Genomic DNA, 70410 nt, shown 5'->3' with positions numbered 1-70410 from the left:
GTGTTAATGCCTTCGATCCTTACGCTTCTTCTCTTCATCTCATAATGTCGAAGGCATCTTATCTATCCTAGCAGGGCATCCTCTAGATCCATCTGCAAGAAGCGCTTGCATCTTAATTTGCCACAACGCAAATCGGTGTTGCGATCCAACAATGAATTTCATACTTCAAAGACGCCATTACCGTGATCGAGATGAATAACCCGGAAGCTCGATACCAATTTGTGAAAAAAATAGAATAAAATAAATAAAAATAAAGAACACATAAATTTTACGTGGAAACCCTTTCGGAAAAAAACCACGCAGGCGAGGAGAAGAAAATTCACTATGTCGAAAAATTTTTACTCTAATACAAGAGGAATAGACTATGTATATTTATAGGCTTGCAAAGCCATATTCTAGTAGGATTGAAACACCTTATCCTAATCAATATAAAATAGATGGAGTTTAATAAGGTTTAAAAACCTTATTCTAAAATAAAATAAAAGAAGTCTAGTTCTATATGGATTTTACTTTTATTTTATTTTCCATCGTATTTTATTTAAATAAGAATTTGGGTCACTTAATTCTGACATTTACGTTATCGCGTTGTAACATTTTAGTCATTGAACCGTTAATTGTCGTTAACGGTGTAACGGTAAGCTGACATGGCATGTTAAATCATCATTTCAAACAAAAATTTTAGGTTACTTTATACAATCGATCATTATATTTTTTCATTTCGAGTAATTTAATTTTTTTCTTTTATGTTATTTTAACTTTTTTTCTATTCTTTTCTACTTCTCCCTTTGTTTTCCTCCGTTCTTCGTTTTATTTAACATAATATTTCTATATTTTCTATTTATTAAAATTAATCTTTATATTTTTATTTTTTAAACAATTTAAATTTTTCGTATGAAGCAAACTTGTGGAGTAATTTTTATATAAAACAACTTTTGATTATTTAAAATAATAATAAATACGTTCCTAATTGCAGTACTGGTCCTCACTAGATCGAATGCACTGCACACTTACCCTGCATCATTAACATTATTAAATTAAACATCCGATTTTGGCCTAAAAAAACTTTAAACAAGAAGCATTGGATCCATCACAACAATTGGGTAATTAACATAATCCAAATATTTATGTATATTATAAATTTTCAGATCCATTAGATTCCAAGATAAAAATATTGTTAGTGATTAGGGAGGGAAAAAGAGTGGATTAGGTAAGATTAAAATGGTTTTTAAAATTATTTATTTAATTGCGAACGTGAAAATAAAATCAAATTCTTATGGTCTAATTACAAGGTTAAACTCTCTATTTTATGAAAATTAATAAATTAATTTGTTTCTTTGAATTTGTCAAATTTTGATTATCCTTTTCAAGAAAAATCAAGGTATTCTTCTATCCTTAAACAGAACATTAATTATCAGTGTCAATTTATATTTGATGGTACGGAAAAATAAAAATTCAACCATAGTATTTTGAACAGTTTTAGTTCACAAGTTAAAAAATTATGATTATCTAAGTCTATGAGTTTCCAAAATAATTCTAGAACTCGAGTCAAACCCATAAAAAACATCATATTATTTTAATTTTTAATAAACATATATTTTTATATTTTTACAATTAAATCTAATATAAATATTAAAAAAATCTAATTTAAAATTGAGTTAGATCAAAATCGGGTTGGATCGATCAATTCGAGCAAACCACCCAACTCATGGATAAAATTACCCAAACTAAAATAATATTTTTTAGTTTTATGGGTAAAAGTAACACAAAACTTCTTATATTATATCATTGATTGCATTTTAGTTATTTTATTAAAAAATAGGTGAATTAGCTCCTGTATGTTAGATGAGTGGGCAAAATACTCTTTCAATTAAATTGTGGTGTTTATATACAAGTTATAATAAAAATTTAGCACTTAATATTTACACATTTATTCAATTTGACCCTTACTCTTTTATTGGAAGTAAATTAGAAATGTTTAAAACTAATAAAAGTAATGGGTCAAAAGGACTTAACAAAAATTAAAAAAATTAATTAAGCCCTTTTGAAGTTTAAAATTATTTAAAAATTACAAAACTATAAACAAAAGTTATGAAAATTTTAAATTTATAAAATTTTTATTAAAAATAACAATCTTGATCCATTAAAATCCAATGATTATAATATTTTAAAAAATTGTTCCCTACTCTTTTATTGAGTTGGTATTACTATTTTAATAAAAATTATAATTATAATTTTTATTAATCATTTTTAGCTGTTTTAAATGTAACTATTATAAATTTGAACCTTAAAAGTACATTTTAATGCAAATCTTTTAGCTTTGTATCCCACCACCCAAATTTTTTAGTTTTGTCTTGGCCCTCCATCACATAATTCCTAGTTTTACCCCTACATGTGTATGTGTAACGGGTCACAATTCAAAGTTTATGACCAAGGCACAAAGAACATATCATGGGGTTTACATATTAAATAAGACTCATTTGATTCAATTGAATCGACTCGATTTGAATAACAAGTGATTTAAACTTATTTACTTGAAGCCTTAGTGGCTCGGCTCAATGAGGTAATATGAGAAATTAAAAATTAATTCATTTATTTGAATTTTTCAAATTTTAATTATCTTATTTCAAGAAAAAAATAAAGTATTCATCATGACTTAAAAAAGAACAATAATTATCTGTGTCAAATTATATTTAGTGGTATGAAAAACAAAAAATAATTTCAATCACAGTATTTTGAACGAATTTAGTTCGCAAGTTAAAAAATCATGATTATCTAAAAATGAAAGTCTCTACGAGATTCCAAAATAATTCTAGGCTTGAACTCGAGCCAAACCCATAAAAAACATCATATTATTTTAATTTTTTAACAAACATATATTTCTATATATTTATAATTAAAAAATAACAAAAAAATTCATAAAACTTTAAAAAGATTAACATGATGTAGGTTTTGCAGGTTGTTATGTTTAAAAATTTAATATTTTAGTTAATTTTTTGTTAAAAATAATAATTTATCTCTTTTAAAATATCGCTAGTCAAATTCGGTTATGTTTAAAATTTGAAGCGAAAATTTAACTTTTAAAGAAAGAATAAAAGTGAAATTTTAGAAAAAATATATTGAAAACTTTAAGTGATACATTCATCATTAGTTTAAATGTACTTAACATTTGGTATAAATTTATGAAGGAAAACAATAAAAAATTCATAAAAACCTATAAAATAAAAAGAACGTTAGGGATTTCCACTAAAAATAGCAGCGAGATTGAAAAATTAAATTCCCGCTGAGTTAGTAGCAGTGGAGGGAAAAAAGTACAGGAAAACAAACAGAAAGAGAAATGGGAAAGAAGAGAAATGCGAGCACAATGGACGACGTTGATCGATTGTTCGAATGTTTCAAGTGTGGCATCTCTCCTCCTCGTAAGTTCCTCTCCCTTTTTCCTTAATATTGTGTGTGTGTTTTCCCCCAATTTTTTGTATATTTGTTAAGTGAATTACACTGCAAAATTTGAAATCCGATAGTCGACGTTGATTTTCATGAAGCGTGATAGTTTATCAAATCGTTTATGAGAGATTCGTTGTATTTTCATTGAATTTCAAATTTTATTTGTAAAAAAGTTTCAAGTTAGGGCAATATATTGCAATCTTCATCGTCATTGGTTATCGAATTAGTGTATGAGTTGGTACCGATTTTAGTCCACTGCAAATTTACGTGATTTTAATGTGTTCGTACAAATTAAAGAAGAGGGAATAATAAAGTGTCTTGATTTATTTTTAACTAGAATCTGCTGTAAGGGAAAGGAAAGGGTGTAGAAGCAAGATGAATCAAGGAAATTCAACCAGAAAGGTCTCCGCGTCACCTTGTTCGCCTTCCCTATCTGAACAAAGAAAGGCAACTGCAACCAGTGCACAACTCTCTGTCGAGAAGGTATTCTAAGTTGAATTGGCTTTGTTTTGTTTAAACTTATAGTTTACTGGTTATGCAAGATTTGTGTATTTGGGACAAACAGAGTCCTGAAAGGTAGTCTCTTTAACTTAGACTTGTTTGTTGCCAAATCGGTTTTTCTTTGCTATATTAATGTAGAAATTGACTTAACTTCATGTTTCCTTTAGTGCGTTTCAACAGCAGTTCAGCCAGGAAGATTTAGCCGTGGGAAACAGTTCTCGCCAGTTATATTTTATGGGTCTCCACATGGCGTTCTTCCAAAAAAACCATTGAGTTTGCTGCGCTTGTTACGTGAAATTCACATTGATCTCAGTGAACAAGAAAAATCGAATTTAAGGTAGTTGTTTGACTCCATTTCAGCACTTCTAGGATTCATGTTACATCAACTATTTTGACTAGAAAGCATTCGTTGTCTCTTTTCTTATTATTCTTTATTTATTGACTTGGCTCTTGTTATTCATTCCTTAGAACACAAGTATGGGCTACATTTCCAAGACAGGATGAAGCAGTAAAGTTTGCTAAAGTACATGCAAATGCACATGTTTTTAGTTATCAAGATCACTATAGTGGACAAAGAAGATATCTTGCTTCTACATATGAGGAGTTCTGGAAGAGGTCTTTACTATTTTTTCTTGCCTGTTCAGATTTGATTACTTCATGAGAATTATCCTTTTAAACTCTTCGTTTGTTGCTTTGTTATCCTGTCATTTCAGGTACAAAATAATGGAATCAAAACTTCGCCATCACTATGAAGTGATTCAGGAGGTAGAAATCTCTACACGTCTGTCCGTAATTGAATGAACATGTGTAATATTATATGATTTCGGTTTTCCATTCTAGCAAATTTCCATTCATACAGTTTGTCTGTGCTTGAGTAGTAAAACCTGAAACTACCACGAGGAGATGTTTGACTCGTCTTTTTTTTCATTGACATTATTTTATTGATTGTGGCTGCATTGTTTCTAGGGTTTCCCGTGCCACTTGTACTTTGATTTGGAGTTCAATAAGAGAGACAATTTGGGAAGGGATGGAAATGAAATGGTTGATCTCTTGATTTCTGTCATTCTAGAGGCCTTACTTGAAAAATACTCTATCAATGGAAATCAGGATTGGGTGGTGGAGCTTGATTCCTCTACTGAAGGTACCGTTCTGGGGTGTCTATGATTTGTGCCCCTTAGAATTTGTGATATCTTTGTACTTCGGATAATAACAGCGAACATCATAGAAATGTGCATCAAATCATTTATTTTTCAAGACAAATGATTTGCTTTTATACCGGGGTTTGTTAAATACTCAAATGCAGAGAAGTTTTCTCGCCATTTGATCATGCGGATGCCAAAGACTGCTTTTAAGGACAACTCACATGTGGGTGCATTTGTTGCAGAGGTATGCCTTACTTAAAAATTAGCTGTGTTAATTAATGTTATATATAGCATTGTTTTGTTGCCACCATCAGGGGAAACCTGCTATAGTTAATTTTCTTTCCTTTTTACTCTTATGCATCAAAATGCTAACCATTATCACTAGTTGTTGACATTTTTCAGATATGCTCACGCATAGCAAGTGCAAAGGAAAGGGATGAAAGATTTGAAAAGTTATATGTAAAAAAAGATTCAACCTCTGATTCACCTGACCAACTTTTTGTGGACACTGCTGTCTATTCTAGAAATCGTTGCTTTCGCCTGGCTCTATCATCTAAGGCAGGAAAGAATTCCTTCCTCTTACCTACTGGGCGTTTCAAATGTAAGGACATGGTATGCTAATTTACTCGCTTGAATCTTAAAACTTATATTGCAGTGACTTTAATTCTTGACAAGGAATTCTGCTGCTTTTTGTGTGTGTATTCATGCATGTTGGAAAAGATGCTCCAGATACAGTACTTGCAAATTTATTAAAACTTTCTAAAAAATTTCTCTGTGACCATTTATATATGTCTGTAGTGCATGATTTATCCTTGCATGCCAGTAGAATGGGCATAAATCATAATTGTATGAAAGTTTTTAAAGTAAAAGTTACTATTAATATTTTGTTTTCTCAATATCTTAATCTGTATCTTATTTTCCTAATGATGGCATGTCCCATTGGCTTACCAGGGCTTGCTTTTGTTTACTAAGGTGATCTCATTCCCATTTTTCTCCTTGCTTATCCTTAAAGAACAACAAAAAAGAAACAACAACTAATGTTCGCTGCAAAAATATGCATTGTTCAGAATTTTACAGCCATGGAAATGTTGAATGAACACTGGTGCTGTAGGATGACACGCCATGAAGAATTGCAAACCCAAATATTCATTTCCTTATCAGAAGCTAACTGCTATAGTTTAAGAGATAGAGCTGCCTTCTAATATTAATTTTGAATAAACATATTTCGTTGAAAAACAGGGTGAGGAGGACATGTTCATGACATCCTTGATTTGCAAAATGGATGATGATTGTGAGAAGCTTTTGGTCTGCAAAATGGAACTAGATTGTGTGAAGACTCTGCAGTTTGAGACAGAGGTAATTTGACCTTTGCCTTGGGTTTCATCATTGTACTACATTGTCGTTTATTTTTCTGTCTTAGTATACGTTTTACATTAATTTACTTGCAACTTCCAATATTTTTGGTTTAAAAAGAAAAGCCAAACTTCAAAGCAATCAGCGTTTACCCTCACATCTTGACTATACAGAAGCTTTTATGTCCTCTTTCTTACTGAATAGAAGAGAATTTTACTATTGTATTGAGACATTTTCTGTTCACCATCCGAATTCTTCTGTTATGCAGGTAACTAGTAATTTTGGAAGATATTGCAGAGCTCCAGAAAACACTGGCATTAGTGATGTTTCTACAACATACCAAACGGGAAAGTCACCCTTCCCTTATTTGGATGAATTTATAGTATCGATTGCCTCCACCGGCAATGTACCAGGTTGTATTATGTACTTTTAACTTAAAGAGCAAATGAATCAAGCATGCTTCAGTAATCTGGGGGGATAATCTAATCCATGATTTCACAACGCTTAACAAAAAAAATTTGTTATCTTTTTTCCTTCACTAATCAAATACTGATTACCCCGGTTAAATTTGCTGTGATTATAGGGAAAATACGCTGCTGGTATTGGTTCTCTGAATACGGATTAGTCATCTACAGCATGTTGAGAAATCGATACTGTGAACGAATTGGTAGAGAGCATAAGAGCAATCATGGTATACTTCTTTTATTTTAATCTGCAAGATGAGAACCAAATTGTCAATATTAGTTATAATTATTAGGTTCATCAATGCCATACGTTATCATATTTATCTTTTATGTTCTCGGTACCGTCAAACCCGTAGAGTATTAAAAAGTTAAGTACCAAAGTATGCTGCAGTTGATATATTTGTGTATGTGACAAAGTTCATCTTTGTTGTATTGCTTCAGTTATGTATGTTGTTGATATGAGAAGGGCAGCTTATTACCAGAAGTGTTACGATCCCGATTGCAAAGGTGTGAGAAACTACTCGTTGTCATTAGTTTCCCCTCTATGCATGACTGCCAATTTGCAATGTTTCCGATGATCGCAGGTTACCGATCTCCCCTACGTCCAATCCCGACAGATTGCGTTCCTGATTCTTCATTTTTCTTTGATTCAAGTGACGACGGGTCGTTTACAAGTAACAATCTTGAATACCGATACGTCAACAACGACGAAGGTAGAGTTTTGCTTTACAGTAACGAAGGTGATTTAGACTACTGTACAAAAGATTCATGGTGGCTTGAAGCTATAAAAGTTGCAGACCATATCGAAAGTAAGCCGGAAAGATTAATGCTCGATGACACGGTTAGCTTACTTGATACAAACTAAACTTTCAACTCTTCTTTATGATGATTATGTTGCTGATCTTACCTTATTATAATGAAGCAATGTTATTTACTAATTTTTCCTAAAATCACTTTACCATCAGGAGAATATGAATGATGAAGATGATGAGTGGTGGATGGCAGCGGAAAGGACTGCAACACAGGTTGAACTTACGCACTCTGGTTAATTCAAGAATTAAAAATAAATAGTTGATAAAATATTCATGTCTATCACATCGAATACGAATAAATATAATATAAAATAGCTCGAATTTTACCAAATTGATTGTAAATTGTAGTTGTACATACATATTTAGATAGTTATAACACCATCCATAAGAGGTAGAGTCGTAAGACTAAGAAGAGTTTTCTTTTCCCTTTGACATTTGTAAAATTATGTTGGAAGTGAGATATTTATGAACTAGATAAGTTGATGCCCATTATTTAAGTGAAATTATTTATTTTGAAAGTAAAAAAATAATTGTAGGGTAGATTTTGTTTTTAAGGTAGTGTATATATATATATTTTTATAAAGATATATTAAGTAGATTAGTTAATCTTAATTTGAATATAATTTAATCAAACAGCCCAAAATCACCTAAAATGAAATAACTCGAGAAAAAGGCTAAAAAATATACTCAATTCGCACACTGACAATCTAAATTTGGTGAATTAGAACCAAACCGGCCAACCCGCGATTCTGAACCGAATTGAATTCTGGGTTCCACCAGCCTTATACACCTGACACGTCTCAACATCATTTTCCCTTTTAAATCGACAAGTCTTGGTCGTCTATTCTCAAGGTGGGATTTTCCCAAGTTTCAACCACTATCTGGTCTTCCTCTCTTCCCCCAATTTCCATCCTTCACCAAAGCTTTCACTAATGGCATCGAATCCTAACCCAATCTTTATTTCCTCCGATTCTCTTCACTCAATCCTTTCCCACAGCACCTTAATCCAACACTTCCATTCTTCTCTCCCCACCGTCTCCTCCGCCATCAACACCCCAATCCGCCAACACTACTCTCTTTCACCTTCCTCCTCTCTCCTCCTCATGCCTTCCTGGTCTTCAGCGCCATCTCTTCCTTATATAGGTGTTAAGCTTGTCACCCATTTCCCTCAAAACTCCACCATCAACTTACCCGGCATCCACGCTAATTACGTCCTCTTCTCCTCCACCACCGGCCAACCTCTAGCTTCAATGGACGGAACCCTTTTAACCCTTCACAGAACAGCTTCCGTTTCAGGCTTAGCTTCCAAAATATTAGCCAAAAAAAACAGCAAAATCCTCATCATGATCGGTGCAGGTGCTTTAGCACCTCATTTGATCAAAGCCCATTTATCATCAAACCCCAGTTTACAAAAAGTGATAATTTGGAACAGAACGATCAAAAAAGCCATCGATTTAGCCGGAACTCTACAAAAAAGCAACGAATTCAAAGGGGTTAGTTTCGAAACCAATGAATCGTTAGATGAAATCGTTCCATTAGGTGATATTATTAGTTGTGCTACGAATTCTGAAACGCCGCTTGTTAAAGGTGAGGGGTTGAAACATGGAGCTCATTTGGATTTAGTGGGCTCGTTTAGGGAAACCATGAAAGAATGTGATGATGAAGCGATTAAAAGAGGGAGAGTTTATGTTGATAATGAAGCGGCGCTTGTGGAAGCTGGGGAATTGGTAGGTGCTTTTGAAAGAGGAGTGATCGGGAAAGGAGATGTTGGGGGTAATTTAGTGGAGTTGATTGAAGGGAAGAAAGTTGGGAGGAAGGATTGTGACGAGATTACTGTGTTTAAATCTGTTGGTTCGGGTGTTGTGGATTTGTTGGCTGCTCAATTGGTGTATGAAACTTGTATGAAGAAGAATAAATGTTGAAGACATGGTTTTTCTTTTTTGGACTCTTGGTTTGATTTTTGTTGTTGTGTGTTATGATAGGTATGGAACCTGTTTTTGTTTTAAGATGGCTATGAATGAAAATAATTCAGCTTTTATGCTTTAGGGTTAATTCGTATCTGCCATTTGCATTTGTTGGATTGCCTCGAATCATTGTTATAAAGGTCGGTTGAACCGATGACATCCCTCATTTTCAGTTTAATTGATCAAATTTCGGTTTAATGAGTTTTAAGTTGAACCAATTTTATCGGTTTTTGATCCAACGGATGTAATCAACTAATTCAGTCTAATTCCAATAAATAATTTCAATTCCAAACCAAATTGACCTAAATCTAAACATTTCCAAATTCAAAATGATATGATAAGCAATCTGTATTATCTAAAGCTTGAAGCTATTGCAATCCCAAAAATGCTTGAAATCAATAATCACCTAATCTGAAAAACTTAAATTTTAAACTCAAAAATAACACAAATCCGATACATCCAACTAATTTTTTTAAAAAATAGTACACTAGTGTCTAATCCCTGTAGTATCATAGTTACTTTGAATCTCTGAAACTTATCCTCCTTAATTTAATCACTATTTAAAAAAAAAGTTAAAAAGATATTCTGAAAAAGAGAAAAAAAAGTAGGGTTTTATTCTTCTAAATGAAATTTGGAATTTATTTTTCATTCCTCATCTGAGCCTGAACCTTCAGAGCTTGAGCCTTTATTATGCACTGCACCATTAGCAGCAGGGCCCTTCTTTTTCGTATCCTTCTCCTCTTCCTCCTCTTCGCTGTATTCACTCTCATAATCGTCATAGTCCTCTTCGTTCTCCTCTTCTTCTTCGATTCCATCCTCCACAATAGGTCCTTCTTCCGATACGAGACCACCCCGCGTGCCGGCTCTTGTTCTTTTCAGGATTTTAACCTTCAAGTTTGTCTTTTTATCGCAACCTATCCAGGAGTCGCATAAGCAGTAAGAAGTCAAGTTGTAGTTTCCTTCAGTTGGGGCGGGGAATCTGCCCATCACCAATCTGGAACCACCTCGAACCTTCTCTATGGTTCTTTTGACAGCTTCGCTAGTCTCCTTGGCACTTGCTCCAGAAACCTCCATTGTCTCCTGAATTGTTTTGGAAGCGGCAGTTATTGCTGTAGCTTCGTCCATGAAGCTCACCTTTTGGGAAAACCATACATTGTTTGAGACAGAATCTGCAAGCAAGAACCAGAAATTTTCTTCCTTGTGGAATGGGAAATAGGGGGCATGGGGAAGAGCACCGATCAAGCCATTGCCACGCTCAAGGGTTATCCAAGCTTGAACTGTCACAACATCACCCTCTTGTATACCCTCTTCACCCTCGGTCTCACATGTGACTTCAACCGTTAAGGAAGGCATCATTTCCAATACCATCTCAACATCTTGTACTTCAGCGGGAGAAAATCCAGCTGCTTGAGTTAGAAGTTGAGCACGATCCTCCATAATCATGTCTCGAAGGTCTTGAAATGTTCTTACCTTCTGTAACAGAGAATAAATAACTCCTAATCATGAGATCAAAGGAAATAACAAAAAAGAAATATGCAAATAAATCGGGGAAGGGGCCTAAGAGAAAGAAAACCTTCAAGCAGTTCTCTCTATTTTGTTCGTACAGATACCCCATTTATGTCTAATTACGGAAAGATTCAGTCGAAGCTCCCAAAATGAGTAGTATCTTCGTATGTATTTATCATTTTGCAAGGGTTAAAACCTACTTTCTAAGAGCCACGAAGATCGGTTACTCTACTTAATCCAACTAATACAAAACAAGATCAAACCTCTCTCTAAGTAAATCCAACTTATGCAAAACTAGAAATATATGGCAAAGCTTAGCAAAAAAAAATGGCATATGGCAAACCTAGACTAGAGCACAACTGATATCAAAATTTTGGGTACATTGCCCAAGTCCAAGTCCAACATCTATTTACAATATCTCAACCATAGAGAAAAAGACTGCACGAAAGCTCGTTGAGATCTAGCTCCTTTGACAATTGACAGCTAGACCTAGAAGGTGAAATGTTAAGAGGTAGCATTCCTGCTAAAAGTTTCAGACTTACCTTGCGAGCTATCTTTTTTACAACAGCCTCACTAAAATGTGGCAGCTGCAAGAAAGATGCAATGCCTTCACTAGATCCTCCAGTTGCCTTTCTTGCACTGAGTGGAACAGCCTGTGTTGCATCAATCAACATAAATAACTCCAAGCATTAATATGGACTAAAATATAAGGCAATTGCAGCTTATCTCATAAATTAATTTTTCCGAGCTAGTACATTAAAAAATAAAAACCTTAGAAGGTACACTGCAATTGAGCTTACATTGAGAAAATTAAGAGATTTGAATATGACAATGGAAATGTTTGCTCAAAGCAAAAAGGGGAGGACATACTTAGACCAACTTTAATTATTTCAAAAATAGTTTAAGCTATAATATTGCGCTCAGAATTTTAATAGATGAAAATTAATAACAGGCTAATGCATGACCTAAAAATGATAAGCAGTAGCAAAATTTCCCAAGATAAGCACCTGAATGATACATTGAGAAAGCTCCACAACTCCTACAGCAGGTCTCAGCCATCCATGACCTTGGGCAGTACGAGGTATAAGTGCCATCTGCAATAGAGGATACATAATTACTGGCAGAGAAATCGCACATGAAAGATACATATATCTGAGACCAATCTGAACAAAGAAAAAGTCATAAGCATACAAAATACAAGCTAGAAGGCCAAAGCATGACAACATAGTACCATGAGTAAGAATGCCTATTTTTATCTTCCAGACGAACTCATACTCAAATTAGATTACTTGTAATACTAATTGTTTGCAGTGGTTTTTCATAGAGCTGCTTATACATTTGTCTATAATTTGATCCTTCGCGCCAGAATCGATCTGCCCATCTGACTCTCTATTTCAGTGAATTTTCTTAAGGTCATAAATATCCAAAATCCCTAGACAGTGCAAGTTTTGACCTTTCAAATAACACTGTCATCATGCACATAGCCACACATGACTTTATTCAATTTGATTAATTTCTTGTGTACTTGAAAATTACTTAACTAAACAGACAGTAGTTTCTATTAGCTAAATACAATCTTACACGTTCGTATTAAAGATTTTCACAGCATCCACCCATGGAGATGGTTGTGTCTACATAGTAACAAGAAGAAGCATAAACTGCTTCTTTTATCTTTTCATTTGAGAACTGGGTTTTGCAGAAAGTACATAGAGTATAGAAGGTCTAGAACATGTTCACAAGACATGATACTGTATAATAATCAGTCCTGGAAGTCTACTCAGACAGAAATGATAGGAAGGCTTAGATCTGACCTTCTGTAATTCTTCCAGGAGTCGAGGTGCAAGTTCTAGCATGCGCTTGAAATCACCAAGTAGAGCTGGAGATAAGGCAGCTGATTCACGGGTTAATTGTGCCTGAATCAACAGCTCAGTCTAGATAGAAAATGGCACAAAAGAAACCATAGGTAGCTTAGTCAGGAATCAGAATAATTACATTTGATTTTCTCAATACCGATATTCAGCAGATAATTACCTTCACTATAGCAGGATGCTGTTTCCAAAATTTAGCTTGCTCTTGCTTAATGTTCTTAAGGTCCAGATTCAACTCACTCCTAACTGACATAAACAGTTTCTGGAGAGGTTCATCATCAGTCCTACGAACTGGTATTTCCATATATTCAGCAGCCTTAATGAAGACTTCCATGACTTTGCTGTAAACCAGGTACCATAATTTATCAAATCATTTTGTAAAGAATTACACAAACAACTCCACAAATCCATACAGTGAGTGGATTAAAAATGGAATTCAACTAGACATCAGAAAAGGTTAAAAACTATAGGTATCAGACTTCAAATTAACATTAAATCAAGGAGGAATTCAGCAGCCTCAGTAATGGTGTCAGATACATATTTTTTAAGATCCCTGAATATACCAATAACTTCATAAACAAAAGGTTCAAGATGAATATAATGAAAGCTTCAATGAAGTGCTTATGTAACTAAAAAAATTAAGAAACAGGAAGGGATATCACTATTTCCTAACTATAGCCCCCCACTCTTCAAAAAAAATCTTGCTGACATGGTTAACACTAACTGCATTTTTTTGGTAACCACCCCATCTGTACTAATTGATTCACTAGAGTTTGCAATTAGTGATCATAAATATTTTTAATTGCGACAAAGTACCTTGGGGCCAAAGAAGGTTTCATGAAATAATAGTAAGTTGATAGAGTTTGATGCATGACATAGTTTCCGGTATACTTTGATGACCTAGAGAGATATATGACAGCAATCACCAACGGCAAGAGAATACAAACACCAACAATCCACAGTAAGAGAATGCCCCCAGATGCTCCATCAATGTCCAGCAAGAACTGGGGAAGAGCAATGCCCATTTGAAAACCCTGCACCAAAAAGATATGGCATTGTCTTAACTCTTAAAGAGGATTAGTTATCTTAATAATTAGAATTAAAATACATAGCTGCTTATTCTAAAAGATAAATTACTTGTCTTCCATCTGGATGTCCATATTTCTCAAAATTTTCACGGGATATAGGATCTGTGAGAGCCTGATAAGCCTTGGCTATGTACTCCACGAAATACTTGTGAGCCTCTGAAAATTTGATATGATTAAATTATTAATGAATAAATGTTATCATTCAAATGCCTTGTCTTCTGGCTAGTCTATTGCAATTCATATAACTACACAACTAAAACACCTTCAACCTGGATCTGGATTTTTATCTGGATGGTATTGAACAGAAAGTCTCCTATATGCTTTCTTTATTTCAGAATCTGTAGCTCCAGGCTGCAACCCAAGTATACTGAAAGGCTCGAAAACTTGAATCTGAATAAAGAAAACAGTGTAGTTCAGTAAGTGCGCTCATAACAGAGATTTAAACTCAATGATTACAGAAGCATAAGACAACCAAAGGAACTTTAACAACAAGATAAGAGCCAAAGAATCTTACATATGACGCATAATGTACTAATTGCATTTACCTCTTGGCTAATGCTCTTGATGTAATAAACCAAGAATATCATGATGACCCAGAGTAGCACCAGAGTCAAGTTACTACAAGTTGAGAAGTTCGAGATCTGCTAGAACAAGACCAATTAATTCCAAATATGAGGATGTACCATAATGCCAACAAAAAGTTGAAACTCCCCATAAGTTACATTTTGAATAATGAATTGAAGTGGCAACAGAAGAGCTTACCCGCTTAAATATGGATTTGCGGTACTTCCCCGAGCGAGAGCATTCTGCACACTGGCAATGAATTACCTTTGTTTTCTTGGATGCTGCTCGGCACAACTTCAGTATTGTATACGGCACCAAAGGCAGTGCCATTATTGTTAAAATGAAAATCGGAAACAATGCACTATTCTCTTCTGAAGCAGCCATGGCGATCTTCTACCTTAAACAAATTCTAATCAGTTACTGGTAAAGTCAGCAACTCTGGCATAATCTACACTTCCTTCTACGACAATTAATTTTAAATGAAATTATCAAAAGAGCAAAAACCAATTACACAAAAAATTTCGAAAATGTCTCGTTTTAAATTTAATAAAATAGATTCAGCTCGCCAATTATTGGAGAAAAAAACTAAAAAACCCTAATTACTAACTGATAAATCTGGTAGCTAAAAAGAAATCAAGCCAATGGGGTAGAGCTGCTAGCACCGCCAAAGTCGACCAGCAGCTAATTAACTCAAACCAATAAGGATAAAAAAATTAACAAAAAAATAAAAGGAAACACTAAAAGAACCCTAAAATCTGAAATTGGCACAGCATTTTGAGGAAATTAGCTACAATTCGAATAAAATTTCTAGCTGCAATATATCATTCATGGTTATTGCAAATTTAAAAAAAAAACCGTAAAATCTCAACATATTTACATAAAATTAAAAGAACAATGAAAGGGATAAAAGAAATTATTTAACCTTCGAAAATTAAATTTCAGATCGCGATCTGCTTCAGAGCCGACTTTGTGTAGGATGGCGTGAGAAAAAAATATAAAAACGTGTGCGAGAGAGTAATGTTCTTGGGCTTTTGTATTGGGCAGGGTTTGTTGTAGTTTTCCCAATTTAGCCTTCGAGAAAAATCATTAACTAAGGTTATTAATTGTCATATTAAAATTAAAAAAAAAAAAACATGGTGACTTAGTGGTAAGAGTAATATTATTTTTGGTAAGAGTACTATGGTAACTCGTGTATTATAATAAGGATTCAGATTGAATCTTATTCTCTTTATTAAAATAAATAAATTAATTATTATGCATTAAATTAAACAACAACTAGTCTTTTTAGTTAAAATTTCATTCATAACCAACTAGTTACACATGACGTGCACATAAGACATGTTTTCATAATAAAAATAGATAAAAATTTTAATAGAACGACTAGTTTACTTTTGATCTAATATACATGTACTAATTTACTCAATTTTAAATAAAAAATAAAATGTAATTCAATTCTTAATATAAAGTCATCCGTAATACTTTTACCTTCATATTGTATAATATAATAATTTAAGGTGATTTCAAGGGATACAAATAAGATAGACAACGTAGTTGTGACTATAATATATAAACGATAAGGGCCAATACTATCGAAGCTTTGTTGGGAAAGGCTAAGACTTATGTATTTAACTATACATTCAAGTCTTACCATACGTAAATCTCATGTGTAAATTTTCAATCTTACCATGTATAGTATAGTTACTGTAGGTGGATTTTGTTCAATTCTTTATTTGTTTGCAATTTGTTTTGATTTGATTTTGACTTATAATTACTCAACCACGTATTAATAATTACATTGTATGCTTTTGTACTCTTAAACTCTCAACATATATATTTAAGTGATACTAACTTCGAAAAAAATCTATTTTGATCATCGTCTAAAAATTAAAAAGTGAACCAACCGTAACATATATAAGAGTCAATTAAACCAAACATCTCAAACCCATGGCCTTTATTTTAAATTGGTTTTCAAATTTTAAAACATTCTAATTACATTTTTAATCTATCGATGTTATATCAATAAAATATAACTAAAATTATTAATTTAATCATTAAATGATATGCCAAATATTATGTGACATAATTAAAAATAAAAATTCTAAAGAAAATGAATATTATAAAAATAGATGTTATAAAAATTTTAATTTTGAGATTTTGAAACTTTTACAAAAAATTATTGTTAATTTTTTTAACTTTTAATTTTAAAAATTATATTACAACATTTTACCTAAAAAGAAACCATTTTAAATTACATTACATAATATTTTAGGATGATATCAAATTCGCCCAACTGCTCTGCTACAAATTGGATCCCTTTATTCAAAAATTTAGGATCGATTTTAAAATATAATTAAAATTATTTTAAATTAATATTTTTATTTAAAAATAAAACGCATTGCAACTCCTTGAGATGAAAACAAATGAAAAAAAACATGACCACAAATATAAAAATATGTTAACATATTATTTCCATGAAGAAAATAAATTATATTAGGATGATCCTAAAAATTAAAATATTTAAAATAATATTATATCATTAAGTTTTAAAGATGACAGAGTATTAATAATTTTATGTAATTTTTCATGTCATTCATACATGATTTTGATAATTATTTTATTTAAAATCTCAAACATTAAGTTCGAACCCCAAACATTAAACTTTAAAACCCAAGTTCAAGATTTAAGGTTTAAAGTTTGAGTTTAATGGTTTGGGGTTTCATGTTTTGGGTTTAGGGTTCGGGTTCTAAATTTAGGGTTTAAAATATAAAAAAATTAAAATTATGTGTCAATAATATGAAAAATTTTGTTGAAATGTAATTAAAGATTTGAAAAGTGACCATGAATAATGCTGTGAAAAATATCTATAAAATAATTTCTCTATAAATGAGTGTATAATAATAATAATAATAATTTTATATCTTTAAAATTTAATGATGTGGCAAAATTTTATTGATAGTAAGGTAACTTATTCCTCAATATGAAAATTTATTTATTCTTTTTGCTTATTACTTCACTTTTTGACCTTAAATATAATTCATATATTAATATTATATATATTGGTCTTTTTCGTTTTTAGCAAATTGATCATTACTCGATTGGCTTTCACATAGACTTCAACTAGGTCTGGTACAGTAAAAAGTTTTGGGTATATGATGAAATCCATAAAGTTGGGTAATTTATTTCCATTTTTGGTTCATACAAAAAATAGAAAATCTCCATTTCCTGATGGACAAAGCACAAACAAAGGCCAAGAATGTTTCGATGTGATTTACTTTTCGTGTATATCTTTTCAAATATTCGGATTTTTTTAGCTGATAAAAGTAATATAAAGGTTATTGTATTAAAAAACGATAAATTAATTATTATATATTAGATTAAAAATTAAATTAGTTATTTAAAAAAAAATTATTCACTTATATTATTAAAAATTAACACGACTGACAGAATAATCAGATAGTAACTTGTGACGTGCCACGTGTATTTTATGTTAATATACAATGACTAATTTTTAAGCATTAGATATGTGTGTTGGCAATTCAAATTAGCAATATAGCTTTATGAATTTTGTACGTGTAAAAGATTAATTAAGTTTTTTTTGTTATTTTTATTTTAAAATTGTTATATAACATTATGATGTTAAAAGAAGTCTCTCCTTCATACAATTTTTTCTCGTCATAATTTTTTTATGTAATATATGTTTTAGTGAATTATTATATTTTGTTTTTCATGTTTTAGGTATAATTTTTTTATTTTTAGATATTTGGTATGTTTATTTCGATCTTTTGACAAATTCATTTCTATTATTTGGATTTATTAAAAAAAAAATCGTTTTCATAAAATCTAGACAGATTGATATTTTTTTTGGCACAAGTAAATGCTACATTCATGTTATCATATATTTTGCTTCCATTTCTTTCTAGTGACACTTTTAAAGGTCATCCTGCCAAACCCACAAAACTTAAAAGATATACATACACTACCCTTCTTTCCTTTTTCTAGTCTTTTCTTTCACTATCTTCTTTGTTAAATCAATTGCCAAACCCACACAACTTTCTGTGGTTGCATGATCCATGCTAATTTAATACACATTAGTCATATCATTCATCTTATCCTACTTCCACAAAAAAAGGGCATATGATAGCTATGTTTTCATAGAGTTTTTTTTTTTTTTTTTAAATTAATCTAAACCCAATTGAAAGTAACTCAAGAAAAATTAGTCAAATAGTGTAGTCTTTGTACATACAATAACATTTTAGTCCAACCCAAATTCTCTCAACTTCTACCACACTAACCCCAAACGAATCAAGGTAAACTATGAATTTAAATGTACGAAAAAATTAATTTCTGTGATATTAGAAATAGCAGTCACAGTGAGTTTGGCTATTCTTATTACGAGACTAAAATCAATTCTGGGATATGTACTTAAATTCAAACGTAATTGTAACGGTGATGTAAAAATAAAGGATAATTGTTAAAGACATCAGTTTAAAAATTATACATAGTGGAAGTTTTAAATTATTTTATTTTAATGGAACTATTAAAATATATCAAATCATAATTTTTCAATAAAATAATATTATCATGATATTTTAAATTTTTATTATTTATTTAAATAATTATTTACATTAATTAGATTGTATCGATCATTATTTACATTATTATTGTTTTTTTATGCATCATGATTTTTTGGCCTCCAAATTTGCAAAAATTATTTTAGCCCTCTATTTAATTTTTATCTCTTTCAGTCTTAAAACTTATTTTGCTTGTCAAATCATCAAAAATGTATGAAAAATTAACATTTATTAATATATGAATGGTATTTTTCTTATTTATTTGGATTTGTTAAATAACCAATTGTATATCTAAAGTTTAATATTAATAAGCATTTGATATTTAATATTTATTTAATCTCAAAATTTTAATATTTGTAAATATTTTTCATATATTTATATTAAATATATATTTATTAAAATATCTATAAATTTGAAGTAGTATGGTTGAACATATAAATACTGGTACTTACTAGTACTAATAGAAAAATGATATGTTGACCTGTAATATGTTGTATATCATTGACAGTAAGATGCTATTTATCATTTACACCATCCCAATCATGAATTTTTTTAATCTTCAAAAACAAAGGTCAAAATATGGTTTATGCTATATTATATATATATAATATTGATAAATCGAAATTTAATGGTATTAACACACAGGGACTATATATGTAAAATAGAAAAATTATATATGTTCACTCCGGGGTGGTGTTAGTGGGATTAGTGTCACGAGGTTAGATCTTTTATCTCGCGATCTGTGCAGTCTTAGGTGATCCGTTCGCTTTAAACTCACCTAAGTCAGCTTTTACTTCCAAAAGTAAGGATCCCTTTATAATTCCTCTAGGCACCAATTTGTATAGTGGAGGCAATTGTGTCAAATGAAGCTATAAAAAGAACAATAGAAAGCCACAGAAAAAGTGCACACAAAGTGTTTGAGTAAATGCTCGAAGAATTATATTATTCTTAAGAATTCAACTTATAATTGATTCGATATAGATGAGGAGAGGCCCTCTATTTATAGTTGAGTTCCCCCAAAACTGATGGTCAAGATCAAATTACATCGACAGACGAGATTAGTCTATCCATTTACAAGATTACATCATATTAAATCAAATCCATAAGATATGATTCTCATATTTACTAAAAATAACCTATGTTGCTATATATTCATTATTGGGCCAATCATGCTTCAATATTATATGTTTCTCTAACAGTTATTGAAATTGGGTTAGTTCTCGTGGGTTAAATGATCCCCATTTAATCGATAGATCTCCATGGGACGCATCTTGTGTCATGGTTACGAGCTTTACAATTTGGCCCTGACACTAGTAGGGACTTTGGCCCTCTCTAAAATAAAAATATATATCATTTCTTGTCATTTAAAATTTATAAAAATTTAAATTAGTATATAATAAAATTACACTTTAACTTAAAAATGATAAAATTTTAATTTAATTTTTAAAATAAAATAAAATATAAATTATTAAAATGATAAAATAGTATATAACTCTCATAAAAAATTATAATTTAATTTTGACCTTAAAAAATTTTCAGACTCAGCAATTGTGTCCACTTCTGCAGTATAGACTATCTTGATGCCATCCCAATCATGATTTTACTAACCTTTAATACATAGGTGAAATAATTAAATTATATTTTAATGTGAAATTTCTACTTCTATAATATTGTTAGTAAATATAAATATTCAATTAAAATAAAAATATAATTTTTTATAAACATTCATTTAAATATAAAAAAATCATGTCAACATAATTACCCAAACATTTTAATCAAAACATTCAAAAGAAATAAAAGAAAAAACCATTAAAATCACGTGTAAATTGGAAAAGGGTCACGTGCTCTGCCACATAGGTGGGATGAAGGAAGAGCTGTAAAAACAAAGTCAAAAGGCTGAGATTGCCTCAAAACTCAAAGATTCCATAATCTCCATTAGCAAATTAGTAATGTGAAACAGCTCACACCTGATAATTACCCTCTCAGAAATATGATTGACGTAAAACGACGGGTGGAAGAGAAAAAAAAAGGATCCAATACTTTTCACTCACACAGTACGTTCGAATCATACACCGTTAAAAATTCTAATATTCCCGACTGAACAAAAAGTAAAGCTTCCCATTAAGAAAAAGGCACACAAAAAAAAAAAAAAAGGTATCCAACAAAAATTTAACGGTTCGAGATCTTTCAATAAAAGAAGGTTACACAAAAGGCAAGCAACAAAGGTACAGTTGATTTTTTATTTTTGAGATTTTGCCTGGGGTTTGAGGGACCCACTAAATCACAATGGAAACGTGCCACGTGGGATTTGATCGTATGATCATGATTGGCTTACGCTGCTAAGGGGGGTAGGTGGACCAGGTCGCACTATGAGGATGCTGTGTAGGGTGGCAAACAACTGCTTTTTCCATTGAATTACTATCTCATATACAAAGAAGAGAGCCCCGGTCCTGACCGGTGAGCCGATGGATCTCCACGCTAAGTCGCCCCAAAACTTTCATATTCTGTACGCGCCGCCACGAGAGTGGCATAAAAGGAAAAGCAACTGCATCATGCATAATTGTCACGTCTGAATTTTCAATTCTATAACGTTTAATGCTTGTTTAGTAACGTTTAAAAAATTACTTTATCGAATAAAAGTTGTGTTAAACAAATTATTTGTGTCTGAAATTTTAACTTTTTAAAAAATATTTTTGAATAGGAGAAGTTAAAATTTTTAATCTTTCTTCTTCAAAAATATTTTTCGTGCTTAATTACTTTTTACTCTTCCAACAACATAGTATTTTCTCTTCTTTTCTTTTTCTTGGTGCTTAATTACATATGTGTTAAAATCATTAATTAAAATAAAAATTAAAATAACACAAATATGTTAATATTTAATTACAAATATTTAAAATATAACTTATATATTCTAATTAAAATTTATAAATAATTATTATTTATTTTTAAAAACATTTAAAATTTATACTTCATGTGTTAAAATATTAACAACAAGTTATATAATAAATTATTTTTTATATTCTTACTGAAATATAATAATATTGACTAATTTAAACATTATTTAAATACATATTTATTAGTTAATAATACCATGTCTAAAAGCGAATATTTTATTTTTAAAATCACTTTTTGACAGTAATATTAAACACTTAAATTTTAAACTAAACTTTTCAAAAGCATTACTAAACTAACTCTTAATTGTTATGGGTGAGTTTAATTCAATGAATAAATTCTATTCAAATTATTCAAAATTTTTATTTGTTTATACTTTGTAATAGTTTAATTCTATTGCAACATTATCTGACTACATATTTATGCTTAAGATTTAATTTTACTGCATTTATACCTGTGAGCTCCTAAGAAAGCTACTGTAGCAACTCATGCCTCCTAGCTCAAGAATCGCACGGTAGAAAACACATGTACGTCATCGCACTCCTCGACATTTAAATATGTTGATTTTATACATTAGTAAATACGATAGGTTTAAACCTGTCCGAATAACATAATTTGATTTCAGTTAAATTAAAAATTGATTATATGTTTAATTCAATAAATACGTAAAGATATGATAAAAGAAAAAAGAATCTATATTTATATTTTATTTTGATATATGAGCAATGTGTATATTTGTTATAAAGTGGTTTTAGTGTTAAGAACAAGGTTGAGGCGGTGACAAATTTGGTGTAGCGTGTTTAAATATTATTAGAGGTGTTTAAACAGATTCTTTAATCGATACTCGAATTGAATTACTTGAAATGTAAAAAAAATTTAACCGTTAAACGAATCAAATTCTTTTCAAATACATTAATCGAACCAAATTTTATATGTTTTTGTCTTTTGGTTAAAATAAGTATAAAGCATATAAAAAAATACATTGCGAATGTTCATTTATTTTATTTAATAGTTCAAAAAAACTTAAAATGGAAGTGAAAACAACAAATAATATGTTAGAAACACTACATAAGTCTTGGAAACAACAAATATTTTGTCTAATTGGTTAATTCGGTTCATTACCTGGTTTTGAACAGAATTAACCGATAATCGAAATTTCAAAAAATCGTTAACCAATCTCCAATCGAACTAAATTCGACCACTGACCGACAAATCAAATTAGATCTGTTCGGTCGATTAATTCGATTTTAACCAAACTGTGACCACCCTTGAGTATTACAACACACAAATATCATATGTAGATTATTTTTTAAATTTATTCTAGGGTTAAGTATTATTTGAATTTATTCTGGTTTTGGTTTGGACATATTTGAATTTTTAATTAGGTTAAACTTTATATTAATCGTTTTGATTTTATTTATAATTATTTGCACACACAGGGGTGAAGCCAAAAAATTTTTTTAGGGGGGCGGATGAAATTTTAATTTTTTATAGTTTATATCTTTATAATTTGTAAATAATTAAATCAAATTTTTATAATTTTAAGGGAGCCAAAGTGTAATTTTAACTAATTTATTTAAATCTTTTTAAAAAAATTAAGAACCTAAAATGTAATTTTACATTTTAGGGGGAGGCCGGGCCCATGCCAACCCCCTGATTTTGCCCCCGTGCACACATGCTTTTTGTGATTGTACTCGTAAACCCTTTAAAATGATCTCGAAAATAATATATTTGGTTTTTATTATATATAATTTTGTAAAATTATAATTGTAACTCAAACTATTTTTAGAAAATATTGGTTTTAATATATATATATATATATATATATATATATTTAACGAATTGCTGAATGAATACATGAATACATTTCCAATAAAAGTAAGAAAAAGAACTACAAACTCTAATAGCAACTTTATGTAAAATACTAAAAGCATTTAATTGTCGAGTAGGGTACAATCTAAATGTACCAAAATTATAAGGTCCATTCTATGTACTAAAATGAATGAATCTAATTTTCCTTATTGGGTAATATCAAATTTATAAATTCAATGCTTACCAAATTATTTTAATTATTGTGGAGAATTATATATATATATATTGATATGGCTTTATTTTTGTGCAATGATTTTTTTTCTTCTGACCATTGAATACAACAAACGGTACCTTTAGTCGCAATAGCAATTTGAAGTAGGGCTAAAACAAAAGTAAATAATATTAATTACGCCTAATAAATTTTTTTTGGCCCTTATAAAAAAATTATTTTAGTCTTCCATTTAAATTTTCGTTTCTTTTAGAATTTGAGTTTTTTTTTTTTGTCAAATCACCTAAAAAATGAAGAAAAAGTTAATGCTTGTTAATTTTGTGGACGTGGCATACACGTGAATTGCCATGTAGATAAAATATTAGCATTTATTTACTTTTTAATAATTTAATTTAAAAAATAATAATTTTTTATCATTTTATTAAAATATTTGAATTAAAAAAAATAAATGTTGATGTGTCATTGCCGCGGCAATCAACATGTATATAACATCAGCAATTTTAAAAATATTAAATTTTCATTTATTTAAAGTGATTTGATTAAAAGAAACAAGTTTAAGACGAAAAATTAAAATGGTTTTTTTTTTTATGGAATGAGTTATTATGCCCTAGTTTGAAGCTGTTTAAAATGGAATGTAGATAAATTATAAGACATGATTTAGCCTTTAAATTTGGACGTGAATTACTATACCGATTGCTAGATTTAAACAGTTAATATTTTTGTTTTAAAGAAAATATTTTAATTATTTTTAAAATATTTATGATCAAAATTAACTAAAAAGAATAAAAATAATTTCTCAACAAATTAAACCTTAAAAATTAAATTGAAAAGAAGCTACCGAACTTGAAGACTAATGCAGAATAACATAAGAAATCTTACAACTTTAGGGACTAAAAGACTACTTTAATCTCAAGACAATATTCTTAAGCGTGTAACAAACTGAAAGACACGCACGTGAAGGGAGCGTGGTGATGATGCCCCAACCCTTTTGTCCATAGATATCCAGTAAGATTTCGAGTACAAAAATAACGATAAAGATGGCGCGCGTGTATTATAAAAGAAAAAAAAGGGAATTTAGAAGCATCGTCCTCACAAATTGCCCCCAGTACTGTGTCCCCCCCCCCCCCCTTTCCCCACTCCTTTTTGACATTTTTACAAAGTCAAAGAAAAAGCTAAAGTGGAGAAAGATCAAAAACTCATCAATGAACCTTTCTCAAAAAATCAACTATTTCTTTTTCCATTTTTTTTTTTTTCTTTACAAATAAATTAACAATTACCAAATACCAAGTCAGTGCACCGCCATTTCCTCTCTTTTATGGTCTTTTGTTTTTTTATAAATGTTTTCCTTTGTTTCACACCAAAACTAAAGTCAACGCCGTCCTTTCTGCCTGCGTTTCATTGTTTCTTTTTTCTTTTCCCAATTTGCGTATAAGAAAAAAAAATAGGACACAGCTGAGGTTTTTATTTTGAATTTGAAAGCTTTCGTTGATGGCTGAGGATTGGGATCTTTATGCGGTGGTGCGGAGTTGTACGTCGGCGGCTAACACCACCAGAGCCGTCGAAAATAATAATAATGAGAATTGCAGTAGTTCCTTTGAGGACCCTTTGGCTTGCTTAGCGTCGTTGACGTTTGAGGAAGACGATGACCCGTTTCCATTTCCGAACCTTTCACAGCTCGCGGAAACCGGTCAACTTCAAGATTCTTATAAACCCTTTTTGCCAAACGCCGACCCCATCGCCGCCGCCGCAGCCGCCGCCATAGATCCCTGCTCTTCAAGTTCACACCACGGAGGATCTAGCAGCCAACTTCATCAGCACCAAAGGCTACAACACCAGCAAGAACAACCCGCCGCCGCCGGGATTGGCTCCCCGTTGACTCCCACCTCCACTCCTCTTTTCACTTTCGCCGGATTCGGAAATCAGCAACAAGTACAACCCCGATCCCACCACCAGCAGCAGACACGAGCTCAGCCTCCGGTTCAGACCCCAAGATCAAGAAAGAGGTAAACCGGCAGAGTATTTGTAATTGTTTGTGTTCATCTTTTACAATACTAAACAAAAAAACACCATTTTTTTAATTTGTTTGGTTTTTGGTTTTGTAGGAAGAACCAGCAAAAAAGAACAGTATGTCATGTAACAGCAGATAAATTGTCGTCAGATCCGTGGGCATGGCGTAAATATGGGCAAAAGCCCATCAAAGGCTCTCCTTATCCAAGGTTCCGTACCTTTTCGACGTTTCTTTCTTTTGTTTTTTAATGTCTCAGAAAAGTGTAAAATTTTTAAAAAAGACGAATTTTGGTTTCTCCTTTTTTTTCAGAAACTATTACAGGTGCAGCAGCTCAAAAGGTTGTTCAGCTAGAAAACAAGTGGAGCGTAGCAATTTAGATTCCGATATCTTTATAATCACCTACACCGGCGAACACACTCACCCTAAACCCACTCACAGGAATTCCCTCGCAGGCAGTACTCGTAACAAGCTTTCCACCGTTCAAAAACCCACCACAACCAAAGATTCCGCCGCCGAAACCATCCCTACCACCTCCACTGTTTCTTGCTCCTCTCCTCGCTCCACCACTAGTCTCTCCCCTATCTCTCCCACGACAACGCTTTCGGCACCCGAAGACACCGCCGCCGCCGTGCACAAAACCGGTGATAATGGAGGTGAAGAAGAAAGCGTTTACATGGATGTAGAAAGCGATGAAGGCGACGATGATCTTCTTATCCCCGACGTGCATGTGGATGAAGATTTATTCAAGGGATTGGAAGAACTGGTTGGAAGTGGTAGTAATGGAGTAGGAATAGGCCCGACCTTTGGTGATAACTTCTCGTCTTGGAGTACCGGTAACTCCGCTGCCGCCGGAGCCGCCGCTAGTGGTGGCTGTTAGATATTGATTTTCATTTTTAATTATTGTCGTCATTTTTTTTCAGTTTGGGTACAAAGAAATTAAAAATACTTCGATTTTAATTTTTTTCCTTTTTATTATTTCTCTCCAGCGAGATAAATATGTATGATAAAGTGCATATAACATCACAAAATTTATTCTAAATTAATTCTTCTTATATGCAATATGAAAAATTATATATATTATAAAAATCAATTTCATAAACTTTACTATGATATTACTAATTTATTAATTGTGTAGAAAATTCTACAATTATTTTTATTAATATATAATGAAATTAAGCATCGTAGTATAAGAGTAAGTTTGAACGAAGCAGTACATATATTTACGATTTGTGTAAAATTAACGATGATAATGAAATTAAGTATTATTGTGTGAGACAAAAAATAACCTAACCGTACTGCACCCCACTACCTATCCAAGCCCACCCTAAATTATAAAATTCTAATAACCAGAAATATAATTAGGTTGTAATTGCATGGTATTATAGGTAGGGATATCCCGAGTACATTGTTATTGCCTACTTTAACTAAGGCAACATCCTTGATAATAATAATTAATTTTTTTATCACGAGTTTTCTTCGAAAAGATAAATAATTGATAATTAAATATAAATTACGAGACAATATAATTATCACTAATTATTAATTATTAATTGTAAAAAGTTTTTTTTCGTATATTTGATTTTCCCTCCTCTATCCTGGCCTTCTCTACTATCGCCGCCCATCACATCTCCGAATTTGACACTTCCTTTTTTTATTTTTTGGCATGAGGAGACTTTTTTTTTTCGAAGTATTAACATGTGGTTGTTTCTATGAACGAGGTTTTTGCTCAAGTTGGTGTGCACTTCTATTTTCTCTAGGGGCAAAGGGTGGGACTGGCAGCGACCTAAACTCCCTTTAAAATAAGAAATTACTACTTCATATTTTTAAAATTTATAAAATTTTCAAGTTAATATATAGCAAAATTATAATTTATCTCTAAAAATATTAGAATTTTGATTTTGTCATTTGAAAACTGTAAAAATATAAACTAATACAGTGATAAAATTTCGTTTTAACTCTTATAAAAATATATAATTTAATTTTGATTTCTGAAAATTTTTCTAACTTCGTCCCTAATTTTCTAAGATCCATAACAACTCGATTTTCTCGAGTTCAAGCCAACTCATTTTTATCTACATTTAATTTGAAGAATTTAACCTTTTATGAGATTTTACATAAAACAAAAGAAAACTAAAATCATCAATATTTGATCCAATATCCATATTTATTAAAATCAGATTTTCTTTTTTCCGATCTAACTTGAATTTTCATTAAGCACTTACCTACCTTTCAACTTTCATGATGATAATTCCCTAAATAATTCACCGAAATAAAGAATGATTTTGATTACGTAAATCAGTAAAATTAACAGCATTTCATATTTTAATATGTTCATATTATTACATATGATCATGTGATGATACTAATGTTTCATAATGATGCCTTTTAATGGAGTAATTATTTTATATACTTTTTCCATCACGTCTTTTTCTAATTATTTAATAATATTATAATAATTTTTTACCCTAAATATTAAATTTTAAATTTAAAATTTTATATCTTAAATTTTGACCCTAAATCTAAAATTATTAAAATTATATATCAATAACATGAAAAATTATTCCTTTTAATATTGTCATTAACCCATTTTTCCTTCGCGTATATATATAATTAATTTATAAAGTTATGTAAATTAATGCTGTCATTTTATCCATTACAATTCTTTGAAGCTCTCAAAGTCGATATTAGGTACGAACTAAAAAGTTTAAAAATTTTAATTGCAGATAAGGTTTGGAATTAAATTAATACAAAAAAAAAGTATCGACAGAAAATATTAAAAAAACATTTTTATATCTCATATCAAAATTAAATTAAAAATAATTACAACAACAATAATTGCAACAATACAGCTAGCACTTGGCACCTCCATGACTAATTATATATAAATTAAAAATATAAATGATATACTGTGTAATCGATAAATGCGATTTAAATATATATAAATTGTAACAATAAAAAATTATATAGAATTATTAAATGAGTACATTACACCTAAAGTCATTAAACTATTAATAAATTTATGTTTTGGTCACTTAATTTTAAAAGTTATAAAATGATCCTTAAATTATTCGGAAGTTTTCATTTAAGTCACTGGATTGTTAAAATTATTGTGTATGTCCTTTGTTCACACCATCTATACCAATTAAATGCTATTCTTTCCCTTCTTTTCTACAATTTTTTTTAATAAAACAAATTTGATCATTGTGGATCAATAAACTAAAATCTAAATAGCTTTCTTCTCTAGTTTTTAACTTAGATTTAATGTATGTTTTTCTACTTATCAGTGGGCATTAATCGTCAAATTATTGCTTAGAGCTTACTAGCTATTTTTTATATAAAAATGACCTTAACAACCCAAAAACTTAAATAGAAAACTTTTAAATAATTTAGTGATCATTTTGTAATATTTTAAAATTAAATAATTAAAATGTAAATTTATTAATAATTTAGTGAATAATTTACCTAAAATTATATAGAATTATTAAAATTGGCCAGCATTTCAGAGCAGTCAAAGTCAAAGTGATAAAATGACGGTTGTTGTTGGAACCGCAAAAAAATTAAAATTTAAAAAAAAAAAAAAACAACTTAAATATAAATCGGGGGTTCAGACCATGAAGCCATGTCCGGTTCGGTCGGGTGTGAAAAAGGATGCCCTTTATGACAAGACAAAAGCCAAGATTCGTTTCCTGTCAGTTCACACGGTGGACTTTGGCCACAATAAATTGGGTTTCCAAGGTCAAATATTTTTTTAATTTATAGATTTTTAGAGTTAGTCAAACTTGTTTTTATTTGGTTTAACTCTACAATTATTCTAATAATAATATTTTAAATTGATTAGAATATTGCTATATTTTAATTCAATAGGAAATAAAATAATATAAGAGTTTGTTTGGATGACCCAATGTAATTAAATGAAAGTGTAATTACTTTATTGTAATTCTCTAAACGTGGTTGATTGACGAAATATAATTATCTTGTAGTTCGTTATGCTATGTTTAACAGTACAAATTATAATTATATAGTTACATAAATTATATTTTTAAAAATAATTTCTAAACAAGTAATAAAATTTAAAATTAAATCATCATATGTATTATGTCTAAAAAGTAGTTGATAATACGATCACTAATAAAAAATTTAAAAATACATCATATGCTCATTATTATCATTTTTGGTCATTGATCGAGTTCATTATCATATGAATTTGAATTTGCATCATTAAGTTGGATCATCTCAATTTCACCTATGGTTGAAGTTATAAAATATACATATTAACAGGGGCGAAACCAGGGGAGGCAGGCATGGGCCTCGGCCCCCCCTAAAATGGGAAATTTTCATTTAGGCCCTTTAGATTTTTTTAAAATTTTAAATTAGTAAAGGTAAAATTACACTTTGGCCCCCCTAAAATTATAAAAATTTAATTTAATCTTTTAAAAATTATAAATATATAGACTATAAAAAATTAAAATTTCCTTCGGCCCCCCCAAAAATTTTTTTCTGGCTTCGCCCCTTCATATTAATATGATTCATCTTTTTTTTTTTTCATGCTATACTAATATGATGTTAATATTAGAAACATTTTATAGAATAACGAATGTCTTCTTAAACACATTTTGAAGCCTTGAATGCCTAAAATTAAAGAGTTCACATGCTGTGTATAGTGCTTGTATCTGACATCGTTCTCTCAAATGATATCATACCCCATAATATGGTGTAAGAAAACATTTTCTATTTTGCATAATTAACTTCGGCCTTATAATATTTGAATTTACAGTCCGAATAATTTGTAACTTTAATTATAAAAATTTATATAAACTCAAATTGGACAATGACTTATGCTAAGTTATATCATTTTTTTATAATACATAAATTAAGTAAAAAACAATATAATCTTTATAAAAAATTATAATTTGTCGAAAACTTTCATAACACTTCTCATAAATAATATATATTTTTGCAATACCTCTAGAAAGTTGTTTTTATAAATAAGTTATAATAAAAAATTATAATATTATTCTTTTACGAATAAATATATTATTTTATAATATATAGCATAGATACATCCATACTTATTGGCCCATAATTTTTATAAATAAATATATTATTAAATGATTTATAATATGTCAAACTTTTGGGCGGTAACTCTAGAAATTTTTAGAATTTAAGTAATATATATTTTAGTTATAACTTTATAAAATACACATTATTTTTATAATATAAATTTATAATATTTATAATTTAATAATTTTTTATCGTAGCTATCCTAAACTCTCGTATATGTTAATGTTTATAATATAATTTTTATAATTTATATAAAATGATTTTTTTTTTAAATTGGATTGGGGTGTAAATACTTGTAGAATTACTCCAATTCTCACCTACTTCTCACTTACCCCTAATAATTGAAAAGTGTAATTAGGGTACTCCAATTACACGCAAATTGGTGGGACTCACCAATTACAATTGTTACCCAAACATGTCACCATTGTGTAATTATACTCTAGTCTAATTACTAGGTGGCTTTACAAACACTATCTAAATGTTTAACGGTTTTAAAATGTACTAACACTAGTATGATTTTCACCTCATTTCATGTTAGGTTAATTATTTATTTCTTTGACTGAATTACAAAATAAAAATTTAAAGGTTATAATGTGCTTGAAGATGTTGTACTCTTGATATTGGGAATTTAATATCCACACTCTTATTTTTAAGAAATTATTTCCTCTACTTTTTGAATTTAAAATTTAAGTTCATTTATTAACATTGTTAATTTTTTTTTGTTAAAGCTAGTGTGATATTTTGAAATTAAAAAATATTCACTTAATATTCATGTAAAAAAAGAAGAAGAAGACATTCAAATCAACTTGAATACAATAGAGAAATTTAATGGTGTTACTAATTATTAAAAATTCACATAAGCTTTTTAATCATATTAAAGTATATGACATAAAAGTTGGGTACCAAATCACATAAAAATTAAAATATATAAATTAAATCTTAAATTTAAATAAAATATAGGGATTATAATTAAAATTTAACCATTACCTTATACTCTAAAAAAGAAAAAAGTAAAGAGATTGGAACTAAAATTTAACCATTATATTTTCATGCGTAAAAACAATAACAAATAGATAGGTATCATGTAAGGAAGATCTAGAACCTTCCTTATATATAGTAGTACAGATGGTGCCAATATTTTTCCATTTAAATTTATTTATTACATTTTGTTAAAGTGTTTTAGGGTTTAAAACGTTTCTAAAATATATATTTCGGATAAATTATTTTATGAATTCATCTCACGACATAAATTATTTCTAATTATTTATGATGTTTCAATAATTTTTATGTTATTAATACATAATTTTGGTAAATTTTTATCTTAAACTTTGAACTCAGAATCTTAAACCTTGAACTTCGTGTTCAAGGTTTAAGATTCTGAATTCCGAGTTCAATATTTGGATTTAGAGTTTAAAGTTTAGGATTTAAAGTTTAGGATTTTAAGATTCAGGACAAGATCCATAAAATAATTTCTCTATATTTCGAGATAGTCATAGAATTTAAATTTTATATTAATTTATTTTAGATTCATAATTTTAAAATTAAAGAATATAAAATAAAGTGGAGAACAGATTTAAATTAAATTGAAACTAGGTTGACTTTACATAAGATTTTTTTTTTTTGACGTCATGATGCATTGACAAAGTGAAATCTAATTCTATTTTGAGCTTTAAGCTTCAAAGAATATTGAGGGGTGGGGCTCTATAAATAATGAAATAATAAAAATAATGTGAATGATGAATAATCATAGTGAAGGGTGGCACAAGAATCTAATGATGTAAAATAGGGAGAATGCAAGTTGTTAGGCCAATCTTAATAAAGCTACTTAATGGAACAATGTATGACCTAAGGCATCCCTTTCTCCTTCTATAACCCCTTAAGGGATCATTTTTCTTTTTATGTAATAAATAAGGGGAAATCTAATTATTTTTTTCTCTAAAAGTGCAACTTTATTTTTAGCATGTTTGAGGTATGAAGTTAGGATTATTATTCAGTATTAGGATGGTTTCATATAGTAGTGAGTTAAAAATATTATTATATATATTGAGAGATATCCGTTTATTTTTGGTGTAAAATTTAAGTGATTTTATATTTTTTCGTAACTTTTTATACGATTGATATTTTAATAATTTAACTGTTGTATTTATCAAGATATTTGTATTTGTAATGTATGTAAAATTTTGAATTGATCAAATATTTCTATATTATCAATCTAAAATACTGTCTATATTAATAAATATTTAAAAGTTGATTTTTTTTACATAAAACTAATAGTTAGAAAATTTTAAATTATCCAAACTTGTCGTGTATAATCTACATGAATGAAGAATGAATAAATTGTTAAAATACTGATTGTATAAGAAATTATAAAAGGGTGTAAGTAAATCATATGAAAATGTAATGTATCTTATTTATTTAGTTATGGAGTTATTTATTTGAATAATCTTATTATAGGTTTTGATTATATCTGTTTTTTTTGATACAATGTTTAGAACTACCTATAACCTCTTAAATAAGAGGATAATGTGCTTCAGCGTACTCGAAACCACATCTTTCTGTATTGACAACAATGTTCATTCTAATCGAATTATGGCTCAATCGACGAAAATAATTATATTTTTTTATACGAAAAGTTAAATTATTTTATAAATAAAATTGAAAGATAATATGTAGTGAAACATATTCCAGCTTACGATTTCTTTGCAATAATAATGATAGCAAGTGAAATAAGGTTTAATCTTTTAAATCTTAATTTGATTTTTAATTTTAAGCCAAGATTAAAAGAGCATAAAAGAAAGTGTGGAGCTCTAGTTTTGTCACGAATTTATTTTCCCTTTCGCCATTACGGGCTAAGGCTAGTCTTGGCCCAAGACGTCTTCAAATTAGGAGCCCAGAAAGAAACCGAAACCTTCCGATCGTTGAGACGTTGACCCACACGAAAAAAAGTCGACGGTTGAGATTTCTTCATCCTATGAATTCGCCACACAATATTCAACCACCATCTAAAGCTCAAACTCAATTCCATTCCCTCGCTTTCCGAGCTTCGTCGTCCTTTAATTCATCGCAACAGAAGAAAAACACCTGAGGGAAGGGAAGCGATACGGCGGCGCCTCCAGACTCCGACGATAAATAGCACAAGCTTTAAAAAAAGAAAATGTTCCTGCGATTGGTCTCGCGGCCATTGTTGGCGAGGTTCAAAGAGACGACGGGGATCGTCGGATTAGACGTGGTTCCAAACGCCAGGGAAGTCCTTATCGGGCTCTACGACAAGACCTTGAAGGATATCCAGGCCGTACCGGAAGACGAAGGATACCGTAAGGCCGTGGAGAGCTTCACACTCCACCGTCTGAAGGTATGCCAAGAGGAAGAAGACTGGGAAATGATCGAGAAGCGCCTCGGATGCGGCCAAGTCGAGGAGCTTATCGAGGAAGCGCGTGACGAGCTCACTCTTGTCGGGAAAATGATCGGTTCGTTTCATTCAACCGTTTATTTTTTTAGGGTTTTTAGAATGCGAAACTTCAATGTTCAATCAAGCATATGATTGGTTTAGGGTTTCTTTAAGCGAATCTGGGTTAAATTAGAGCTGCTTATTGCATTGTTTAACCAAGGCTGCTTATGGAAAATCAGATATTTTATTAATAAGAAGACTTTAGAATTGCTTAATTATATAATTCAACAATGGACATGGGAATTTGAATGAATTTGATGGTGAAAGTATTATAGAATTCGACTTGGTATCAGCTGATTGAGTCTTAGCGCAGTAAAGAACATGAGTTTGAGCGTGTTTAAGTGTTGGGTAGAAGTAGGCTTTGATAAAAGTAAAAAAAATTGAGATCGATGTTCATCTTTTTGTAAATTAGTTTATACTATCATTTTTGTCCATGCAGTGAATTGTGTGTTCATCTATCACCTCAATCTTCAAAACTTCCTTTATTTAAATTTGAATCTTTACTTTTCAAGCATTAGATTGATTTTATTACGTGGTGTTCTTCTGGTTTCTCACTGCTTGCCCTTCTGCTTCAAACTTTAATGGTCTGGTAGTTGTTTTTCTTATCCTTGGCATATATTTTGTTTCCGGTAACTCATGTTCATAATTTATCAATGCATCTATTTTTAGTCACAGCCATCGATGATTCTTATATACTCCATGTCCGGGTGTTTTTGGTTTTGTTATCATGTTTGTTGGCACTTTTGTTGCTGTTTGTTGTGCTTTAATCTGCTCTTGACTGTCCAGTTAAGATACAAACTAAATTGCCAGAAAACTTGTTATATTTTTTCATTTTCGAGTAGCGACATGACATTCTATATCATGTTGGTTTTGCAGAGTGGGTTCCTTGGGGCATTCCCGATGACTACAGATGCGAGATTATTGAAAATGATGCTTCAATTCCCAAGCATGTACCTCAACACCGTCCCGGTCCTCTACCAGAGGAGTTCTACAAGACGCTCGAAGCTGTTTCCAAGAAGGATGAGCCTAAAATCACCTCTGGGGAGCCACAGATAAAGGAGTAATAGCATGCTGAAAATCATTTGGCTGGATACAATTAGGTTTTAAGACTCGAGGTTTGCATTTCTTTTTTGTTCTCATCCTTTTTGTTTATGTTTTTCAACCTTGAATTGGTGCCTGTTTCTTCGATGGAACAGAGTTTAAACCCTAATACAATGGAACCATTCAATTGCTAATAATGTTAATATGGGTCCCAAAAATTTTGTTGCCCTCAGTTTTTTTTTCTCCCTACATATACATATGTATATGTGTATATATATTCTCCAGCTTGAAATTGGTGTTTGCAGGATTACAAATATGGTATCATGATGTTGAAAATTGCGGGTTAAATTTGTCAAATAAGGATCAAATTGCAAGAATGCGTAAATATTGCAAGCTAAATATGTTAAATGAAGATCAAATTGATAAAATGTGTAAAATTTGAGAGCTAAATTTATTCTTGTGCCAATAAAAAGTATATAAATTTGCAAAAAAATATTAATTAGCAATTAATTGTTCTTAATTGCATTGCTCTATTTTGTTTAGGGAACCAATTTGCTCGAGGGATCAGAGAGTTCTTTTTACCAATGAAAATTAAACTTATTGCGAAATTTCATGTTGAATTTATCATTTAAAAAATCATTAGCCTCTACATGAACACTCTCCCTTTCTAAAGGAATGCAAACGGTTACCCTCTCTTACAATTATTTCCCTATCAATCAACTGAGTCACAAATTTCATAAAGTCATGGCAATCTCTGCAAATGCTACTATTCTTAATCACATATATGGTAGCTTTAGAAGGTGTATTTAAAAGACCAAATACAACTGCTAGCTTCTCACTGTGATAATATGAATGCCCAATGCCTTGAAATAAATATCCATGCTTCTTAAACTCAGCTTCAAAAAATTCTATTTGCTCATAAATTTCATTTGTTCGTGGATGTGATCTTTCCCCTGCAACAAAGACATGAACTTTGTCCCTAATCTCCATTCGGCTATGGCTAGTGTTCTTCCTCAATTGTTTTTCTTTCATAACCGTAAGTGTCCTCTCGGCTAAGTCGTGTCGACCGGCGTCTTGGTATAAGTTCGTTAGCAGTATATAGAAGGCTGGATCCGATGGGTCGAGTTCAAGGCCTTGTTTAGCCGTATGTTCGGCTAACGGTATGTTTCTGTGTGCTTTGCAGGCTCGGAGTAATGTTTTGTAGATCGAAGTGTTGGCTGTAAATGGCATTGTTTGTATGACTTCCATAGCTTCCTCTAGGCGGCCACCTTGACCAAGTATATCAACCAAGTGAACATAATGGTCTAATTGTGGCTCTATGTTGTATATTACTCTCATGGATTGAAAATGCTCAAGGCCGAGATCGGTTAATTTACCGATACTACAAGCAGACAGTATGGACAAGAATGTTATAGCGTCGGGTTTAACTCCGGATAGTTTCATGTCATCGAAGGTGGAGAGAGCGGAGGGAATGTACCCGTTTGATGTCAATCCAGATATCAACCCGTTCCATGAAAAATTATCTGGCATTCCAATCTCCCCGAAAGCTCTTTGTGCATCGTGTATGCATCCGCATTTTCCGTACAAGTTGACTAGCCCGTTTAATACTGAAAACCACTTGCACAAACCTGATTTTACGGAATGACAGTGAAGTTGCTTTCCGGTCATTATTGTGCCCAAATCGGCTGATGCAGATAGGAAACTGGCTGTACTGAATTCATCAATCTTGATATCATCATTTTTCATATCAGTTATAATGTGCAATGCTAACTCATGATGACCCATTTGATTCATTCTCGAGGCCAAAGTAGTATATGTGATTGCATCTCTACGATTCATCATATCAACTATTTGCCATGCATCATTTAGCATCCCGGATTCGGCATAAAAATCTACAAGAGCATTCTGAACAGCTATATCTTCATATAAACTTGTTTTCACAACATGTCCATGCAGCATTAGTGTCTGAGGAAGCAACTTTGCAGCACCAAAGGACCTGATGATGCTAGAGACGGTAAAAGAATTCGGTTCTACTCCTGCTTCTCTCATCTCCATAAACAAGTGAAAAGAATCAAGTTGAAGACCATGTTCAGCAAAACCTGCAATCAAAGAGGTCCATGAAATGACATTCGGTAAGCTTATTCCTCTAAACACTCTCAAAGCATCTTCAACATTATCAGAGCATTTGAGATACATGTTGATAAGAGCATTTCCAACCGAAACATCACCCTCCAAACCGGTCACTACCACCCTTGAGTGAACTTGTTGACCGAGTGCCAGAGACAACATCAACGAGGAGATATTCAAGATGCTGGAAAACATATAGTTATTCGGTATAATTCCAGAGACCCCCATTGCACGAAACGCAGATGCAGCCTTTCGAAACATAGAGTTTTGTGCAAACCCGGAAATAAGAGCTGTCCACAACATGATATCATATTCAGGTGTCGAATTCGAGACCTTTATCGCATCTTCCATATTTCGAAATCTCGAGTACATATTGACTAAGGCCGTTTTCAATACCACATTCAACTTGACTCCCTTTAACAATATATGAGCATGAACCAATTTTCCATAGTTTAAACCATGGACACTACATGCTCCCAAAAGCTTCACAAAAGTAAACTCATTAGGAGCAACCCCAGCCTTAACCATATCGACATAAAGCTGTAAAGCTTGAACCCATCTCTGAGCTAGAACACATGAAGAGATCATCATAGTCCAAGTAACAGTATCATGATTCCCTTTAGTGATAAACAAGTTAGAAGCTTCAGTTACTAAACCAGATTTTGAGTAAAAATCAATCAAACCGCTGATTATAACCGGGTTTTGATCAAATCCTTCTTTTATTACATAACCTTGAATGCAAGTCCCATAATCAAACTCCCCCATAGAAGAACACGAACGTAGCACACTCGAAAGCGTGAACTCATTCGGGGATTCCCCAGATATTAACATGGAATCAAAAACACGAAGGGCTGTATCATGGTTTCCATTCTTGACATAAGCCGATAGAATCCCAGTCCAAGAGACCACATCTTTATGTGGCATTTCGTCGAAGAAGTGGCGTGCTTTGTTCACTCCAAAGCATTTGGCGTAGAGAGACAAGAGATTGTTGTTCAAATACAAATGATGGTGAAGACCCAGTTTTATTACAGGGCTGTGAACAGATATACCTTGTTTCAAAGAGTTGGAGTTGCAAAATGACAGGATCCTCGAACATGTTTCTTCCAAAAATGTTGGTTCGTTTCGGTTAATGACCCGGTTTGCCGCTTTGCAAAGCATGAAGATCAGTGATATGGAAAGTGATCCTTTGAAACAGTGAATCTACTGCTTAATCAGAATCGCGGGACCTTGCGTGTTTATGAGATAATAATGGATTCGATATCGATTTAGAAAGCAAGAAGCTTAATTGTTTGGAAGCATCAATATCTGGTCCACAAAACTCGCTCTACGTGAAAGAAAAAGAAAAGAAGGGTTAATATATTCTTTTGTACCTTAATTTGCTTCAATGTTCAATTTAGTATATCCTTTAATTTTATGTATAGAAAATTGAGGTTGAATTGCTAAAATTGTTAAAATTATTTTGTTACATTACATTATTATCAAGTGAATATTTTATTTATTTTAAAATGTCACAACAACAAATTTAATAATATTAATAATTAAACTTAAATTTAAAAATAAAATTTATATGTTGCATATATTAGCCTTTAAATTGCTTAATAAACTTTGCCCTACGTAGAAGCATGGAATATAATAGAGAACAGAACCGAAGCAAGAATATATATATATATACATATATTTTGCTTGCTATTAAATAAATAATTAATGTGTTTTTAGATTTGAGTTTTATTATATATGTTTAGGTGATTTTTATTTATATTTTATTTTGGTTTATGTTTTATAATGTAGTATTTTTTTATATATTTTGATCTAATTTGGATATATTTTAATTATTAAATTAGTATATATTTTAATAATTTATTTTGATTGTAATTTTTGTTACTTAAATATTTATTGGAGTAAGCTTAATAATTAATCTTTCGTATTTTATGGGCTCATTAAAGAGTAGACGTTGGTAACGGGTTTTAAAGCTACTCCATACTTAGGATAAGGATCAAACCCTCAACCACGGATTAAAGTTTTCAATTATCAATTAGTATACATTCTAATAAATGATTTTGATTGTAATTTTATGTATATATTAATTATAATTATACGAATTTATTTATATGATTTTAATTGTAATTTTTTAAAAAATTGAATGAAAAACCGATGGCCCAAAAGGTTGAACCGGTCGGTACAAAATTAATAAAATCGGTTAAAAATTGTTTCGACCTGATTTAAGTTAATTTAATTTTGTAGTTATCCTTTATAAAACTGTGTGGGTAAACTTGTAATTACGCAAGACAATTATAATAAAGAAATCAAATCGATAAAAAAGTCGGAAACTATTCAATCTGTTTATATTAGTTTTCTTTGAGAGTCAATCCTATTCAGAAAATCAAAATCCCCTCCTCCATTGATCTTTTGATCTTCTAGAGACTTCTCTTCCTCGTTGTGTGTCTCTGGGTTTGCCCTCGTAATGGCGTCTGCTTTAGAAACCAAAGCCAAAGAAGCATACTTCGATGACCACTTCGAACTCGCCCTCGATCTCTACTCGCAAGCCATCGGAATCAACCCTAAAAAGGCCGAGCTCTACGCTGACCGTGCTCAAGCCAACATCAAACTCAACAATCTCCCTGGTTTCTCCCATAATTTCCCCCTATTTATCTCACTTTCTATAAGTTTCAAAAAGAAATTAATTGTTAATTCTACTTGTTGCTTTGCAATTTTGTTCGCGCAGATGCTGTGGCAGATGCTAACAAAGCAATTGAGTTGGATCCGTCCATGTCTAAAGCCTACTTGCGTAAAGCGTTAGTTCATTTCTCCTTACCGGCTTTTCTTTGTCCTCTTTAATTTGATTATTTGGGCTCGTTCAATGCTTTAGTCCTTTTTAAAAAAAAATTATATACTCTTTTTTCCCTTGCGTAATATAGTACTTTCTGCACTGAAATTAATTGTTTCCGCATCGTATTTAATGTATAATTACTAAAGGAATTTGTAGAGTTGTTTTTGTGAAAGATTATTATAGGAGAAAATTTTAGTAGTTGATAGAATAGCTAAACTTGTATTCACCCTTTTCCCAGATCAAGCCTTTATAATAATATGTAAACGTATGTTTGCAGTACTGCGTGTATGAAGCTTGAGGAGTATCAAACTGCTAAGGCTGCGTTGGAGACTGGGGCTGCTTTGGCACCAGAAGACTCGAGATTTTCCAAGTTGATTAAAGAATGTGAAGAGCGCATTGCAGGTATATTGTCTTAAAGAACGGGTTTTGGTAAGGGGTGAATTTATCCGAAAGAATTGCTATAAAAATATTCTGTATTGTCTTAGTAACTTCTCTTGTCTTGCTATATAATACCTTTGTGTATTTGTTTAGAGGAAAATGGTGAGTTACCAAAGGAGACGTTGGAAGAGGTGCCAACAAATGTTGTACCTGCGAAAGACATCTCTTCTGTCCAGGATATACCTGATCCCATGACTGTTGCAGCACCACCCAAATCAACTTACAGGTTTGTTCCTATTTATCCTCTTTGTAATGTCAGTGCTATTTTGCATTTGGTGATTTGCAGTTGATTTGGTAAAAAATTATTGTGCAGGCATGAATTTTATCAGAAACCAGAGGAAGTGGTTGTCACAATATTTGCTAAGGGAATACCACGCGAGTGTGTTAAAGTTGATTATGGTGAACAAATAGTAAGTTGAATTGTAGTTCTTCTTTGTTTTGCAATTTTGTGTGTTTCGTTCCTTACGTGTTCCATGAGTAGCATTGAGTTTTTTATTAGTAGGCTAAAGATACACCATCTTTCTTTGTTGCTTTGCAGCTAAGTGTTGCTGTCAATGCACCCGGCAAAGATGCTTATCATCTCCAACCTCGCTTATTTGGAAAGGTATTACATGAAATTTGTGTTGATTATTTTCTGGTTTGTAAGAGTAATATGGTACATAAGGTTGGCATTTTCCTTTTGGGCAAAGGTCCAGATATAGAACTCTGTAGTTAATTCTGGAAATTATTGAAAATACTTTATTGAAGTTGAATTCTCTTTTTTATTTTAAAGCAGCAACAAATAGGCCTAGTGTTCAATCTTTTGCTATGTGATTGTATCTCTAGCTTAGATGCTAAGTTGTCTTTTTCGGGATTGCCAATGTTTGAACAGATAATACCTGACAAGTGCAGATATGATGTTTTGTCAACCAAAATTGAAATTAGGTTAGCAAAAGCTGAACCAATTCAATGGACATCCCTCGAATTTAGCATGGAAGTTGCTGTGCCCCAAAGGATTAATGTATCTTCTGGTAAGTTGATCTCTCCATGCCCTTGAATTTTTCTATCTTGTTCACATTAAAAGAATTTCATCTTAATTTGTTTTCAAAGTTCAAACAAACCTGCACAGCTATTTGTTATTCTGCAATATGGGGTTCTTATATTGTAAAAACACATTGATATCTGCTTCAGTAATGTTTGACCACACTCCATGCCCATAAATTTCATGGTTTTCTTTGTTGATGCTTTTGCAATTGAAAATCTTTTCCAGTATCATTTGATGGGTTGAACTTGATCTTTGAGCAGACATGCTAGTTAAGTGTTCTTTGAAAGCTAGAATATCTCCTCTAATAATTTGGCTACTAAAGTATCCTTTTATCGACTTGTGGCCATAACTAACTCTTGTCTTATAGTTGCTGCAAATCAAAGACCATCGTACCCATCCTCCAAACCAAAAAGGGTTGATTGGGATAAAATCGAAGCTCAAGTGAAAAAGGAGGTACACCAAATATCTTAATTTTTATATGTTTCCCATTGTGTGCATGGGACAACTTGCCCAGTGCAAGTTTGTGGGATGCAATTATGATTTAATACGACCCTTTCTGGCTGGTTTTTCAGGAGAAAGATGAAAAGCTAGATGGTGATGCAGCTTTGAATAAATTTTTCCGCGACATTTATCAGGATGCTGACGAGGATGCAAGAAGGGCCATGCAGAAATCCTTTGTAAGATATCTAACTCAAAAAGCTTGTTATGCATAACTATGGTCTTTGGGATAAAATAATGGGGGTTTGAACAATCTTATCTGCTGTATGCATTATAGGTGGAATCAAATGGGACTGTTCTTTCGACAAACTGGAAAGAAGTTGGTGTAAAGAAGGTGGAAGGAAGTCCTCCGGATGGTATGGAACTGAAGAAGTGGGAGTACTGAGCTCTTTGTTCTCAATGGTATGCTGTTTTGGCCTCCATTATCCAAATGTTGGATACTTTCTCTGCAATCTAATTACAATGCGTCACTTGGCTGTGCTTGATTGTCCAAAATTGCTCCTAAGTAGAGGTAGATGGATTTTCTTTTTCCTTTTGCTTTGTTTTGTACCCTTCGTTTTAAAGCTTTCTTTTGGAGTTTGTGTAGTTATACTTTGGTAAAACCTTCCAACACTTTTAAGCTTTGCAATGAAGAATGTGACCGTATTTTGTTTTTCCATCTTTATAAACTTGTCATATGCATAGCTATATACCCTGAATATAGTTTTCTAGTCCTTCTAGTATTTCGGGGAGGCTTAGGTTTTCGATTGCATTCTCCACTTGATGTTGTTGGGTTTGTAGCTTTAATGACCTTCAATTATATGGGACATTGGAGCGCATTCGTAACAGGGGGATTAGTTATTGTCTATTGCTCCCTATGGATAACCTAATTTAGATAATAATAATAAAAACCCCTTAAATCATACAATTTAAAAAGCTTTCAATTTCAAAATACCAAATAAAATTCAATTACTTCATGTGACTACAAGTTGGGAATCTTGTTTTCCATTATTAGGAAAAAAATAAAGCAACATTCACAAGATGATATTAATAATTTTTCCGGAAATTTGGTTGCTTTCTTTAATTTGATTAAGATTTTGGAATTTATTGAAGTGAGATGATGTAATATTTTGAGGTTGTATTATATTATCATTAGAAAATTATGATTTTCTATAATTTTTTTATGTTTAAATTTCAAATAATAGTTTTAGATATTCAGATCTATAAAATTTTTAATAAATGGAATGAGGAGAATAGGTGGTGTATCCTATTCCAAAAGTATGGTTTAGAATCATCGTTGACCATCTTTTTGGTTCAGTAACTCGCTCTTTTATCTCTCTCTCTTTCACAATACATCATCTTTAAACTCCTCTTCTTTGTGTTTTTTCCCCTCCATTTTTTCATAATCAGCAATGGCGGAAGCCATAGTTATTTACCCAGCACCTTTGCTTACCCACCAAACACCCATGGCAGAGTTCGCCAAGCTCCTACTCACTCACCACCCTTCCCTTTCTATCCACATCCTCATCGCCACTACCATCCCTTCCCAACTTCCCTCCTCCGCCATTCCTCCTAACATCACCTGCCACTACCTCCCCGCCGTCGACCTCCCTCCTTCCTCAACCAGCCCACTCTCCCTTCTTTTCGATGCCATCCGCCTCAACAATCCCAACTTCCGCCGCGCCCTCCTTACCATCTCCAACAACTATACACTTAACGCTGTTATCTTCGACTTCTTCTGCACCAGATTCGCTTTCGAAGTAGTCTCCGATCTCAAAATTCCGGCTTACTGTTTCTGCACCATCGCCGCCGGCTCCCTTTCTTCCTTACTTTATCTGCCCACCCTTCACAACAGATTTACTGAAAACTTTCAAGATCTCAACGTTCTTGTCGACATCCCCGGAGTCCCACCGATTCCATCCTCAGATATGCCGTCGCCGGTACTCAAGCGCAACGAGTGGTATGAAATTTTCTTAAACATCTCCACTTGTTTGCCCCATTTAACTGGGATAATCGTCAACACATTCGAATGCCTCGAGTCAAAGGCCATCAAGGCTATTCGCGATGGACTCTGCGTACCGGAGTATCCCGCGCCTCCCCTTTACTGCATTGGACCTTCCATTGCCTACTCCACCGCAGACGGCGGCGATGTTCCTTATTGCTTAAAGTGGCTAGACTCACAACCTAGTAAAAGCGTAGTGTTTCTTTGTTTTGGTAGCTCGGGTTCGTTCTCAATGCAACAAATAAAAGAAATAGCTGTTGGATTAGAGAGCAGTGGGCAGAGATTCTTGTGGGTGCTGAAGAACCCACCATTAGAGGACCAAAGCTTGGACCAAGATTTGAATTCATTGCTTCCTCAAGGGTTCTTGGAGAGGACCAAAGAGAGGGGACTGGTAGTCAAATCATGGGCACCTCAAACAGCCGTGTTGAATCACGACTCGATTGGTGGATTCATAACTCACTGCGGCTGGAACTCGGTGCTGGAATCGGTGTGTGCAGGGGTTCCAATGTTGGCCTGGCCACTTCATGCAGAACAAAGGCTCAATAGGGTGTTGATGGTAGAAGAAATGAAGATCGCATTGCCGATGGTGGAGTTGGAAACGGGGTTCGTGTGTTCAACTGAGGTGGAGAAGCGAGTCAAAGAGTTGATTGAGTCGCAAGAAAGTGACTCAGTTAGGCAGCGAACGTTAGATATGAAACGTGCAGCCGAGGTAGCGACGAGTGAGGGAGGTTCCTCTCGTACTGCGCTAGTCAAACTTTTAGAGTCATGGAAGCTGAAATGACTCGGACAGAACCGGTTGTTATTTTTGTTGTGGATTGAATCTTAATTCGATTAGTGTTAGTATTGTTATCATTGTAGGAGGACGTAAGTTTGAATACGTTGAAATATTTTATCCTGTTATTTAAGAGATGGAGAAAAACTATGAGTGGGTTTAGACGGATTTTTTATTGAAATAAATTAAAAAAAATTTATATACCAAAATAGGTTGTCAGTTGGATTATTTATTAAAATGGGTCGTTTTTTTTATTCGTACCTATTTGATAGGTGCGACTCTTTTTTTATATTAAAAAATATATATTTTTTGTTTTATTAAATAAAATATTATTTTTTATTTTCGGATCAGTACAAATACAGGTTGCGTCTATCTCAGAGGCGCAAATGGTGGGGCCCACAAGAGCGTCTGTTGCTTATTTTTTCCCTTATATATACTGCAAAAATTGTCAATAAAATAAAAATCAAATAAAATTACATTATATAAAAATTATATTAAAAAATACAAAACACTAGAAACATTGATATTTGTGGGTGTTAAATAATTTATAACTTAATCTTAAATTCACCAGATACTAAACTAAACACAACATTGATATCTGTGGGTGTTAAATTTGTTAATTAAATTTTAAATAATTTTAATAAAAGTATTTGTCAATATCTTAATTCATACTTAGAATCAACGGCATTAAATGGAATTCAAGATTCATATTCTACTTGTTATTGTAGATATAAATATTCATATCTCATATTTTTCACACACCAAAACTCTACTCCTATCGTTCAAAATATTTCTTAATTATGAGTTTTGAGAAACGCTTTTAATTGATACTATTAATGTATTATTATCATTTTTTAATTTTTTAAAGTTATTATTAAGTATTGGTATGTTAATACTTGATTTATATTCTTCAATATTTCTACAATCATTTTTTATAAAAATAATTTTATAAAGTATATAAATTTATGAAAAGAGTCAGTTATGATTAAACTTGAACAAATTTATATCCAAGTTGATATAAAAAAAATATGAAATGAGTCTACAGTAGTAGCAGCAGATGGCACGCGGGGGGCTATTTGTGCAATATGCGGAACAATACCATTTATGCCTACTGTTAGGCACGATTAGTCGCTCCTATCGACGAGCACGACCCATTCTCGTGTATTTTTACTCGTATTTTGACTTGTTGATTGTATTTTACATGTATATAAATTTAAATATTTTTAATAAAAATAAAAAACAATATTTTATTTAAAAAATTATATTTTAATATTAAAAAAAAGAGTCACGTCTGTAGATAGACGCGAATAAAAAAAACAACCTATTTTAATAAATAATCTAGCTGACAACCTATTTTAGTATATAATTTTTTTAATTTATTTCAATAAAAAAATCCGAATTTAGACCTTGTATGAAAAAAAACAAATATTATAACAAACTATTGAGCCCTAATTTTTGTTGTAACTCTTGCTCTTGGGCCTAAAGCCACCCAACTTGTTTACCACAACACTCGTCGTTCCGTATCTGAAGTAGCTGAAATTCGGGTTATTGACTGTCATTCCAGCAACTAATCTCATGTTGAACGAAGGGTTGGGTGAAGTGCTATAGTTGATCCGTCAAGTACACTCGATCTCAGTTCAGTAAGATCCTTAAAGTAGCAGCCAACATTCAAAACAATTCAAATCAATATCAACAACTCAATAACCAATGAATGAATCAAATCAAATAAATATAAAAAAATTCAATTTTAATGAAGATTTTAAATTATGTTTCAGTCATGGTTCAATCATCGAGGCATTGAAAAATTGAGATTTTAAATTGAGTTTTATTCTATAATATATAAATTTTAAATTAAATTTATTCTGTTAATAAATAGTTAGTTTATGTTTACTTAACAGTTGAGTTTGTACATGTAATTACTTATAATATATATAAAAGCATCCATTTAAAAAAGTGTTTGAATTAATGAAAATATTTTTATTTTCTATTATATTATTAAATTAACATGTAATTTACATTTATTATTTAAAAGGTTTAGTTAAAATAATTATAATTAAAGTAAATTTTGACATAATTTATTTTAGAATTACAATCATTTTTAAAAAGTTTTTTGTTTATTTTTTGCTACATATTAATTATATATTATTTAAAATTTATTATAATTAATTTATTGACCATTAAGAAAATAAAAAGAAAAATTGAAAGGTGAAGAGTTTATTTTACAATATTCCAATTTTCTAGTGTTTGTACAAATGCTTTAATAATAAGAATTTTTATTAGTGCTATATTTGAATTATTGAAATAATTAATATATTTTAATAAAATTATTAACTATTAGTTTAAATAATGATTACATGAAGTAAAAATTATATTATATACTAAAAATAGTATAAATATTTTAATTATGATTTGAATTTTTTTAATATTATTAAAACTTTACTGATCTACTAATAAGATATTTAAAATAATAATTATATTTAAATTATTATATATTTTAATTATGAAGAATTAATTAAAATCAATTATAAGAATTAAAAATACATTATTTAAAAATTAATTAAAAGTTAAACGTGTAATTGGAAACCGGTCTATTCAAAATGGAAGGGTTAATACGGTCATAACTTCAGAAAGAAGAGGTTAAAATGTGTTGCTAGTCTCGTTACTTTTATATAATTTGAGATTTGGCCCTTATACTTTAAAAGATAAAAATTAATCCTCTTATTTTTTTAATTTAAAATTTTAGTTCATTATTTATTAAAATTTGTAAATTTAACATATTTATTTTATGCTAATTATATGTCATGTCATAACAGTTTAATCAAAATTTTAAGTTGATAAAATTGACAAAAATTAAGTACGATTATAATGACTAGATTAATATTTTTAAATAAAAACTTGATTTTAATTTTTTAACCGAGGCACTAAATCTAAAATTTTATGAACTTACAAGGAGTAATAGCACATTTAAAAAATAAAAACCCCATATCCACCAAATGTTTTCTTTATGATTTATATATACATTGTGTCATTCTCCATTTTTCACTATCACTAATGGAGGAAGCCATAGTTATGTACCCAGCACCTATGCTTACTCACCTGGCACCCATGGTAGAGTTCGCCAAGCTCCTCCTCACTCACCACCCTTCCCTTTCTATCCACATCCTCATCGCCACCCGTCCTTCACAACCTTCCTCCACCGTCCCCTCCCCCGTTCCTCCTTCCATCACCTTCCACTACCTCCCCACCGTCGACCTCCTTCTAACCTCAACTGGCTTAGATCCCCTTCTCTTCGACGTCATCCGCCTCAGTAACCCCGATGTCCGCCGCACCCTTCTCACCATCTCCAATAACTACACACTCAACGCCATTATCGTTGACTTCTTCTGCACCAGCGCAGCATTCGAAGTGGCCTCCGATCTCAACCTTCCAGCTTACTCTTTCCTCCCTTCCGCCCTCGGTGCTGTTGCTTGCTTACTTTATTTGCCCACCCTCAGTAACAAATTTACTCAAAGCTTCCAACATCTCAACGTTTTCCTTGATATCCCTGGTGCGCCACCGATTCCATCTGCAGATATGCCGCCGACAACGTTCAAAGGCAACAAGCTGTATGACATTTTCTTAGACATCGCCACCAACTTGCGCCGTTCAACTGGGATTATTGTGGACACTTTTGAATATCTCGAGCCAAAGAGCTTCAAAGAGATTAATGATGGACTCTGCTTGCCGGACTACCCCACGCCTCCCCTTTACTGCATCGGACCTCTCATTGTTAACACGACCGTGGACGGTGATGGTGTTCCTCAGTGCATAAAATGGTTAAACTCTCAACCTAGTAAAAGCGTAGTGTTTCTTTGTTTTGGTAGCTTGGGATCGTTTTCAGTGCAACAGTTAAAGGAAATAGCTGTTGGATTAGAGAGGAGTGGGCAGAGATTTTTATGGATTGTGAGGAACCCACCATTAGAGAACCAAAGCTCGAACATTGACACAAAAATCGACCCAGATTTGAAATCATTGCTACCTCCAGGGTTCTTGGAGAGGACCAAAGAGAAGGGACTGGTAGTCAAATCATGGGCACCCCAATTAGCCGTGTTGAATCACGACTCGGTTGGTGGGTTCGTGACTCACTGCGGCTGGAACTCAGTGCTAGAATCGGTGTGTGCAGGCGTTCCAATGTTAGCGTGGCCGCTTTATGCTGAACAAAGGTTCAATAGGGTGTTGATGGTAGAAGAAATGAAGATTGCGTTGCCGATGGTGGAGTCGGAAACTGGGTTCGTGAGTTCAACTGAGGTGGAGAAACGAGTCAAAGAATTAATGGGGTCGAAAGAAGGTGACTCAGTTAGGGAGCGAACCTTAGCCATGAAACAAGCAGCGAAGGTGGCGACGAGTGAGGGAGGTTCCACTCGCATTGCGCTGGCCAAACTTGTCGACTCATGGACGAAAAAATGACTCGGACTGAATCGCCAAACCACCACGTAGGTTGTGAGGTAATACCCATGGTCAATATGTGAAACACGAGCGTTCGACTCGGTCGTTATAATCCCTGTTGTGCTGATTCGACAAACTGAAAACGTTGTTCGAATTATTATTTTTATTATCTTTGTTGTTGTGGTGGTGATTCTATTATGCTTGTATTTTAAATTAATTAATTAAATAATATCTTTAGTTCAAATATTGAAATGAATTTTTAGTTTCTAACTTAAATATTTAACCATTTATTTGGATTAGTTATTGATTTTATGAGAATTTTAAATAGAAAAATTAAATCCGATTCTAAATTTAATAAAATAATCCTTATTTAATCAATGAAAATTTACACTTTTACCTTTTAGAAAAGATAAAATTTAAATTTAAATTACTAAAATGATGAAATTAATTCTAGATTCGCGCAGTGGGTCAAATAATTCCATCAATAAAGGGCATGGGCCCAAATCAATATACCATAAACACGTGTTGTCACTGTTACTATGTTCCCCAATGAAGAAGAACCATGGGAAAGTGGTGTTAGCTGCCAAGTCTAACATTCCACCAAATCGTCTTCATGTGACAAGTACAAATGGTAAGCTTAGAAATACTTTTCAAAAGTGTTTTTGAGATAAATAATATTTTTAGGATAAAAATATTTTTAAATAAGTTATTTTTTTACATTAAAATTTGACCCCAAAATATTTTTTATGGTACCAAAATGTAATCCGGACATTCATAATAATGTTGTGGTTGAATTTGTTATTGGTTTCGTTTCAAATTTCCTTGAATTTTGATTTTTGTTAGTGTTTTATTCCTAAATTGTCAATAATGAATTGAGTATCTTGAATCGGCATTAGTCACCACAATCCAAAATTATACATGGATGATAGTACTATTGGAAGACCTTTAATTCTAAAATGAAGTGAAGATATATTGGACCACCATAAGTAAAGCCTATGTAGGAAGGGGTTGAAGCATCTCACCAAGCCCATGATCTCTAACTAGACTTTTTTAACAATGGGTCCCAAATACAAAAGCAGCATAAAAGAATTGGTGGAATATTTTAATTTTATAATGTTTAAATATTGCCATGTATTTATGTTTGTTTTACAGCTTATATTCGAGGTTAGTAATTATCTCTCCCAATATTGTTACTCTAATGTTTGAATCTGCATTATCTTCTTCGGAATACAATGTGTCTTGTCATTATATCAAACACTTGTTAATACCGTTACATAATTTTAATTTTTTTACTATTTCCTAAATAAGACATATGTCACTTTTAGAAATTCGCTTATAGAATTTAAAAATTTAAATGATAATGTAACAACTTTTTCTTTTAATAAATGGTATATAATAAGTTAAAATTTTCAATTCTTAAAGCATGCATCTCTTCCTCACATAGAAGATGAGTAATCGATTGAACCGATTAATTTAATCGACTCTATATTATATTTACTTGAAATTAAACCGATTGAATTGACATAATTGACAAAAAAAATTACTAAAATTTAAACCACATTACATTACAGGTTATTATACAATGCAAACCAAATCAGCCTATACTATAACATTATTATTTACTATTTTGTTTAAAATTTTATTTTATATTTATATTTATATTTATATTTTAATTTGTATAATACTCATTGGGTTTAATTTTTATCTGAGTTTAGATATGGATAACATTGAGTTTGTTTTGGATTTGGGCTATGACAATATATTTGAGTTTAAATATATTAAAATATATAAATTTAGTAGATATATTTATAATTAATTAATTTAATTTTGAATTTTAAAATCGAAAATCAACCAACTTGACATATGTTTATTACTTAATATCTCTTCAATTAATCGTTTTGAATCAAATTAACGTTTGATTAATTTAACTAATTTGAATCGACTTTTGTTCTCTCATCTTTATTTGAAAGTTGAAATTTTTTATCTAAAAGAGTAAACTAAAACATGAACCTTCTATATAGTATCACATCTTTACTATAATAATGCTTTCAATTGAGATAAAGTCACCCATTAATCGGGTCTCAACTCAATTGAAAAATTTTCAAAAACTATTTATTTTATAAAACAAGTTTATCTACGGTAGCATAATGTCCTATGTTTCACTATCATTCAATCAGTTTTGTTTCACTTAGGGCAAATTTAACATTGTTTCTAAGTACATTTGGAACAAAAACTATTTTCTAGATAAAAGTATTGTTAAATAATATACTTTTAAACTTTTTCAAAGTGCTTTTGAGATAAATTTTTTTGGAAAATTATTTTTTTAAGAAGTAGAAAATTTTAACTTTTTACTCAAAAATATTTTTTTACACAAAACAATTTTAAAAAGTAATGTTAAACTAAACATTAATCCTTATAATCGATACATTTCTCCTCTAACATAAATTTAATTTTCATTTGAAAAAAAAGAAAAAAGAAAGAAATCAGTACTTAGCATTTTAAATCTTCTAGATGTAGAGGTGATTTGGTAGAGATGTTGACCTTTAATCCATGAAATCATGAGTCAAATTTGAGAGAAATTTTAGCTACAATTCAAAGTAAAACAGTAAGGAAAAATGGGTCATTTTTTGTAAGGTACTCATCCAATACCAACATTAACCAATGAAGTTAAAAAGGCATCAAATCCTCCAACTTGCCTAACGCGTTTCATTGTCAACCAAAGCATAATTGATAATACCACTAGAAGAACTTGACTTGCTGTTCCTTTTGTTTTTTCAAAGTCCAAGTATTTCCCATAAAAGCACTTGTAGTAATAGTTATACTGTATTTTGTCTCATCTATTTAAAAATGGATAAATTAGTTATTGTATGTTAGATAAAAAATAAATTGGTCATTCTGTTAAAATTTTTATATATTTATAATGTTAAAAATTGGTCTCTATATGTAAGCATGAGGTACACATGACACTCCACGTATAATTGTCTGATTATTCTGTTAGCTACACCAGTTTTTAACAGTAAAAATGAATAAATATTTTAACAAAATTACACATTTCAAAATGGGTTAATATACTATTTGGTACTTATATTTGATTTCAATATTCAATTTTGTACCTGATTTTGACTTTTAATGTTCAATTTGGGACATAAGTTTTTCTTTGTCCCAATTAAGTACCTATGTTTTTTTTACTAGAGAACAAATGTCAAGTATTTATTGAACCACATGATGTTGTTTAGTTTGAGTACCAAATTGAACATTAAAGCCAAATATAGATACTAAATTGTATATTAACCCTTTCAAAATCTATCAAATATATCTATAAAAACTTATTAATAAGCTCCATTTTTATTCTCATAACTCAATTCTTCACCTTCTTATCCCTTTAGAAATTCCTTTCCACATCTTTTAAAAAAAATGGCAGAGAAGATCAGTGATGAAACCCCAAATCCAGAGAAGATCAATGATGAATCCCCAAATCCAGAGAAAATCAATGATGAATCCCCAAATCCATTGGCACCAAGTAATGACGAAGAGTCTATCACGGCTTACTCGAAAGACCAAAACAGAAAGAAGCAAATGAAGTGCCTGTTGTATATCATATTATTTGCCGTGTTCCAAACAGGGATTATATTGCTTTTCGTGTTAATCTTCATGCGTATTACAAACCCAAAGTTCCGGGTTCGATCGGGGTCGTTTATCGACGCTTTTAATGTTGGAACTGAAGCTTCCCCTTCATTCGACTTGCGAATGAATACCCAATTCATGGTAAAGAACACGAATTTCGGTCACTTCAAGTACAAAGATGGTACCGTCACCTTTGCATATAAGGGCATACCGGTTGGTAATGCCATGATCGAGAAGGGTCGAGTCGGGGCTAGGTCGACCAAAAAGGTTGATGTTGTAGTCAAGTTGAGATCAAATGGTTTTTCATTGAATATTAGAGATAATGAATTGGGAAGTGATATTAGTTCAGGTGTTCTGCCATTGACCAGTTCGGTAAAGTTGAAAGGGAAGATATATATGATGGAGGTGATAAAGAAGAAGAAATATGCCCAAATGAATTGTAGTATGGAAATTGATATCAACTCTAGAACCTTGGGAAATATTATATGTAAGTGATCAAAGTTGTTTACGGATTTTTTTCCTTGGAATTTTTATTTCATTTTTAGTTGCATTTGTTATGGATTTTGTCTTATGATTTTTGTATTGGGGCCTTATGTTTATAGGAATATTGAATCATTGGATAAACTACACTTAAATATCACTAATTATTAATAAATTTATGTTTTGGTCACTTAACTTTAAAAAGTTACAAAATGATCACTAAACTATACTTAAGCCATTACACTATTAAAATCACTACTATATAGCCTTTTTTTTTGTTTGCATGGCCTACTTACGGTAATCGAAAGCTCTCATTCCTCTTCTCTTTTATAGTTTAGTTTTTTCTTTCATGAAATAGCTTTGAACATCATGAAACTGCAAATCAAAATCCAAACAGTTTTCTTCTTTAATTTTCGACACTAGTCGCAAAATCAAACTTTTTAAATAAATAAAAAAAAAGTCGCTTGGAGCTCACTAGCTAGCCATTTTATAAATAAAAAATAAAAAAATTTTGTCATGTCAAAATGAAATATACGTAGACTATCATGCGATTGCCATTCCAACATCGTTAAAAAATAAATGTATTAGTTAACATTTATTTTAAAAAAATGTTTTGACTCTTTTTAATAATTAATGACCAAATTTAGTTAAAAAGTAAAGGTTAAATTGATAAATTGTAAACATTTAAGCTAAAATTATCATTATGCCCTTTTTATTTCTTATTTCCCAAAAAAGATTTTGAAGTTTAAGGAGGATTGGTTTATAGTTTTGTCGTTTTCATTTATAAGAAGTTTTCAATCAACTCAAGAACTCTATTTTCAAATTGGCCCTTGGGTAAACTACATGGGCCTAACCCATGTCTAATATGGTAATTTTCTTACCTTCTCCACAACAATGCTTCGGCCCAATAAAACATGAAAAACAAAATTAATCAAAATTATAATTATAATATTTTACTAATTAATTTAAACGATTAATTTATAGAATATGTAATATTACGGGTATAATGTGGGTACCATACATTACCTTGTTTAGTTCATTTAATTGCAATGTAAAATTTAGTGTTTGGTTCTTGGAGTATAAGATTATTTAAAACACATTTTACTAAATTGTTCTTATTATAATTTTTTAATAATTTTAATTTCTTTAATATTTTTAGTTTCAATTTTCATAAAATTGTGATAATTCTTGTTTTAATTACAATTTTAATATTAATAAGTAAATATATGATGTTGAAATAAATTTATAAATTATGATTATAATGATAATTTTAACTTTAAAGTATGACATTTATTGTTTTATTGTTAAGAAAATGAAATAGTTTTTAATTAGACGTAATTTTATTTTAGAACAAAGAAGAAATTAATTAAAATAAAGGAAGATATATCAATATTTTTACTAAAAAATATAAAAATAAAAATATTTTTCAAAATAATATGTTTCTATAGTATCCAACTTTATCATCAAGTAACAAATCAAGTAACACCAGCTCAATTAATTTAATCATAAAAATTAAAAATAACATTCAAAAATTAAATATATTTTAGAAGGGTGTCATATACTTGAATGCGACATCCCATTCAAACATTTTTTTCTTCATTTTTACTCTTTCAATTTCTTTTTCTCATTATTTTGTTCAAATCAACATAGTGTCGCGACACACTTTTTTTCTATTTTTATTTTTAATTATCATTATTTTGTAATAATTGAATAATTTTAGAATTGGCGTCACATGTCAAATAGGTGACATTGTTTTCTATTATGAAAAACATATCGTTCGATAAATAATGTTAAATTTATACTATTTTAAGAAATAATTTTTATTTTGATGATATTTTATAAAAGTCAAAGATAAACCGGTTCAAAATTTAAGATTACACTGTAATCTAAAATAATTAAAAAATAAATGATATTAAGATTAAACTCTACATTTTAAATTTTTTTATTTGGTGATAGAAAAGAAAAGATACGACTAGTTAAACTATACTAAAGGGATTATCTGTAAACACGTGCAAACCTTCTTTCTTATTAAAAGTTGTTTTAGTTATTCAATCTGCGCGTTTTCTTCTCTAGAGATGTATTCAAGTTCTTATTTTTTATATTCTTTAAGGGATGGTGAATGTATTTGATTTTCGTTGACTTTGAGGGTGTTGATTCCGAATCTTAGATTGCTTCAATTATTTTTGGTTCCGTTGGTTTATATATTTATTTAGTAAGTGATTCAGCAATCCCAAAATTTTTTTCTTTTCAAAAAAAAGAAAAAAAAACTAATTTTTTTTTCATACTCTTTTATTTTATAACATAAATATTATTATAAATATTGTTAATAGTCTTTGCTGTGAAAAGAAAAAAAATTTGTGATGCTAAGATTGCCCCACAAAAGCTAAGATAAAATTGGAAATGTCATTTCTCTCATACTACTCTTTCGATACACAATCTAATGTTTTGAAAAAAAAGATATCAAAAAAAAAATTTATATCGAATTTGAAGTGCCATGCTCCTTTGATACACAATTTAATATTTTGAAAAAAAAGAAATCAAAAAATATATATATATCGAATTTGAAGTGCCATACTATTATTACTTACTAATTCATATATCATATGATGAAGGCATAGTCTTCTTTTTGTTCGTATCAACAATTTTTCTTTCTTACATTAATAATAAATCATTCTTAATGATTAATCATTCAAGATAACTCATAATTTAGCATTAAGTATTGAATATTTTTCCTAACTGTCAGATAAAACCCGATGATTCAAACCCACCTTTACTAATATTCTATGACTTGTCCGGCTTGGTGCCGTCCTCATTTAATGACCTCAATTTTTCATCCTCATATTCAAACTTTATCAATTGTGACATTAACTACTCAACTTAAATTGTTGATCACCTGTTTATAGCTGGATGACATCCACACCCATATAATCAAAACATTAAATTTTTTTAAAACATGACGTCATATAAATATAAAATTTCATTTATTATTTTTTTTTTTTTGAAATCCTTTGAAAAAACTGACATATTTTATTTTTAAAAAATAAAATCCAGAAGAAAAATCCATTACATGATGAAAACCTGAAAAGTTGAAGTGGGGAGTAAAAAAGAAAAAAAAAAGTAAAAACCCTTTTTTAGAAAATCAAGTGTCTCTTACTGTTCACCTTTTTTTTTCCTTTTCATTTTATGTTATTATTTTTATCCTTTTAAACGTTGGTCGGAGAAAAAAAACAAAAAAACATGATGTGTTTGTAACATTAGATTACAAAAAATGTGTTGGAGAAGTGAACCGATATCGTCCGGTCCTCTTCTTATGTTGGTGACCTGTGAGTATGAATGAAGTTGACAAATGCTATCAAATCCGATTTCATCATTATAGATGGGCGCCCCCTCCCTTTATTCAAATTTCAAAGCTCATGAGGTGGTGAAGAATGAATTTCAGTTTATCATTTCCATCGTCGGTCTGATTCTTATAAAATTAGTTATAATGAGAAGCTAAGTTCAGTTGTAATGCACTATAATACCAAGGGTTAATAGCATTCCGACCCCTTAAATTATGATTTAGATTCTACATCCATCCTCACATTTTAAAATGCTTTGATCATGTCAATTAAGTTTTTAATTTAGGTATTAAGATATTGAACATATTTTAAGATACGTGATAAAATTATAAATATGTGTAGACTTACTGCATTGCTAACTTAAATTTAACATGTTTGAAAAAATAAAATATGTTTTAAATATATTTCATGTCGAATATAAATTGAAAAAAAGGACATAATTAATACAATTAGAAAGTTTGTGAACTTAGGGAGAAATTTAAAATTTGAAAGTAAAAGTATCATAGAGATCTTTATATTAAGAGCTGGATTACATTTTGTCCCCTTCACTAAAAAAATAGACACATTAGATCAAAGAATAAATTAGTCATTGCATATTAGAATGAGACACGTGGCACACCACGTGGAATTGTTTGGTTATTTTATCAGCAACCCCAATTTTTATTTATTTATTAAGAATGATAAAAGCTATTACATAGCAATCAATCTAAGAAAAGAAAAACCAGTAACATCTTCATGTGACACATTCAAAACAAAATCAGGAGGTTGAGACCAAGAGTAAAAGCCAATAATCATTCCTTCTACAGCCTTTGCTAAGCAATCAACCATCCTATTGCATTCTCGATGCCCATGCCTAATACCAATATCCTAATTTCGATGCAATAGGTCAGCAACCCCAGTTTTTAACAATAGAAATGAATGAAATGTTTAATAGAATAAACAATTTGTTTTTTAGTCTAATATATAGAGACTAATTTACCCATTTTTTAAGCAGAGTGAGTAAAATGTAATCTGACTCTTACTACAAAAACCTCTATAATATTTTTACAAAAAATTGAAATATATTTAAAAACATTCAATACAATTAACCGAACATAAAATAATAACACATATACATAAAACATACCATATACAATAAAGACTAGATTGGAATATATAGACAAACAAGTTGTGGGTAAACATTGTGTAGGGGTACCATGGCATATTTTGGAGAGGAACCATACCAACAAGTGTATGTTAGCATGGAATATGAAGGGGGATACAGTGGATATAGGCATAAATCCTTCAAATTAAATGGTGCAGGGAATATATATTTATGGCTGTGGCATGTTGAATGGAACATTCAACTTACCTTCTGCCCATATAGCAGGGATGGGTTGCCAGAGCATTTGTTTCAATTCACACTGCTTTCTTCTCTCTTTTTTTCCCCCTAGGTTTGAATTATACATGAAATAGTATTTCTTGTATTCCAAGAAATCCTTCAAAGTTTTAAAATGCATTGAATCCTCTGAAGTTGGTTCGGATTCGAGAACTTGAGGATTCAAACCGAAGAGAGACAAGAAAGGAGATCGTTATCGACAAAGAGGAGTTGGCAATACGAACTCCGACAATCTTCTATTTTAAATCAAACTAATTGAAATAAAAATTAATTGAGATATCTGCTTAAAGAAGGACAATAAATTAATTGACTGAGAATTGATACAAATCATCTTAACTAAAATTTTAATATATATATATACTTTTTACCGCTTGAACTAAATTTTTAATGATTTATTTAGTACACCCAATCAACCACTCCCTTCTCTTGTGGATGGATGGTGTGAAATTGTGAATAGTTTTTACTGTTGAAAGCATTATAGAAGATTGGAGAAAACATATTCCCACTAAAAATACTACCAATTGTGGAGGAAATTGAAAAATAAATGTTGAAAGTCATCTTAAGTCCTTCAAATCCAAGAAAATCATGATCATATCTTTGAACTGCAGAAATTTAAGTCCAAACACAAATTCTCACAACAACAAAAAGAATCCAAATATAAAAGAGTTAACTTTCAATTCCTTCATAATGACAGACAACTTCACCTTTACAAAGTGAAAACTACTCTCTCTACTCACTGCTCATCATAAACTAAACAATCAAAAAACAATTACTACCCCTTTCTTTTTTTTCTTTTCTTTTTTTTTTAAATTTTCCTTTGTTTGCCTTTTTCAATTTTTACATCATCATGATCATGAATTTTTTTAAAGTCTATTAACAGTACTTTTTCAGGTGGTAAAGCCATTGCCTTCTTCGCTTGATGTTCTTGCTGAATCCATTAGTTTCTCGTATGATGAAATGCTTGCAACTCGTGAAAATAGAGAAGACTCTGAGAAAAAAGAAATAAATTTAAAGCTTAATTAGCACTTAAAAAGAGAGTGCAGTAACGAATTTAAACAGTGTGGAAAACTTGTATACCTGTTGAAGATGCATTGCTTAATTTCTCTTGTGAAGAACAATCGCTTGTACATCTCGATAACCATGAAGATTCTGCAGAAAATCGAAGAAGAAACAAAGTTAAGCATTGAACTCTGATTTCTGAATTAAACCCAAAGCTTAAAATTAACTGCAAAACCGAAAAATGATTACCTCTGGATGAATTGAAAGATCTCTTGCAATGTAAAATGGCGCTTTGGATCCCATCATGTTGAAGCAGCAGTGAATCATCTCTCCGGCTAATTGGCGACGCTGCAGCCGAGGCTGATCGGCTTTTTCCCAGATGCTTGTAACCCGCTTTAATATTAGTATTTCCCTGTTTCTCCTTTACAGAATATACCGTCGCCGGAGAAGTTGCCGGAGATAACGTTGATAAGTCGCCGGACACTTCGAACTTGTGGGTTTGACTGTGCTTTTTGGAGATTTTTGTGTACAATGGTTTGATTACATTCAAGTACTTATGTACCAAATCTTTTGATAATCTCTTCGAAGGATCATCTTCTATTTTGCCTTTCGTTCGACGAAAACTGTTTTCTCTAGTGAAATGCTCTCTGCTATTATGGTTTTCATGCTTTGGGGTCTCCATTGAAACACCTACGAGCTTGGTTTTCTCCGGTAGGCGTGTATTGTTACCGGTATTCGCCATTGATTTAGATTTCTTGGGAGTAAAGACTCGAAATCTCTGAGCTGATTTTAGCAGAGCAATAGGCGATTGTGGCTTGGAGATTGGCTCGATAGGCATAATCTTTCTCTTCGAGAAGTGATCGGCGGGAGACAAACTAAGCTCTTTGTTACCAACAACATTGTTGGGCAGTTCACGGCGAGCTCCACCATTGCCATTAAAATCACGCAGAGGAAACTCCAAGTCGATGAAAGAGTCCTCCCCTTCATCCAACTCATGATCCGAAACAACCCCAGACGCGGCGGTGGCACTGACGGTGACGGTGGCGGCGGCACCGTTTCCATCACATGGTTGGGTTTGATTTACTTTATGAACCCCATTACTAGGTTTCCAAAACATGAGAAAATTCAGAGCTTCCATGGCTGTAAAACTCAAAAATAAAAGAACACAGGGGAAAACAGAAAAGACAGAGAATCCAAAGAGAAAACGAGGGTGGGTTCTTTAGGGTTTCATTCGGGGGCTAGGGGGAGGGATTAAAAGCATTTAAAAAAGCAAGAGAGAGAGAAGCATTGCACTGCCTTTGATGGGGTTTCAATGACAGGAATTGAAAATGGTGTTTCAGGGGAGAGAGTGAGGTAAGCTTTTGATACCACTTTTTACAAAGAGATTCGTATTAGAAAGAGAGAGATAGGGATACTAGCTTATTAGCTTTGCAGCCTTTGCTTTTTCAACACTGATGAGGTTTTTTTGGTTAATACAATTTTGACTCCCTAAACTTAATAATTAGTCCATTTGGATAGTCCTTAAACCAAGTTTTAATTAAATAGATTCTTAAAATTTTCATAAAAGAAAAATTATTTAAAAATAGAGAAAAACTATTAAACCAAACTTTCTTTTTAGCTCAATTCAATTAAGCCCTTTGTCTGGATTAATATAATGCTCGATCCCTAATTCAATAAATCTAATTGATCGAATTTCTAACAAGTCAAAATCTTGAGATTTTCTTTTAAAAGAAATCAAATTGTTACATTTGCCTAGGTCATAAACTAAAATAAATCTAATTATCAAATTTAGATACCAAAATAAGAAAACCAAAATTGAAGGACTAAATTTTGTATTTACCCTTTTTTTTTAAATTGCAAATTTACAGAGGGAATAGTTGAGTATAGGTTGCGTGATAGAGAGAGAGAGAGATGGAAAAGGTAGAGCACGTGAATGGAGTTTGCGAGTGAAATGAAAGACAAAATCTTTTTGCAAATGATGCAAAATTTTGGTCCGTAAATAAAAAAGGATCATATTTATCATAGGTTTACGATACACAAAATAAATAAATAACAAGTTTTTATTTATAAATTCAGAAAAATACAGTGAATTGCAGGCATTGGAGCTCAGCCTTTTTTTTCGCTTTGCCATTCAGAAACTTTCCCTCAGTAAAAAAAAAAAAAAAAGAATCCTGGATTTACATGCGCTCTGGTCTCCATCACACCTTTCTTTATCTCTTTTGTACTTTTCTACCCTCTTTACCTATTCCTTTGTTTACAGATTCTTCATCAAAAATTGAAAAAATAATTGATTAATACACTCTTTCGTACCTAAAGTTAATTTTAATATTCAATTTGATATTTAAATTTTTTAATTTAATATATTAATTTTTCTCCCAATCAAATTTATGTATCGAATAATATTTTTTCGATATTTGTAGGTGACAAATTATTTAATATTAAATAAGATTTTTTAAAATTTAATCATATATGCCTTTTTTTTTATAAATTTATCGATATATGCTTTTTTTCATTGTCTTATAAAACGCAATTTTCTTTCTCTCTCTTAAAAATGCGACAACGACGACATGCTCAACAATGACGACTAAGAGGACAAGGAGTTGTTAGAAGAAGAAGAGGAAGAAGATTTTAATTCCTCCTCTTTGCTACCTCAACCGATTGTTGTCGTCGTACCCTCCGTCTCAATCCCGCCGTTCCTTCGTTCACCATCGTGACCATTGTTGTTGTTTCTCTCGAGGATTCGACTCCCAACTCCAAACGCCAATGGATTGATTCTATCGTCTCTGAGAAAAAACCTCCTCCGCCACAACAATTAGACGAATCGCGACTATTATTTAAAAAAAAGTGAAAACATATCCTGTATATCGATAAAATTTTTAAAAACAACGTAGATTATCTAATTTCTTTTTTTTTGGGGGGGGGGAGATAGGTAAATCACCCATTTATATGACTATTTTTTTATAGATATATTTTTGAAGTTTTTTATTGATAAGTTTATGTTCATTCAGTTTGTGGTATCGATGAATAATTTTTAAGATTATTTCAATTATTTATTTTTAATAATAATAATATTATTATGTTTTCATCGTTGGAACATTAAATCGTAGAACAAAACGTACCAACAATCTTTTCAATTACGGGTTAACCTTTTAGTTTTTCCGTTTGTCCAGTATCAGGTTTTGTTTTTCGTACAGTACTTTTTGCTTCTACGTTACACGCCAATATTTATTATATAACTCCGTAAAAAAAATTAAAATATGCTATCAATCCTTCTCTTATTCATAGTTTTATAATTTAGTCCCATTCCTATTTAACAGTGTTAAAAACTAAATCTAAATTTTAAAATTTGAAATTTAAAAAGTAAAAGAACTAAATTTCAAGTTTTGATCTTGTACAGGGACTAAAATTCCAACAAGGTATTGACATTGTTGGTTAAGGTAGAAGTTTTGGACCATACTCAAGTTTGAGTCTCACAATACACAATTCTGATATTTATTCTTCGTCTGTTCTACTTTGTATTGATTCAATTCTATGCTATAATTACTCAGATATATATTTATACGTGTACACTATTTATAATAATAAATAATTAAAAAATCAATAAAGATAAATTAATTGAGCCACATCTTGGTCTTCTCTCTCTTTTTTTAATTGTTCCTTTCACATTTAGGTTATGCATTAGTTAAATATACATTATTGACTTTTCAAAAAAATGAATTATTTAAAGGTGTAATTCAAAGATGATAATGAAATTGCGTGAAGAAATTGTGGGTTGGGGGTGCAATTTTTCTTGGGAGACTTTGAAGTCAACTCAAATGTTTTAAAATGTTGGGGGCAATGTCGGAAGCCAAACTTTGGCTAATCCTATAGTCCTTTTCATCGATTTGTTTAGATTTGAATTATTAAATAATAACAAAATCTTTTATTTTATTTAAATTATTTATAATAAATAAATTATCAGACCCAATTATATTTCATTATTTTTAAGTTATTATTATTTTATGTATAGACAATTTTTTCTCAAATTGGTCTCTGTACGCCCCATCATCACCTAAATTTCTTTTAAAAAATATATTTTTTTTGGATTTTATACAATTTTTTAAAGATATTAAAGTAATTATGTGACACAAGATATGGAACAATCTTATAATATTATGTTATTATACCATAATAGAATCTAAATTTAGTAAATAAATAGATAAAAAATTGAAACTAATATGAACCAAAAAATTTTAAGGACCAAATTGAAAAAAATTGTTAAATTCAAAGACTAAATGTTATTTTATCTCATTAAAGAAAGGCAATAAGAGAAGCGCGTGGAGCAGGAGAAAGAAAGAAAAGGCTTTTAAAATGGCAGAGGTAGTTTGACTGACGGATTATTATATGTTTATAGAAAAGAGATTTACGAGGCTGACGACAAACATCCAAAAAGAGCCATTTTTTTTTTATAAAAACAAAAGCAAAATGGAATAGAAAAAAGCCAAAAAGAGCAACACACACACAAAAAAAAAAAAATGGAAACGTTAGGGGTTAGCTGAGAAATGAAAAAAAAAAGAAAAAAAAAAAAGAGTTTACTTATGGTGGCACATGGTCTTAAAAGAAAAGCCAATGTGGGGTTCTTTTTCTTTTAAGGTAAAGGCAATGGCAATGGCAATGGCAATGGCAATGGCAAATGACAAATGTAAATGCTTTTGGAGCCTTTTTCCTTTCATAGAGAACCTAAAGCTTTCACCTTTCAACTTTGAAGAGGTCCAAGTCCAACCTCTACATCTTTTTTTGGAGTTGAATTTAGGTCAATAGGTCCAACTCTTACCTATAAAATTTGGTGATTTTACTCCCCATTCATCTCATAGTTGTTTGAATTAAATCGGATTGATTTGGCATCAGATTGGTCAATTTATAAATTATTACGAGTCGATTGAATCAATTTTTTAATATTTTTATTTTTAAAATTAAACTGTAGTAAAGGTCGTTCATGGCTTCTTTTTTTTTTTTTCTTTTTTGATAATTAAATTATGAAAAGTTATAAAATGGTCTTCTAACTATTCAATTTTGTCTTTTTTATGACCAACCGACTAATGTAAAAATGAAAACACCCAAAAATTAAGGATAATTGAGTAACCAAAAAAGACAAGTTGAGTGACCATTTTGTAACCTTTTAAAGTTAGGTATCCCCAGAAAAATTACTAATAGTTTAGTAACTATTTTTAACTTTCTATAGTTGAGGTAACTAAAACTAGTTAAATGGTTACTAATATAATTTACTCAATTTTTAATAATTTATTTAATCAAATCATAATCAGATAAATAAACTATTCAATTTTAAAACTTTAATTTTGATAATAACGTAAGAACTAATTAAAATACATAATTTGATAATGATTTCGTTTGAATGTTTTTAAAATTTTCAATGTTCTTTTACTATGAAAGTCATAATAAAAGTATAAGAACTTAAGCTCAAAAGAAACGAAAGTAACCTTAAGCATACGACTTTGAAGGGTTCTTTTTTCTTTTCTTTTCTTTTCTTTTCTTTCTTAGATGCTAAATATAAAGTATAAAAAGGAAAAATAAATAAAAGGAAAAAGAAAAAGAGTAAGAACATTAAGCCTTTAATTTTCTACTTCCCTGTGGACAATATCATACGGTTCTTTCTTATCTGTTTTCCCAGTAAGCAAACAAAAGAAAATTGGTGATTATTATATTATTATAATTATCAAATATAATATTCAATTGCTAATCTAGAGTTACAGAATACTGACCAAACTTATATACTTTAATTAATATTTTTTATTTTGGATAAATGTGTATTTTATTATCCAAAAGAAGTAAAAGTTTGCTTACAAGGATATCGAATAAAAACAAATCAGCTCCTACATGGAAAAAGTTTTATAGAGACCATTTATACTAAAAGTTAAATTATATTTTATTTCTTTATTTTAAAAATAAGTAGATTGATCTTTTATTAAAAATTTATTTATTTTTATTGTTAAAAATTGGTGCATCAAATGTCATTATTTAGTTATTCAATCAACCATGTCAATTTTAATAGTACAAATGAATAAAAATTTTAATGAAATAATAAATTTACTCTTTAATTTAATTTATAGAAACTAATTTCACATCTTTTAAGTAAAATAGGCAAAATGCAATCAAATTCTTAATACAAATTCCTCATACTTTTACCCATATATGCTATATAATTACTTTATAATGCATATTTTATACAAAGTTGGGCGTTTACTGTTATGAATTTTAGAATTTAAATTTAGATAATATTGCTTTGTAGATTACTTAATTGTGCTATGTGGATATTATTCTTTTTTTTTGTTGAAAAAAAAACTATTCTAAAATGATAATTACTCTAGAAACAGATAAACTGGTAATATCTCTATGCAGCACATTCAAAATAAAATTAGGGGGTTGAGACCAAACGTGAAAGTTAATGTTCATTCCTTCTGCAGCATTTGCTAAACAATCAACCAACCTATTATATTCACGAAACACATAAATTAAATTGATATTCTAATCACACCTCAATAAATCTCTAATTGCATTTATGACATGCGATTCTGGTTGATTAATTATCAGGTTCTCTTTTATATGGTGCAACACTTCCAAATAATCTGATTCTAACAACACATCTCGACAATCAGGCTTTCAAGCCAAATCAAGACCATCAAGTATGCCCCAAAATTTTGTGTTCCTTGCAAATTTCAAACACAATTATATGTATCTCAAATCACACTTCCAATCATACCTATTTTATATTCCAAATTTTGACCACCATCCTATTTGAATATTCTTTTTTAAATGGTGAGAAAGAATGATTAATGATGTATCACATTCATAAAAAAACCACTTCGATTTTCTTAAAAGATAATATTTTCATTATTCTTTTAAAGATTCGTGGCGACGTTTGTGGTATGCACGACCCTTTTGTTTTAAAAGCTGACCATTAGGGTATTTTCTTTTTCTTCTTACGGCTAATTTCATTCAATACTCAACCTTTAGAGAGTTATTTTAAGGGTCTGTTTGTTTGCTTGTATTTGATTTTCCGGAAAATGTTTTCCACATTTTACGCTGTTTGGAAGCCTGAAAATAATTGACATTTGGAAAATATTTTCCAAAACATGGGTAAAAAATCTTCTCTATTTTACGGAAAATGTCTTACAGATTATTTTTCCGTAAGACATTTTCCATCTCTTCATCCAGGTAAAATCTTCTCCCTTCCTTCCGTTCTTCATTTCTTTCTCTCTTTCTCTATTTTTGCAAATCACATTCCTCTTTTTCTCTCTTTCTCAGGCAAAGCAAATCTGCAAAGGCAAATCTCTCTTTCTAAGGTACGATATTGTTCTTTTTTTTTTTTTTCTAGGTTTGGGTAAAATTTCGTGAAATACATGTTTCTCTGTGAGCAGTAGAGAAAGGTTTTTTTTTTTTACAAGTATCAGCCTCTCCATCGTTGTAAATGTCTTCAACTTCTTCATCTGACATATCCAAACGTAAAAGAAAAAATGTTCAAGAAAGTGTCGTTGATGAACAAGTTAAATTTATGGGTGAACAACTTGGCAAAATTGCTAATGCTTTGGAACAATTTACTGCGGATAAGACACCACAGCTTTACGAACAAGTGATGTCGATGGAGGAAGAAGGATTTCATGATGACTTCTTGTGTTCTGTGTTTGATTATCTAGTGAGTCATGAATCCGAGGCCAAAGCTTTTTTAGTTAAAAATAAGAAGCATAAAAAATTTGGCTTTAAAAATTTTCCCAATGTTGAAGATATTGATACTTTTATGTGGTGTAATATTTAGTTATGAACTTGGACAATGTTGTTATTATGTGGTGTACTACTATAATTATGCATTTGGATAATATTATTAATTTCTAGTATTAATTGTGGTTTGGAAGCTAATTTATAATTATTTAATCCTTGTTTTTATTTTTTAACACAATTACAAATAATTTATTTGAATTTGGTTGTTTTCAATTCTGAAGGTTAATATTGTAGCTTAATAATTGAGTATTATTATATATTTAATTTAATTTATTTATTTATAAATAAATTATTGCAATATATATAAAACAATTTAAAATATAAAATTTATTAATATGTATATAAATTTATTAATATATGTAATAAAAATAATTTTTACGGAAAATATTTTCAGAAATCTACCAAACAATGAAAAATATTTTACACAGCTTCATCCAAACACCAGAAAATATTTTCAGTAAATCATTTTCCAGAAAAATAAATTATTTTTCAGAAAACATTTTACTGGCAAACAAACAAACCCTAAATTAGAATGTAATGATTAAGGATATAAACTATTGGAGATGTAATAAATTAAATATACAAATTAGATGACAGGGATGATAATAAAAGGATTTAAACCCCAAGGGACTTAATCACTGATTTCTTTTATATTGTTGACAAAGTTGAAAGAGGAAGACAACAATCCAAATAATGAAATTAACCTTTCAGTTCCCTTATGAACAAATTTATACTTTTAACTTAAAAAGCAAATTAAATCATTTTAATCCATTTAAAAATAATAAAATTATAAATAATAAATATAAATTTATATTTATATTTTAATATCTCAAAATTTATAATTCAATTTTAACCGTTATTTAAATGAATCACTCCGGAAACACATGCCTAACCTCAAACAAATAGTAGTGCAAACTTGGAAGTCGGGTTCCACAACTACATCATAGGTTGGCAAATAGAGGCATTGAAGGCCGAACCATCCAAGGCAGTCAAGAGACAGTCCATTCCACCACCTCAGATCTACTCTTCTGTTGTTGTTGTTTTCTTTTCTACTCGATTTTCAGAGCCTTTGCTCTTACTGTTGGGACGTCGGCGTTGTTGTCGGAAATCTGTCAATGATAGTGTTCGATGGTGATTAACGTAATCGCACCAGGCGCCTTACTTGATAGCTGTCGTGGTTGGTCAGTCAAGGGTGGTACCTTCTTTTTGTTTTATTATAGATTTTCAATGAACCAAAAAAATAAAAATAAAAATGTACAATTTCTTCAATTTTGTCCCGTACATCGTCAGTGTACTGATGTTAATATGTACATAGTCAAGTACCATAACAGTACATTGCATGTTAAACATCTTGCTAAATATTTGCAAAAATAAATATAAAATAGTTTATTTTTAAAACAATTGAATATATAATTAATTGATAAATACATTAAATATGAATTAAAATTTTAAAATAAACAAAGAAAATATATGCGATTGTTGTCAATGGTGACCATGAGGCTACGTCACTGTCTGGCTCAACAGACGGAGTCAAGTTGGTGTGATTTCGTAGCCGGAATTCGGCATAAGAAAAGCTGAAGCTAAGATTATATGGTAGGACATGGATTTGGCCATCATTCCTCGAATCTAAATTTGGTCCTCACTAATCGAAAATGATATTTTTCAACATTATTTTATAATAAAACTCAAAATCACCAAAGGTAATGATAATAATATAGGTTTTGATTAAAAATATAATAATATAAGTAAAAGTAGAATGAAATTAATTATTAAGAATTAAATTATATTTTATTATTTTTATTTAAAAATAAATAAATTAATTACTGGATGTTAAATAAAAAGTATATTAGTTATTTAGTAAAAAAATTATTCACTTCTACTATTAAAAATCGGTCTTTATATGTCAACATGAGGTATATGTGACATGTTATGTGTTATCAACTGGTTATTTCATTAACTACATTAATTTTTAATTATATAAATCGATTACATTTTCAACAAAAATATCAATTTATTTCTTGATCTATCATATGTATACTAATTTATTATTTTTAATAAAAATAAAATATAAATTAACTCATACTATAAAGATATTTATAATAATTTTACCTAATAATATAGATATTCAAAGACAAACACATTTTGTGTTGAAAAATGTACAAGAATCTCCTAGCATTGAGCATGGCATAATAATTATCATGGGTTACTTCCAAGATTCTGCGTCCTGAATCATGATGGTAACCTGCAAATTATTTTAACTTTTTGATGCTTTTTAATATATTTAAGTTTTTATTAAAAATAAAATTATATCATATCTTTATTAAAAATAGTAAATTAATTTATATACATTTGATTAAGGAATAAATTAATTTTTATTTAAAATTCCATTAATTTTGCTACTAAAAATCAGTTTTTATACGTTAGAATAAGTACATCTAACATGCCACGTAAAATTATTTAATTATTTTATTAGTCACGTCAGTTTTAAAAATAAAAGTAGACTAATTTTTAACATAAAAATTAATTTACTCTTTAATTTAATATATAATTATTAATTTATATATATTTTAAATAAAAGAGACAAAATATAATCTTAACTCCAATACAAATAATTTTATTATTATTATTCATCTTTTCACCATTATCACGAAACTGCTGTTAATTAATTAGCACTTCATTGTCACCATCTCAGGTATTGAAGATCAATCTATTCTATTAAATAAATTGTATATAAATTTACATTATTTGATAGAAATTTGGAGTTGAAATATTGAATATTATCACCGAATTTTTTTCTTTTATAAAAATAAAAAGTATAAATCTCATTTAAAAAGTTAATAAAAATGTTGCTTGCTATGCTCTTTAATCTTTACTCTTTATTCTTTATCGTGGCTTTGCCACATATTTTTCAAAGGGAGAAGAAATGGAAATATTTCCATTAATTTTCCTTTTCTAAAGGAG

At 30.7% G+C, this 70410-nt stretch overlaps 11 protein-coding genes across 15 annotated transcripts; 8 read left to right on the top strand and 3 right to left on the bottom strand.

Annotated features, from left to right (window-relative positions):
• Positions 1 to 3125: 3125 nt before the first annotated feature.
• LOC108478525 (uncharacterized) lies at positions 3126 to 8243 on the top strand. Its single transcript, XM_017780987.2, has 14 exons — positions 3126 to 3416; positions 3779 to 3924; positions 4110 to 4279; positions 4411 to 4557; positions 4656 to 4707; positions 4909 to 5083; positions 5246 to 5328; positions 5487 to 5696; positions 6324 to 6440; positions 6706 to 6850; positions 7021 to 7128; positions 7343 to 7408; positions 7486 to 7742; positions 7867 to 8243. Exons 1-14 carry the CDS (start codon positions 3335 to 3337, stop codon positions 7948 to 7950), a joined length of 1842 nt encoding a protein of 613 aa, XP_017636476.1. The 5' UTR covers positions 3126 to 3334; the 3' UTR covers positions 7951 to 8243.
• A 286-nt stretch (positions 8244 to 8529) lies between these two features.
• Positions 8530 to 9765, top strand: LOC108479232 (protein SAR DEFICIENT 4). The gene has a single exon (XM_017781700.2). It carries the CDS (start codon positions 8646 to 8648, stop codon positions 9633 to 9635), a length of 990 nt encoding a protein of 329 aa, XP_017637189.1. The 5' UTR covers positions 8530 to 8645; the 3' UTR covers positions 9636 to 9765.
• A 324-nt stretch (positions 9766 to 10089) lies between these two features.
• On the bottom strand, positions 10090 to 15773 carry LOC108479230 (dnaJ protein ERDJ2A-like). 5 transcript variants are annotated; one of them, XM_017781699.2, is made up of 11 exons: positions 15626 to 15773; positions 14902 to 15093; positions 14685 to 14780; positions 14409 to 14529; positions 14189 to 14295; positions 13868 to 14085; positions 13215 to 13392; positions 12995 to 13114; positions 12191 to 12277; positions 11726 to 11836; positions 10090 to 11150 (listed from the first exon to the last, which is right to left on the bottom strand). In XM_017781699.2, the coding sequence occupies exons 2-11, from the start codon at positions 15085 to 15087 to the stop codon at positions 10323 to 10325; spliced, it is 2052 nt and encodes a 683-aa protein (XP_017637188.1). In that variant the 5' UTR covers positions 15088 to 15093; positions 15626 to 15773; the 3' UTR covers positions 10090 to 10322. The 5 variants fall into 5 exon arrangements, with proteins under 5 accessions (XP_017637188.1, XP_017637187.1, XP_017637186.1 ...); XM_017781698.2 differs by having other exon boundaries at positions 14902 to 15112; positions 15626 to 15764; XM_017781697.2 differs by having other exon boundaries at positions 14902 to 15096; positions 15626 to 15764.
• A 9709-nt stretch (positions 15774 to 25482) lies between these two features.
• On the top strand, positions 25483 to 27254 carry LOC108478569 (probable WRKY transcription factor 27). Its single transcript, XM_017781032.2, has 3 exons — positions 25483 to 26210; positions 26310 to 26423; positions 26525 to 27254. Exons 1-3 carry the CDS (start codon positions 25696 to 25698, stop codon positions 27090 to 27092), a joined length of 1197 nt encoding a protein of 398 aa, XP_017636521.1. The 5' UTR covers positions 25483 to 25695; the 3' UTR covers positions 27093 to 27254.
• A 6955-nt stretch (positions 27255 to 34209) lies between these two features.
• Positions 34210 to 35983, top strand: LOC108478272 (probable NADH dehydrogenase [ubiquinone] 1 alpha subcomplex subunit 5, mitochondrial). The gene is made up of 2 exons (XM_017780712.2): positions 34210 to 34743; positions 35601 to 35983. The coding sequence occupies exons 1-2, from the start codon at positions 34431 to 34433 to the stop codon at positions 35786 to 35788; spliced, it is 501 nt and encodes a 166-aa protein (XP_017636201.1). The 5' UTR covers positions 34210 to 34430; the 3' UTR covers positions 35789 to 35983.
• A 354-nt stretch (positions 35984 to 36337) lies between these two features.
• Positions 36338 to 39269, bottom strand: LOC108478980 (pentatricopeptide repeat-containing protein At5g52850, chloroplastic). The gene has a single exon (XM_017781426.2). It carries the CDS (start codon positions 39048 to 39050, stop codon positions 36405 to 36407), a length of 2646 nt encoding a protein of 881 aa, XP_017636915.1. The 5' UTR covers positions 39051 to 39269; the 3' UTR covers positions 36338 to 36404.
• Positions 39270 to 40187: 918 nt separating this feature from the next.
• On the top strand, positions 40188 to 43347 carry LOC108476571 (protein SGT1 homolog B-like). The gene is made up of 10 exons (XM_017778810.2): positions 40188 to 40513; positions 40615 to 40684; positions 40997 to 41121; positions 41251 to 41383; positions 41471 to 41567; positions 41696 to 41761; positions 42029 to 42167; positions 42549 to 42634; positions 42754 to 42858; positions 42957 to 43347. Exons 1-10 carry the CDS (start codon positions 40354 to 40356, stop codon positions 43062 to 43064), a joined length of 1089 nt encoding a protein of 362 aa, XP_017634299.1. The 5' UTR covers positions 40188 to 40353; the 3' UTR covers positions 43065 to 43347.
• A 509-nt stretch (positions 43348 to 43856) lies between these two features.
• LOC108477377 (UDP-glycosyltransferase 88A1-like) lies at positions 43857 to 45641 on the top strand. Its single transcript, XM_017779902.2, has one exon. It carries the CDS (start codon positions 44071 to 44073, stop codon positions 45439 to 45441), a length of 1371 nt encoding a protein of 456 aa, XP_017635391.1. The 5' UTR covers positions 43857 to 44070; the 3' UTR covers positions 45442 to 45641.
• A 2778-nt stretch (positions 45642 to 48419) lies between these two features.
• LOC108478655 (UDP-glycosyltransferase 88A1-like) lies at positions 48420 to 50113 on the top strand. The gene has a single exon (XM_017781128.2). It carries the CDS (start codon positions 48484 to 48486, stop codon positions 49876 to 49878), a length of 1395 nt encoding a protein of 464 aa, XP_017636617.1. The 5' UTR covers positions 48420 to 48483; the 3' UTR covers positions 49879 to 50113.
• Positions 50114 to 53271: 3158 nt separating this feature from the next.
• Positions 53272 to 53976, top strand: LOC108477581 (late embryogenesis abundant protein At1g64065-like). The gene has a single exon (XM_017780113.1). The coding sequence runs from the start codon at positions 53272 to 53274 to the stop codon at positions 53974 to 53976; it is 705 nt and encodes a 234-aa protein (XP_017635602.1).
• A 5330-nt stretch (positions 53977 to 59306) lies between these two features.
• On the bottom strand, positions 59307 to 61099 carry LOC108477421 (membrane-associated kinase regulator 5). Its single transcript, XM_017779962.2, has 3 exons — positions 59926 to 61099; positions 59755 to 59826; positions 59307 to 59665 (listed from the first exon to the last, which is right to left on the bottom strand). Exons 1-3 carry the CDS (start codon positions 60812 to 60814, stop codon positions 59565 to 59567), a joined length of 1062 nt encoding a protein of 353 aa, XP_017635451.1. The 5' UTR covers positions 60815 to 61099; the 3' UTR covers positions 59307 to 59564.
• Positions 61100 to 70410: the final 9311 nt, after the last annotated feature.

This window comes from Gossypium arboreum, chromosome 12 (assembly GCF_025698485.1).
Source record: "Gossypium arboreum isolate Shixiya-1 chromosome 12, ASM2569848v2, whole genome shotgun sequence".
NCBI classification, from domain to species: Eukaryota; Viridiplantae; Streptophyta; class Magnoliopsida; order Malvales; family Malvaceae; genus Gossypium; species Gossypium arboreum.
This window is presented reverse-complemented; position numbering and strand designations above follow the sequence as displayed.

Bases quoted from the DNA above. Each gene is read 5' to 3' on its own strand.
- LOC108477421 (XM_017779962.2), bottom strand. From the start codon at position 60,814: ATGGAAGCTCTGAATTTTCTCATGTTTTGGAAACCTAGTAATGGGGTT. The intron at 59,827-59,925 runs GTAATCATTTTT...GATTTTCTGCAG, and splicing joins ATCTTTCAATTCATCCAGAG to AATCTTCATGGTTATCGAGA. The intron at 59,666-59,754 runs GTATACAAGTTT...CTTTTTTCTCAG, and splicing joins AAGCAATGCATCTTCAACAG to AGTCTTCTCTATTTTCACGA.
- LOC108478525 (XM_017780987.2), top strand. From the start codon at position 3,335: ATGGGAAAGAAGAGAAATGCGAGCACAATGGACGACGTTGATCGATTG. The intron at 5,084-5,245 runs GTACCGTTCTGG...ACTCAAATGCAG, and splicing joins GCTTGATTCCTCTACTGAAG to AGAAGTTTTCTCGCCATTTG. The intron at 7,129-7,342 runs GTATACTTCTTT...GTATTGCTTCAG, and splicing joins AGAGCATAAGAGCAATCATG to TTATGTATGTTGTTGATATG.
- LOC108477377 (XM_017779902.2), top strand. From the start codon at position 44,071: ATGGCGGAAGCCATAGTTATTTACCCAGCACCTTTGCTTACCCACCAA.
- LOC108478272 (XM_017780712.2), top strand. From the start codon at position 34,431: ATGTTCCTGCGATTGGTCTCGCGGCCATTGTTGGCGAGGTTCAAAGAG. The intron at 34,744-35,600 runs GTTCGTTTCATT...TTGGTTTTGCAG, and splicing joins TCTTGTCGGGAAAATGATCG to AGTGGGTTCCTTGGGGCATT.
- LOC108478655 (XM_017781128.2), top strand. From the start codon at position 48,484: ATGGAGGAAGCCATAGTTATGTACCCAGCACCTATGCTTACTCACCTG.
- LOC108476571 (XM_017778810.2), top strand. From the start codon at position 40,354: ATGGCGTCTGCTTTAGAAACCAAAGCCAAAGAAGCATACTTCGATGAC. The intron at 42,168-42,548 runs GTAAGTTGATCT...CTTGTCTTATAG, and splicing joins AAGGATTAATGTATCTTCTG to TTGCTGCAAATCAAAGACCA. The intron at 42,635-42,753 runs GTACACCAAATA...CTGGTTTTTCAG, and splicing joins AAGCTCAAGTGAAAAAGGAG to GAGAAAGATGAAAAGCTAGA.
- LOC108479232 (XM_017781700.2), top strand. From the start codon at position 8,646: ATGGCATCGAATCCTAACCCAATCTTTATTTCCTCCGATTCTCTTCAC.
- LOC108478980 (XM_017781426.2), bottom strand. From the start codon at position 39,050: ATGCTTTGCAAAGCGGCAAACCGGGTCATTAACCGAAACGAACCAACA.
- LOC108478569 (XM_017781032.2), top strand. From the start codon at position 25,696: ATGGCTGAGGATTGGGATCTTTATGCGGTGGTGCGGAGTTGTACGTCG. The intron at 26,211-26,309 runs GTAAACCGGCAG...TTGGTTTTGTAG, and splicing joins ACCCCAAGATCAAGAAAGAG to GAAGAACCAGCAAAAAAGAA. The intron at 26,424-26,524 runs GTTCCGTACCTT...CTTTTTTTTCAG, and splicing joins AAAGGCTCTCCTTATCCAAG to AAACTATTACAGGTGCAGCA.
- LOC108477581 (XM_017780113.1), top strand. From the start codon at position 53,272: ATGGCAGAGAAGATCAGTGATGAAACCCCAAATCCAGAGAAGATCAAT.
- LOC108479230 (XM_017781699.2), bottom strand. From the start codon at position 15,087: ATGGCTGCTTCAGAAGAGAATAGTGCATTGTTTCCGATTTTCATTTTA. The intron at 14,530-14,684 runs GTAAATGCAATT...TTCTTTATTCAG, and splicing joins TCAAGAGCATTAGCCAAGAG to ATTCAAGTTTTCGAGCCTTT. The intron at 14,086-14,188 runs GTAATTTATCTT...TTTTTGGTGCAG, and splicing joins GACATCCAGATGGAAGACAA to GGTTTTCAAATGGGCATTGC.